General features: G+C 43.2%; 2 protein-coding genes, 1 long non-coding RNA gene and 1 pseudogene across 13 annotated transcripts in view; 1 reads left to right on the top strand and 3 right to left on the bottom strand.

Annotated features, from left to right (window-relative positions):
* Positions 1–272: 272 nt before the first annotated feature.
* Positions 273–15,787, bottom strand: LOC125283332 (uncharacterized). Of its 9 annotated transcripts, XR_008960040.1 has the most exons (6): positions 11,992–15,144; positions 11,063–11,154; positions 10,689–10,819; positions 10,424–10,564; positions 9,512–9,672; positions 7,450–7,741 (listed from the first exon to the last, which is right to left on the bottom strand). It is a non-coding gene; the product is annotated as an uncharacterized LOC125283332 (long non-coding RNA). The 9 variants fall into 9 exon arrangements; XR_008960041.1 differs by lacking the exon at positions 11,063–11,154 and having other exon boundaries at positions 11,992–15,138; XR_008960042.1 differs by adding an exon at positions 273–806 and having other exon boundaries at positions 7,564–7,741; positions 10,424–15,155.
* A 6,713-nt stretch (positions 15,788–22,500) lies between these two features.
* LOC113247998 (zinc finger protein 850-like) lies at positions 22,501–48,702 on the bottom strand. 3 transcript variants are annotated; one of them, XM_057313920.1, is made up of 4 exons: positions 48,479–48,698; positions 47,342–47,440; positions 45,418–45,544; positions 22,501–30,224 (listed from the first exon to the last, which is right to left on the bottom strand). In XM_057313920.1, the coding sequence occupies exons 3-4, from the start codon at positions 45,449–45,451 to the stop codon at positions 27,421–27,423; spliced, it is 2,838 nt and encodes a 945-aa protein (XP_057169903.1). In that variant the 5' UTR covers positions 45,452–45,544; positions 47,342–47,440; positions 48,479–48,698; the 3' UTR covers positions 22,501–27,420. The 3 variants fall into 3 exon arrangements, with proteins under 3 accessions (XP_057169903.1, XP_026345168.2, XP_057169904.1); XM_026489383.4 differs by lacking the exon at positions 47,342–47,440; XM_057313921.1 differs by lacking the exons at positions 45,418–45,544; positions 47,342–47,440 and having other exon boundaries at positions 48,479–48,702.
* Positions 48,703–62,639: 13,937 nt separating this feature from the next.
* LOC113247999 (zinc finger protein 345-like) overlaps positions 62,640–72,089 on the bottom strand; it is a 15,292-nt gene continuing 5,842 nt past the window's right edge. Inside the window, exon 3 of the mRNA XM_026489385.4 lies at positions 62,640–67,535. Within this exon, the coding sequence (XP_026345170.1) occupies positions 65,218–67,535 (2,318 nt within the window). The 3' untranslated portion in view covers positions 62,640–65,217. The remainder of the gene's footprint in view (positions 67,536–72,089) is intronic.
* Positions 71,572–72,040, top strand: LOC113247997 (60S ribosomal protein L10a-like; annotated as a pseudogene).

The following is a 72,089-nucleotide window of genomic DNA, read 5'->3' as shown; positions in this document are numbered from 1 at the left end:
CTAAAATAAGTTTTTTTCAAAAATTAAAATTCATGGGGCACCTGGGTGGCTCGGCTGGTTAAGCGTCTGCCTTTGGCTCAGGTCATGATCCCAGGGTCCTGGGACCGAGCCTCACATTGGGCTCCCTGCTCATTGGGGAGTCTGCTTCTCCCCTCCCCAGCTCATGCTCACACTCTTTCTATCTGAAATAAGTAAATAAAATCTTAAAAAAAAAAATTACAATTCATTAGTGAAAAACACTAATGTTTGAGAAAGTAATCTTTGAGTAATTATTTTAACATTTTTTATTATGATAAAATATACATAATGAAAAGTTACCATTTTAACCATTTTAAGTGTACAATTCAGTGGCAGTAAGTACATTCACATTGTAGCGCAACTGTCAAGATTATCCATCTCCAGAATTCTTACGTCTCTCAATGAGGTCCTTCCGTTCTCATGGAGCTGAGGGACTGGCTTGGTGGCACATGGAAACATTCTGGTTCTCCAAGCGTGAAACCTCTCCAAAAGGACCAAGACTGTCCTCTTGGGTCTTTATGAAGACTTTATTACAGAGTCATGATTACCTAAGTCATTGGCCACTGGCTGATGAGACCTCCAGCCACTCTCCTTCCCTGGAGGTGGGGGCTTGGGAATAGGGACTCAAAGTTCTAGTCCTTTATCACATGATCGCTCCTCCTGGCAAACTGTCTCTGAACGTTGGGTGGGTTCGGAAAGCAAAGATCACCTTCACTAAGAACAAGACACTCATTTTACCTTTATAGCTCTGAAGCGTTTTCAGGAACTATGGATGAAGACCAATATATCTAAGAAATGATAGAATATATAATAATATAACATTTCTTATAAATCATTGTATCACACCAGCAATGAACAAATGGAATTTGAAATTAAAAATATTACCATTTACATTATTAGTACCCTCAAAATGAATACTTAGGTATCAATCTAACGAAACATGTACACGATATATATGGGGAAAACCACAAAATTCTGATGAAAGACGTCAAAGAAGAACTAAAGAAATGGAGAGATATACCATGTTCATAAGCAGGAAGACTCAATATTGTTTAGATATCAGTTTTCTTCAAATTTATCTATATATTCAACACAATCGTAATAAAAATCCTGGCAAATTATTTTGCTGATATTGACAAACTGATTCTAAAGTTTGTATGGAGTGGCAAAAGAATCTAAATAGCTAACTAACTCAATATTGAAGAAGAACAAAGTCGAAGACTGACACCACCCAACTTCAAGATTACTGTAAAGCTACAGTGATGAAGACGGTGTGTTACTGGCTAAAGGATAAAAAGATTAATGGAACAGAACACTGAGCTCAGAAATAGAGTCAACTGATCTTTGACGAAGTAACAAAAGCAGTGCAATGGAGCACAAATAATATTTTCAACAAATATGCTGGAACAACTGGACATCCACATGCAAAAAAAAAAAAAAAAAAAAAGAATCTAGACATAGCCTTTTTCGCTCCACAAAAATGAACTCAAAGTAGATCATAGACCTAAATGTATAACAACAACAAAACCTATAAAATTCCCAGGAGATAACATAGGAGAAAACGTAGATAACCTTGGGTATGATGCTAACGTCTTCAATACAAAACCAAAGGCAAAATTCATTACAGAAATAATTGATAAAGCTGGACTTCAATAAAATTCACAACTTCTGCTCAGTAAAAGACAAATACCAAGAGAATAAGAAAAGTCACAAACCAGAAGAAAGCATTTACAAAGACACATCTGATGAAAGACTGTTATCAAAAATATACAAAGAACTCTTAAAACCCAACGGTAACAAAACACTCGATTAACAAATGGGCAAAAAATACCAAAAACAAAAACAAAAAATGGACAAAAGACCTTAACTGACACCTCATCAAATAAGATACACCTGTCACCACTGAGCATATGAAATTATGTTCAACATCATATGTCATTAAGAAATTGCAAATTAGGGGCGCCTGGGTGGCGCAGTCGTTAAAGCGTCTGCCTTCGGCTCAGGGCGTGATCCCGGCGTACCGGGATCGGGTCCCACATCGGGCTCCTCCGCTATGAGCCTGCTTCTTCCTCTCCCACTCCCCCTGCTGTGTTCCCTCTCTCGCTGGCTGTCTCTCTGTCACAAAAATAAATAAAATCTTTAAATAAAAAAATAAAAAAAATAAAAATAAAAAAAAATAAAAAAAAATAAAAAAAAAATAAAATAAAATAAAATAAATAAAAAAAATAAAAAAAAATAAAAAAAAAAGAAATTGCAAATTAAAATGAGATACTACTACACACCTAACAGAATCGCCAATACCCGAAACACTGACAATATCAAATGCTAGTGAGAAGGTGGAACAACGCGAAGTCTCGTTCATTTCTGGCAGGAATGCACACTTGCATAACCACTTTGGAAAGTAGTCTGACAGTGTCAAACAAAAGTAAACATACTCTTACTACACGATCCAGTAATCGCATTGTTTGGTATTTACCCAAATGGGCTGAAAACATATCCATACAAAAACTTGCATACAGATGTTATAGCAGCTTTATTCATAGTTGCCAAACTGGAAAGCAACCAAGATTCACTTTAACAGATAAATGGATACATAAACCCTAGTATATTCAACAATGGAATATTATTCAGCACTAAAAAGAAATGAACTTTCAAGCCAGAAAAGACACAAAAGAACCAAAAATGCATATTGCTAAGTGAAAGAAGATAATCTGAAAAGGCTACATACTGTGTCATTTCTATTATTTAACACTTAGAAAAAGGCAAAACTTTGGACAGTAAAAAGATCAGTGGTTGCCAGGGGTTAAGGTAAGGGGTGGATGAATATTCAGAGCATGAAGGACTTCTAGGGTAGCAAAATTATTCTGTATATTATAATGATAGACACATATCATTATACGTTTGTCAAATCCACAGAATGCACACCAAAAGCAAATTCTAATTTAAAGTATGAACTTTTGGGTGATAATGATGTGTCCATTTAGTTTCACTGATTGTAACAAATGAACCACTCTAATATAGGATGCTCAGAGTCGGGCAGCCTTTGTGTCTGGGGACAGGCAGGCAGTATACTGGAGCCCCCTGTAATTTCTGCTCTATTTTGCTATGAACCTAAAACTGCTCTAAAATAAGTTTATTTTAAAAATTAAAAATAGGGACTCCTGGGTGGCTCAGTTGGTTAAGTGTCTGCCTTCCGCTCAGGTCATGATCCCGGGGTCCTGGGATCGAGCCTGGTATAGGTCTCCCTGCTCAGCGGGGAGCTTGCTTCTCCCTCTGCCCCTCCCCCCACACTCACGTTCGCGCTCTCTCTCACTCTCTCTTCCAAATAAAAATTTTAAAATGAACGAATTAATTAATTAAAAATTAAAAATAGAGGGGCACCTGGCTGGCTCAGTCGGTAGAGCATCCAACTCTTGATCTCAAGGCCATGAGTTTGAGCCGTACTTTGGGTGTGGAACCCAATTAAAATTAAATACAATTTAAAATAGAAAATATTTATTAAAATAAAACACTTTTGGGGCACCTGGGTAGCGCAGTCGTTAAAGCATCTGCCTTCGGCTCAGGGCGTGATCCCGGCGTGCCGGGATCGAGTCCCACATCGGGCTCCTCCGCTATGAGCCTGCTTCTTCCTCTCCCACTCCCCCTGCTTGTGTTCCCTCTCTCGCTGGCTGTCTCTCTGTCACATAAATAAATAAAATCTTTAAAAAAACAAAACAAAACAAAACCCACTTTTAACCAAAAGCTTTTTTTTTTTAAGATTTTATTTATTTATGTGACAGAGAGAGAGGCAGCAAGAGAGGGAACACAAGCAGGGGGAGAAGCAGGCTTCCCACTGAGCAGGGAGACTGAGGCAGGGCTCGATCCCAGGACCCTGGGATCATGACCTGGGATCATGACCTGAGCCAAAGGCAGACGCTTAATGACTGAGCCACCCAGGCTCCCCTAATCAAAAGCTTTTGCATAATTAAATGGGAAAATGTACACATTTAGGGGCATGGAATGTACAGGAGTTTGAGTAGCTCTTCTTTCCCCTTTCATCTCTGGGTGAAAGCTGATGTCAAAAATAGGTTTATAGGGGCACCTGGGTGGCTCAGTTGGTTAAGTGTCTGCCTTCGGCTCAGGTCATGATCCCAGAGTCCTGCAATTGAGGCCTGCATCGGGCTCCCCGCTCGGCGGGGAGTCTGCTTCTCCCTCTGCCGCTCCCCCTGCTTGTTCTCTCTCTCGCAAAAATAGATAAAATATTTTTTAAAAAAATAAAAATAAATAGGTTTGTAATAAAAATTTCTTGCAGCTAGTTACTTGAGGAAAAATTTTAGGCACTATCTACATACTCCATTTGATTGCAGGGTATGAGGGCAAAAGTTTTCACTGCTTATTCTTAGCTCCTCATAATTATTCAGAACCTTTAAGATAATTCTAGATTCTAGAAACTGATCAGTGACTAATTATCATCCACGTGTATTTTAAATCTGAGTTTTAGGATATTAGCACATGATTCTAGAAGGAAGATGGGGGAGGGTCCTACTCACATACATGTAGATCCTCAATGCATAGCCATGCCACCTGTTCTGTCCAACAGTGGAACCTTGGATGTTATCCGGATGAGAGGGGAAGTACCAGGTTTAGAACCCAACAGACTGGGATTCAGAGAGAAATACCCCAACATGGAGCACAGCACACCAGGCCATTCCTGTAACTGCTGTTTCTGATTGTGTTTTCTTTGTGAATCCATTCTGCTCCCAAAACTGGTATCAATTCTTTTACATCAGGGCACACAGACACTTTGTTGGCTTAGCGTAGTAAACCTTTATCAGAATTCTGTGTTGATTATTCTTTTAAGTCCCTTTCAATTGTGTTAGAAAATGTACTTTAGTTCAGTTTCTGTCATGTGGTTTCGGCAGTCCTTTTTCTCAATCCTGAAGACTTTTACTCTCCCATCTGTCTTAGAATCTGGGTTTTCATCAGTCTAGATTGTAGCTTCACTATAGCTTGCCCCCGATTTTTCTAATGAACAATGGCTCATTCTCTATACCTTGAGGAAACAATTGACTTAAATATCCTTTTCACCAGAAAACATCTCACGTTTTCCACATTCAAAAAAAATCATGTCTCTCTAGGGGCGCCTGGGTGGCACAGCGGTTAAGCGTCTGCCTTCGGCTCAGGGCGTGATCCCGGCGATCCCGGATCGAGCCCCACATCAGGCTCTTCCGCTATGAGCCTGCTTCTTCCTCTCCCACTCCCCCTGCTTGTGTTCCCTCTCTCGCTGGCTGTCTCTATCTCTGTCAAATAAATAAATAAAATCTAAAAAAAAAAAAAAAAAAAAAAAACCAAGACTGTACTTCCGTAGGAAAAAAGTCTGTGAACTGCAAAAGAAGAAAAATCTTCCCTCCCCTTTTTTTTTTTTCCCCAAAGATTTTATTTATTTATTTGACAGAGAGAGACAGCCAGCGAGAGAGGGAACACAAGCAGGAGGAGTGGGAGAGGGGAGAGGAAGAAGCAGGCTCCCAGAGGAAGAGCCTGACATGGGGCTCGATCCCAGAACTCCGGGATCACGCCCTGAGCCGAAGGCAGACGCTTAACGACTGAGCCACCCAGGCGCCCCTCCCTCCCCTCTTAAACGGAGAAAATACGAATTTAAGGAAGAGACTGAGTTACTTCAGGTAGCAAAGGTTGTAAGTGATTTTATCAGTTTCAAAATTCAAATGTTTTCCTAAGATGTTTTTCCCTAACTTAAGATTAGCTTTCATCTAATCTCATCCTGTATCTTGACCCCTTTGCTCTTTCCATTCCTCTTACTTACAAATATCTTTTAAACTTTTAAATTATATTTCTGGTCTGAGTGACTGGATTCCAGGGATGAGGCAACTGATGTTTGCTATGAGTTCATCTGTTTTCAAGTGGTCATATATTATACATTTAAAATTTTGTAGGGAACTTAAGTGTTTGAGAGAAGAAATACTATTTCAAATGAAACAAAACAAAACAATCTAACACCTAAGGGACATGGAATTCTGTCTTGGTAGAATGTGCATATGCAAGAACACACAAATGTCCTCTGCGATGCGGAAAGCTGTCTTCCCAACTTTTGAAAAATATGTGATATGGGTTTGGTTTTCTCCATATAACTAGGATTTCAACAGCTCTCACCTAGAGCACAAGGGCAATGTGTCAGTCACTGTGGCTGATGGATGGGCCTCAAAACACCAAACCTTCCTGCTTTACAGTCTTCTTACGCAGAGCTCTGTGCTTGTTCACGGGAGTCTCTTGTGATCCTTTTATTTCTGTGGTATCAGCTGTACGGCCTCCACTTTTCATATAATTTTAATTGAATCCTTTCTCTTTTTTACACTAATCTAGCTAGTTAATCTAGCTGGTTTTGTCAATTTTGTTTTTCTTTAAAAAAAAAATTCTTGGTTTCACTGATCATTTCCATTGTTTTTCGAGTATCTATTTCTGTTCTAATCATTATCATTTATTTTCTTCAGCTAACTCTGGGCTTAATTTATTGTTTTTCTAGTCCCTGGAAGTGTAAAGGTTGCTTATGTGAGATCTTTTATCTTAATGTAGATATATATATCTATAACCTTTCCTTATAACTGCTTTCCCTGCATCCTATAAGTTTTGGTATATTGTATTTTCATCTTCATTTGTTTCAAGATAATTTTTTATTTACCTTTTAAGATTTTATTTATTTGTCAGAGAGAGAGAGAGAGCACAAGTAGGGGGAACGACAGGCAGAGGCAGAGGGAGAATCAGGCTCCGCACCAAGCAAGGAGCCTGATGTGGGACTCGATCCCAGGACTCTGGGATGATGACCTGAGCCGAAGGCAGATGCTTAACCGACTGAGCCACCCAGGCGTCCCTTTTCTTCCCCTTTTGATTTCTTCTTTGACCCACTGGTTGTTCAGGAGTATGTTGTTTAATTTCCTTTTATTTGTGAGTTTTCCCATTTTTCTCTTGTTTATTTCTACTTTAATACCACTGTGGTCAGAAAAGATACTAGATATTATTTCCATCTTCTTAAATTTGTTAAGACTTGTTTTATGGCACATGATCTTTCTTTGTTTTTTTCACTATCTTATCTGCCAAAATTCATTTTTAAAAAGCAGGTAAAAGATAACCAACATTCTATCAAAGAAGACAAACATCTGGCAAATAAACAAATGAAAAAATGCTAAACATCAGGGAAACGCACCTAAAACCACAGCTGAGATAAAATTGCTAAATATTCATTAAAAGGGTCAAAATTTTAAAAGATTAACTGTATCTACTACTGGCAAGGATATGGAAGAAGTGGAACTCTTATACACTGCTAGTAGAAAGAACCATTTTAGATCACAGCTTGACATTTCTTAAAAAGTTAATATATTCACTCAGCCTGTGATTCCAGCATCGTTCCCGTAAGTATTAACACAAGAGAAATGAAACATAGCCACAAAAAGAATTGTATTAAAATGTCTGTAGTAATCTTATTTTAACAACCAATATTGGAAAGCAGTCAATATCCATAAACAGATGAATGAATATACAAATAGTTGGGGGCACCTGGGTGGCTCAGTCGTTCAGCATCTGCCTTCGGCTCAGGGCGTGATCCCGGCGTTCTGGGATAGAGCCCTGCATCAGGCCCCTCCACTGGGAGCCTGCTTCTTCCTCTCCTTCTCCCCCTGCTTGTGTTCCCTCTCTCGCTGGCTGTCTCTCTCTCCGTCAAATAAATAAATAAAATCTTAAAGAAAAAAAAAACAAATAGTGGTAATTCATAGAAAATCATACTTCTCAGCGATATAAAAATAATGAACTATTCATGTAAGTTTCATTGCCAAATCTGAAAATAAACATTCTGCAGAGGGCACCCATGGGAGAAAAAAAAAAGGGTAAACTATTATTTTAATCATATAAAATTCTAGGCAATGCAACCTAATCTGTTATAAAGGAAAGTAGATCAATGGTTGCCTGAAGGACAGAGAGAGACATCATTAAGGTGCTGAACATAATTATGGGAGTGATAGATAGGTCCATTTTCATGATTGTGATGAGTTTCCTGGGTTAAATGAATTTCAACTTATTGAGCTGTAAAGTTTAAATATGTACGGTTTATTGCATGTCATCTATGCCTTATCACAGCTTTAGAAACATGGTTCGAAATAAAATCTGGATTTCCTACTGGTTTGTAAAATCCCCCTATACTGACTCCACCATCTCTCCTCATGCCCCAGGAGGGGATGCCTAGCCTCAGTGATACAAATACAGGTAAACAACGAAAGCCATTTCCACTTGATTCAAAAGGAACGCAGGCTGCAGGACAAAGGCCACAATCACAGACCAAGACATCTGCTTCTTCTCCACATCGCCTTGAGACAGAGCGCCCAAAAAGCAACAAGTCATAAAAACTTTACCTTTTTTCTTCTGACAGGCCAGCAGCTACAGAAGATACACCCTTCTGGAAATCCTGACAACTTCTGTGCCTGCTCATCCTTCACAGCCATAGTGACTAAACCTTGTGGACACCCTTTTAAAAGAGGCCCATCCCAACCAGTTTGTTGTAGTGTCCTCACTCCCTATAAATCCAGTGGGGGTTTTTTTGTTTGTTTGTTTTTAACAATTATGATTCCCCCTGTGATCTTTCAACCAGTGGCACCACCCTAAAGAATTCTGGACACCAGAGCACATGGCCCCTTTGCAGGACCCGAGGAACAGATTTCCCTTACCAGTGCTGAGCACAATGCAACATCCCCTGTGAATAAGAGAACAATTCTCACAAACACCAGAGGTTGTCACAACTGTCTCCTCCTCAGGTTGACCTCTGAACCTACAAAATACCATCCAAGCTACAAATAAGGACCATAAAGCCCTGCAGTCTTTCCTGGGAGGCTGTGGGCAGCAATGCAAACTAGGCCAAAATGAGAGAGCTATATACAGTCTGCCATAATATTGTCCTACCTGAGGCACACAAAGTTTGGTTCCAACAAAAGCTAGTCATACCTTCACGCTACAAGAACTCAGTTGTTCTCAGCAGAACAACTCAAATAGTTGTTTTTAAACTGCCACGTACACAGTGAATAGAACCCCCAAGATTAAAGGTTGCCTTAAATAAGGCCTTCATTATCACACAAACCAGAACAATGGAAGGCAAGCTGTTCCCAGGTTTGTGATTTGGAGGCTGGAAAATTCCATCACAAGAGTCATGTGAGACTAGTAACACCCCTGAAAAAGGAAGTCTATGTTTTCATATCATGAGCACTGACCTCTGGGCCCAAAAAGGGTTAGGTCCATGGCCTAACTCATCAGAGAGAAAGAAATGAGAAAAGAATGGTCAGGCTTTTTCACACATCCTTTCACAAATAGGAGAACAGGGAAGTTTTACTTCCCTAAATACAACGTAGTCAGTGAATGAGACACACCCGGGGCACCTTCCAAGGGGTAGAAGTAGAAAAGCATATGCAACAGAACGGAGGAACATAAATCTGGCAATGGCCCGGGCGTTTTAAAAATATACCTCTCTGGGCGCCTGGGTGGCTCAATTGGCTAAGTGACTGCCTTCGGCTCAGGTCATGATCCCAGGGTCCTGGAACTGAGCCCTCCGTGGGGCTCTCTGCTCTGCAGGGAGCCTGCTTCTCCTTCTCCCTCTGCCTGCCACTCCCCCTGCTTGTGCTCTCTCTGTCAAATAAATAAATAAAATCTTTTTTAAAAATACATATATTATTTATATATATGTATTATATATACACACCTCTCAGATACCTCAAATTTAGTGGCTGTTCTGATGTAGGAGATTAAATTCAGGTAGATAGCACCCTTATAAGGGATCACCTGCTGTGTTAGAAGGACTACAGAACTAGCACACTCCCCACACATCGATGTTAATTCCCTAAATTTCCTATGTGAATTTTCTGATATTCAGTGAGCCAGGTCCTCCACCTGAGCAGTCATTCATAAGGCCTTAATCCAGTGTGAACTTTCCAACACTGCAGGAGCAACAGAGCGTCATCTAAAGGGTTTCCCACATTCCCCATACTCAAAAGGCCTTGATTCAGTGTGAAACCTCAGGCAATGAAAGAGATCTGTAAGTAAACAAGTTCCCACATTCCCTGCATACATACGGCCTTTCCCCAGCGTGAACTGTGTGGTGCTGAATGAGGATGGCCTTGTTGCTAAATAATTTACCACATTCCACACACTCATTAAGGCCCTTTTCCAGTGTGAACTCTCCAGTGGTGATTGAGGCGGTACCTTTTGCTAAAAGACCTCCCACACGCACTATATATGTAACATCTTGTTCTAGAGAGGTCTCTCTGGTGTTGTATAAATGTGTACTTGTTCTCACAAGTTTTCATGCATCCTCCCCATTTATAATACATTTTTATATTATGTAAGGCCACTACACGCTTGGTACTGCTCGCGGACTTACTTGGAGAGATCCTGAGCTGATCAAGAAGTCCTTCAAAACCTCCCTGCAGGTAAAGGGCTTCCTTGACACACAGAACCTGCAGCTCTTCACAAACGAGGCTCTGCTTCTGAAGTGTTTCTCTCCAATGTACTGCTTCTGGGGCTATGGAAGGTTTGCAGTAAAACATAATCATTTTCCACATGCCCCACAGGTGTATGGTTTCTGCCTGGTATGCATTCCCTGGTGCAGCCAAGTGCAAAATCTCTCTCAAGACTAGGCTACATACCTCACAGGAGTGGGCCTTCTGGGCAGACGCACCTGTCTAGGAGTCCTGTCTAGGAGTCCTGACCTGTGACACTCCTACGGAAATGCTCTGCTCCAAAGGTGCCTCCTCATTATCTACTCCACACCAATAACCTGAAAGAAATAAAATGCTGGAGGAGTCCATGTTGACACTGGCTGGAGGGGACCACCCATACACAAGACTGTGTGACAAACTCAGGACAAGTCCATGTGATTGTCTGCAGAACCAGAATTGGTTCAGGTTGAGGACAGAGTGCCTTGGTCCAGGGAAATAAAGAGCATAAAACGGGGAAAGTCTCAAATGGTGAAGGACACAACTACGATGTGTGACGTGTGGAGGACAGAAGGGTCTATAACCTGTTTTTCTGCAAATAACTTCCAGCCAGCTCGTTTCCTGGTGACACATGACCACTATGTGGAAGGGTATGTTCAGGACCAAGAAAATCCACCTGCAACAGAGTTGCTCGTGTTCAAGGATTATTTGAAGATATATGCGCACCTCATGATAAAATATGCAAAGGTCAATGCTGGGAAGCACTGCAGATGGAGCAGTGAGAAAAGCAGGTAAGACGTGGAGCCCAGAGAGGCAGGGACTGGTCCCGCGCAGGATGTAAAGGTAGAAGTGACATGTAGAGTTGACAAGTAGGCAAAGTGTCAAGACTGGTGAAGAAACAGCAGAAATGAGGTGTGTCCACTGGCACCAAAATAGTAACCAAACAGAAAAGATTTCTGCTACAATTTAAACACAGCCCTGATTTATGCCCTCCCCCAGGGGCCAATCCTCCCGATCGGGATCCTACTGAGCTCATATTGCTGTGGCTGGATGAACAGCCATCTGTGAACCACTTAAAGGCTCTCCAACCTACTCCCAAAATGAGCAAATACATGTCACCTGCATGATGCAATTACTTAGGCGAAGACCTTACAGAACAGCGGACAGTACTGAGCCAGAACAACTCAGTACGTGATAGCCCATGGCGGTGGGGTGGGGGGAGACGGACACAGGATGGACCAATTACAGAAAACTAAAGAGGAGAGTCTTGCAAGAAAAGACCATGGCCCCCGTAACCGTACCCATGTCGGTGTTAGCAATTCCTGGCACAGGCAGTCATAAAGAAATGTCAGCTCGAGGAAAGAAGTAGCAACTGGTGTTGTCAGGTGCCTTAGATCCAGACAAAGTCACCAGACCAGGGAGAGGGCAAGCAAAGGAATCAATTACAATGACCACTTGATGCCTGACTCTGTGTCGGGGCTGCTCAGGGAGAGGGCACACACCTCAGACTTACCAGCCACAGCACGTGCTTACGGAATTGGAGAAACAAGCAGTGTCCATGGTTCTGGTATGAGAAGGACGGACCAGCCTCTGGGGAAAAAGGAAAGAACAGAGAACATCTAAGGGTACAGTGAACAACCAGGGGCTGTGAGAGGCAAGTTTTACAAGACTAAGAGGTGGGGTAATAATCTGGTTTCCCAAAGGATGATGTGAAGGGCTTACGTGAATAACTCCATGGGCCAGGAGAGAACTGAAACCCATTTCAAAGGCATAAGCAGGAACTTCTCTGGTCATCTTGATGAAAAGGGAGGCAAGGCTAGGAGACTATTCAAGAGTGGGGAGGAGAATGTGCACTCAGACCATGTCAGGCACTTTGAGTTTCAACAGATGTCAAGACAGCACATAATAATGGGCCTTAATTTTAGGCCATGAAATACAACTTAGCAGAAAACATCCAGAGTTGCTTGGCAAATTCAAACAGGACTCAATACTAACCCAGAGCTCCCATGGTTCCTGCTAGAGCTGAAAACACCTAATCCTTCTACGAAGACCTCCCTACCTGGCTCTTCCATGCCTGAGACCAAGCCAAACAGAACCACTTCTGGATCTCAGAAACCCATGGCCCTCTTCCATTTCTGTGCTGTACTTGCTGTCCCCTCAGCAATGACAACCTCTTCTGTCCACCTAACCCTCATTCAAAGCCCAGTCCATTTACCACACATCCATTCCTACTGATTCTCAAAGATGACCGTATTTGCCCCTAACCATACCCACCAGGCTGAATGAAACACCCCAGATCCCACCAAAGTCCTCTCAAATCATTGCAAACCCACAGAGATGTGAATAACCAAGAGCTTTGGCCTGAGTGCTATCTAGCCTCAATTACCCCTTGTCTCTGCATCTCTCTCACATCCATTCTTATCCTGGAAGCCTGGGCCACCTGCTAGACTAGTCTGTCTGATACACCCTAACTTTCAGGACACATACCTCCCTCACCAGCATTTATAAATTCCAATACCATCATTCAGGTACCCAACCGAGACCCAGTGCTCAGCCCTTACCCTCTACTTCCTGGCCTATGAACAGCTTCACACCAATTAACAAGAAGCTTAGACCTCCTAAATGTAATCACAGGTTACTTACTTAGGTCCACACAGTAAATGCCACATTTTGAATGTCTCCAATATGAACGGCTCTTTTGATTTCCCGACTTGGGTTTCCAGCTGCCAATCCGATGCCTCCACTCAGCGATCTCTGAAATACCTCAGAATCTAAATGTGGCCAAAACAAAGCTTCTGATATCCCCCAGTGAATATTATTCCTACTACCAACTTCCTCCTCTCAGTTGGACCTTCCACCCCTACAGCTGCAAAGATCAAACACCCTGAGATTATCCCTGATACCTCTGTTTCTCTCCCTCACCACCCATATTAGAAAATCTAGTTTCCCGTTTTTAAAACATGCATCCCAGGATGCCTGGGTGGCTCAGTTGGTGAAGCATCTGCCTTCGGCTCAGGTCATGATCCCAGTGTTCTGGGATCGAGTCACACACTGGGCTCCTTGCTCAGCGGAGAGCCTGCTTCTCCCTCTGCCTGCCACTCCCCCTGCTTGTGCACGCTCTCTGTCCCTCTCTCTGACAAATAAATAAATAAAATCTTTAAAAAACAAAAACAAAACAAAACAAAAAATACATGCATCCCATGGTTGCATCCAGAAATGCAACTACCCTAACCCACAGTCCTGGTCAATTAACCCTCACCTAGTCTATCTTAGTAGCCTCTGCCCTGATTTCCCTTGTCCCTCCCTCATTCCCATGGTCTGTTTCCCACTTTATAGTAAGGAGACTATTTCAACTTTTCGAACATTCTCTCTCTCCTGTGACCCAAACCTCCCATTACCTCCAGAATAGACACGCAATTTTTCAGGCAGTTATTCCTGTCCTGACACCTGTCCCCCTGCTCTTTGTTTATATCATAAAAGGAGATCTGTGGTTCCTGAACACCCCCAGCTCGGCTTTACTTTCATGTATTTGCAGATCCTGGTACCCGCTCCTGGGTTAACCCTAAACACTCATTTATGTTGGCTGACAGGAACGCGAACACCTTCATATAACCCCTGACATCGACTTAGGACTCTGAAAACAACACATAAGAATCCCAGGACACCACAATCCAGAGAACATCTGAGCGGTAGTCAGGGCCAGTAAAGGACTAGGACACCTTCTACGTACCTGTGCTGGTTCCATAAGTACTTCTGCAGTCCTGGGACTCCGGGGGAAAAGGCAGGCTTTTAAAGAATGCGACCATGGGAGGTTGCTCATGTCTCTCTGTACCCTTCCCTGGCCCTGGAGCCAAGAGACCCTCAGTGGGTCTCAGTGCTCAGTGTTGCCTTTTACCAGCTATGTGACCCTGAACAAAGACTCAACCTCCCAGTGCCTCAGTGCACTGATCTCCCTCTCCCAATCTGCTCTTCTTTAGAACTCCTTGGGGAAGTCTTGAAACCCTAATGGAGATCGTGTCCCTCCTTGGGCCCAAAGTCCCCCCGGCGTCTAGAGTCCTCACCTGAAGGTACCACACCTCACCTTGGCTAACCAGTCCGGGCGTGACTCCACCTCACGCTCTCTGTCGCCTGAGGGCAGAATCCTCCTGTCTCAGGCCCGCTCCAGCCTCTGCCCCAGCCGGCCCCTCAGCCCGGAGCCCGCTCCCGCAGCCAGCACGCCGGCGCTCACACACGGGCCCCCGCCCGCCGGCGCCTCCCTGTCCCGGACACCGGGGCCTGGGCCGCAGGGACGCAGGGACGCGAGCAGGCGCCCCGCCTCGGGCCTTTCGGGTCTGCGTTGGGGGACGGCGGGGAGGGCGGGGGACGAGTGTTTATCTGAGCCGGGTCCCTGGGCGCGGCCGCCGCCATCGGATTCGGTGCGCGGAGCGGACACCCGGGCCGGCGGCTCCTGTCCCGTCCCCCGCGCGGGGCAGCCCGGGCGGCGTCGCCAGCCGCGGACCCAAATCTCTGCAGTGAGGACGACTCTTCACGCTTACTCCGCTCTGTCACATATGCCTCAGCTCTGCGGAAAGGATCCCCCAGAACTGCAAAACACGCCGGCCCAGAGCAGGAGGCCGGAAGTCCCGCCCCAGCGCGATGCGCACGCACATAGGTGCCTCGTCCTGAGGCGTCTTCGGCTCCTCTGAACGCACGATCTTCTGGGTAATGTAGTCCTAGAGCTCTGGAGGTGGCCGGAAAGGGGGTTCTCCACACTTGATAAACCAGAGTGTGGAGCATTGGCTACGCGGTACTAGGAAGGAAGCTGGAAAATGGTACTCCTACCTCAAGGGAGGAAGAGGTTTTGCCCATGTCAAAGAGGGAGAAAAGACATTGTTTCAGACTCCATAAAATCAACCTACTCCAAGAGGATAAAAATCTTATTTGAGATGCTCCCAGATCGACTTAACATAAATGGCCTAATCATCCCATAATCAGTCATAAAATAAGTCCTTGAATAGTTGGAAACGTTATGTAATTGCTCTTCAAGTGCCGTGGCCTCAAGCGCTACTCAGTGTTTCATTACGTTTGGTCAGGAAGAATAGAAAAGATTCCAGAGGGCCATGAGTGGGAACAAAGAAGAGGAATGTTAGACTGCCCTGATGCTCGTGGACAGGTAGGAGCTCTGCATCTGAATCCCACAGAAAATTTCCCCCTTGCCTATATCATCGGAGATTGTGTCCTACACACTAAAAAACACTTTTTATCCACATTTTTTACTCCATATACTAAGATATACTCAATTTCTTTTAGCAATCTGAGAAGCAGCTCAATCTGAGAACAACTTAACTAATGCTATCTTTTTTTGTTTGTTAATAGACTATTTTTTATAGCGTTTTAGGATCACAGCAAATGAGCAAAAGGTACAGAGATTTCCCCAACATCTCTGATGTCCCCCCATTCAATGCTCCCCCATTACCAGATTACCTCCACCAGAGTGGTAATTTGTTATAATTTATGAATCTTCACTGACATATCATTATCATCCAAAGCCCATAGTTGTATAAGAATTCATTCATGGTGTTGTACCGTATATGGATTTGGACAAATGTATAACGACAAGTATTCACCATTATAATAACATATAGAGAAGTTTCGCTGATCTAAAAATCCTCTGTGCTCCACCTGTTCATCCCTCCCTGTAGTACAAGGGCCTGACAATAAGCTTTTGATTTCCAAGACATCAATTTCAAAGACATCCATCTGGAAAAAAGCATATTGCCAGCTATGTAACACAGCTACTAGTAAAATGACTAGTGTAAAGCCCCAGGTAGCCTAAATAACCAAGTGACCCTGTTTTTCCCTTTGTGCCCCAATTCCCACTCTTATATTTTCAATTCTCCAATAGAGAGGGAACCTGTGAAACCCTAGGCAGCCCACTCATGACCATAATCAAAGCAGAGCCCCGGGTTCACACTCCCTCCCTCCCTCCCTCTAGTGGTGACCTCCTTGTGTGGTCCTTGGATGCGCCTTGTATCCTTCACTACCTGTGAGTGATGAACCTTGGTTTTTCAAAGTTCTTGATGGTTTTCCCTGAGGTGTGTCCTGCAATCATAATAAAAATCATGAGGGACATCCAGCCCCAACATTAGCTCCAGGGAAATATCTATGAAGGCTCGCCACAAGTAGTACTGAACCCCAGGCATTCTTAGCTCGTTGCATCATTATTGATAGGCTGAGACCAACCCAAAAACCTCTCTTACCCTAACTATTGCTATTATGTAAAGGTCAAGGTAGAAAGGGAGCATCTGGGGCGCCTGGGTGGCACAGCGGTTAAGCCTCTGCCTTCGGCTCAGGGCGTGATCCCGGCATTCTGGGATCGAGCCCCACATCAAGCTCTTCTGCTATGAGCCTGCTTCTTCCTCTCCCACTCCCCCTGCTTGTGTTCCCTCTCGCTGGCTGTCTCTATCTCTGTCAAATAAATAAATAAAATCTTAAAAAAAAAAAAAAAGAAAGGGAGCATCTGAACTCTTGAGATGAGGCATCTGAAGCCCATGATCTCCTCTCTTTGCTGCAAAGTGATTACCAGAAATACAGAAATGCTCTGCTCAAAAGGTGCCTCCTCATTTTCTGCTATGGGGTCCATCATGTCCCTCAGAGGGGAATTTCATAGTTGGTTGATACTTGTTATGTTCAATAAACATTCTAGGTGAGAGTCTTACTGCCACATTTGAATAACAAGGTTTGAGAAATACAACCTAGATGTCATTTAGGTTCTCATTTCTTTTAGTCAGGTCTAATAAAAGGTTTCAAGTCTTCGAGCAATTATCACTTTGCCCAGAACAGGGAGGCAGTTGTGTGTGTGTTGTGGGGGGGGGGGGGTATGTGTGAGCGCCGGTGTGCTAGCTGCTGGCGTTCAGGAGCGGGTTCCAGGCTGAAGGGCCAGGGGGTGCCGATGCATGGAGGGGGTCTGAGGTGGGAGGGTTTGGGAATCTGGGGTCCACATTCAGCCTGCAGGGAACAGAGCTCTGTGGCTGAATTAAGTCTGGAATAGTAGACGAAGGAGTGACACAATCTATGTTTATGTTTTAAAAGTTTCTTCAGAGGGGGGCGCCTGGGTGGCTCAGTCATTAAGCGTCTGCCTTCGGCTCAGGGCGTGATCCCGGCGTTCTGGAATTGAGCCCCGCATCAGTCTCCTCCGCTGGGAGCCTGCTTCTTCCTCTCCCACTCCCCCTGCTTGTGCTCCCTCTCTCGCTGGCTGTCTCTCTCTCTGTCAAATAAATAAATAAAATCTTAAAAAAAAAAAGTTTCTTCAGAGGAAACTTCAAAAGAAGAACAGACTAGAGAGGAATGATCAGAACATAGAGGCGAGGCCCAGGGCATTTGCATCTTTTCTCAAAGTCATACAACATCATTGCTAAGAGGTGACACTGAACACTGAGGCACAGAAGATTGAAGCTAGCCTGAAGTCACCTTATCCCAGGGCCAGGCAAGAGTACAGTGAGGCATGAGCCCATCAAACCCTCCCTCTGACACATTCCTCCAAGACTTGCCTCTTCCCACAGGTTCCCATGACTGTAGATGCACTAATGGAGCCTACACAGGTAAGTGGTGGGTGTTCCAGTCCCTCACTGGCCCCAAAGCCACCATTGTGTTCTGTCAGTTGTGGTTTCCCAAGAGTCTTAAGTGCCATTCCCCCAGTCCTAGGGTTGGGAACTGGAAAAACTCAACCCCAGGGTCCTAAGTCGTTACCACAGGTTATATGGGCTTCTGGTAATCAGCGTAAACAGGCATGGGAAATTATCGCAGAAATTGGCTCGAGGATGTGTAAAATGCTTTTAAGTACAACTGAGTGTTCAGAAACCACAAGTCTCTCTTCAAGTGGAAAATAATAGGTCAGGAGTCAGACTGGAACACCTGGATGACACTCGGGTGTTTATTCTGGAGGTAAAAGGAAGCGGTTACCAAGGTCTCAGCAGGCTACATCTGGCTGTAGAATGGAGAACAGACCACAGGGTTGAGGGAGGAGGAAGCAAGATGGCAGTCGAGGCTACTGCTCTAGTTCAGGTGAGGGTTAATTGAACAGAGTCATGGTTTAAGAGATGTGGTTGGAATGTGGATGCATGTCCTAGTAAGAGGTAACTAGATTTTCTAATGTGGAAAGTGGAGTGAGGGATGAACCCAGGATTTCCGCAGCAGCTCTAGAGATGGAGGTTATTAGGTTATCTCTGCCCCGCCGTCACCCCACCCAGACCCGAAAGGCCCGAGCACGTCACGTCCATGCAGTCCAGGGAGGGGCTGGTGAGCGGGGGCCCGTGTGTGAGCGCCGGCGTGCTGGCTGCGGGAGCGGGCTTGGGGCTAAGGGGTCAGCTGGGGCAGAGGCTGGAGGGGGGTCCTGAGACAGTAGGATTCTGCCCTCAGATGACAGAGAGTGTGAGGCGGAGTCACGCCTGGAATGGCCGGCGGAGGTGCGGTACCTTGGTTCCTAGAGCCCTGGGACCAATGGGAAGATCGTGAACAGGAAGATACAAGTCCAGCCTTTCCAAGCTGCTGAGAGGGAGAACACTGGTCCATAACCCCGCTGACATGTTCTCAGGGTTGTGGTTTCCTATTAGTCTAAATTCCATTTTCCCAGTCCTTGAGTTTGGAGAACATGGAGAAACCCAAAACCCAGGGTGTGAAGTGCACGTCGGGTTTTGTATGTATCATCTCTTGCAACCAGTGTAAACAGGTGTGGAGGGTTCTATCAGGAACTGGTACCAAGATATATAAAAGCTCTGGTAAAACTGAGTTGGGGGTGGTCAGGAAACCACCAGCCTGTCTTTTGTGTGTGAACAAAAAGCAGGTGAACACAACTAATGAATCATCGAGCCTCACATCGGAAACCGGGGATGTACTGTATGGTGACTAACATAATATAATAAAAAAATCATTAAAAAAAAAAAAAGCAGCTGCGAAGAAGTCACAACTGGAATGGCTACCAGAGAAGCTGTGTGTCTATTCTGGAAGTCATAAGAGATACAGGTCAGAGGATGGATACGATATGTCTGGAATATTCAGTGCTCTAAGACTAGGGACATACTTATGAATTATACTTAGAACAAATGAACAACTCAAAGTTAACATTTCTATAGCTGAGAATCTTTTTAAAATCATATGAAATATTAACAAGATAATTATGTAAATGCAATAAAAGTAAAAAAAAATTCATGGTAATACTGTATGAAGCTTTCTCCTACTTAAACATTTAGAGAAAATATCTAAATGAAATAAAAATTTGAAAAACAAATTAATGCCAACAAATGTGACAAGAATTGAAAGAAATCCAAAAACGTATCAGGAATTGTGAAAAGCAGACCTAAATAAAAATAGATACAAGACATTTTATACAGAAAGATTAGATATTATAAATACAGCTACTACAAAAAAGACAATTCGTGTATTTCAAACAAAAATGCTAATATTCCTGAGGTTATTAATTCAAATTCAGAGCCCAAAAATAAACCCACACTTATCAATCTATGACAAAGGAGGCCGTGGGGAAAAAGACAGTCTCTTCAATCAATGGGATTGGAAGAAGTGGACAGCTACATGGCAAAAAAATGAAACTGAAACACTTTCTTATACCATTCAGAAACAATAAACTGAAAATGGATTAAATACCTAAATATAAGACCTGAAACCATGAAATTCAAAGGAAAACAGGCAGTAATGGCATGGATATCAATCTTAGCAATATTTTTCTGAATCTGTCTCCTCAGACAAGGGAAAAATAAACAAATGGGACTAAATCAAACTAAAAACCTTTTGCATGGCAAAGCAAGCCATCAACAAAACAAAAAGGCAAAGATACTTGCTAATGATGTATCCAATTAGGGATTAATATCCAACATATATAAAGAACTCACACACCTCAGCACCAAAAACCTGTAAACAATCCAGTTAAAACTTGGCAGAAGGGGCGCCTGGGTGGCACAGCGGTTAAGCGTCTGCCTTCGGCTCAGGGCGTGATCCCAGCGTTATGGGATCGAGCCCCACATCAGGCTCCTCTGCTATGAGCCTGCTTCTTCCTCTCCCACTCCCCCTGCTTGTGTTCCCTCTCTCGCTGGCTGTCTCTATCTCTGTCGAATAAATAAAATCTTAAAAAAAAAAAACAAAACTTGGCAGAAGACCTGAATGGACATTTTTCCACAGAGGACATACAGATATCCAATAGACACATCAAAGAATGCTCAATATGACTAATCATCAAGGAAATGCAAATCAAAACCACAATGAGATATCACCAGTAAGAACAGCTAGGATCAAAAAGACAAGAAATAGGGGCACCTGGGTGGCTCAGTCGGTTAGGCAGCTGCCTTCAGCTCAGGTCATGATCCCGGGTCCTGGGATCGAGCCCTACGTTGGGATCCCTGCTCAGTGGAGAGCCTCCTTCTCCCTCTCCCTCTGCCTGCTGCTCCCCCTACTTGTGCTGTCAAATAAATAAATAAAATCTTTAAAATAAAATTATTTTTAAAAAGACAAGAAATAAGTGTTGACAAGGATATGGAGAAAAGGGAACCCTCATTCACTGTTAGTGGGAATGGAAATTGGTGAAGCTACTCTGGAAAGCAATGCTGTTGAAGTTCCTCAAAAAACTAAAAATAGACTGATACACTCCAATAGCTACAACTCTGCATATTTACCTGAAAAAAACAAAACACTAATTCAAAAAGATATATGCACCCCTTTATTTATTGCATTATTTACAACAGACAAGATATGGAACCAAAGTGTCCATCGATAGATGAATGGATAAAGATGTGATACATATACACAATGCACTATTACTCAGCCATTAAAAAAAAAAAAAAGAAAATCTTGCCATTCATGACAACATGGATGGACCTAGAGGGCATTATGCTAAGTCAAATACGTCAGACGGAGAAAGATACTGTATGACTTCACGTACATGTGGAATCTAAAAAACAAAACAAAGAGAAATTGACTCATAGAAAACTAGTGATTGCCAGGGAGGAAGGGGTAGGGAATGGGCAAAATAGGTGAAGGGGATTAATTAGTACAAACTTCCCATTATAAAATAAGGAAGTCACAGAGATGAAAAGTACAGAATAGGGAATAGAGTCAATAATATTTTAATGACTTTGGTGACAGGTTGTAACTACACATGTGAGCATTTCATGATGTATGTGTCAAATCACTATGTTGTACACCTGAAATATATTACATGTCAACTATACCTCAATTAAAAATTTTTTTAAAAAGAAGAAATGTTTTCTAAAGTGTAATAAATGTAAGTTTATTGAGAAATCTTAGATTTATATCTAACAACTTATTCTGGAAAGGAAGCCAGAATGGGTTAGTGGTACAGAGTAGACAGCCTGGGAATACCCCTGACAACTGTATATTGGTAAACTTTTATAAACATATATGTATTAAATTTGATTATCAACTTGTAGAGAAAATAGATAATGGAATAAAATATTAAGATGGATTCCAAATGAAAAAGAAAAAAAATCTCAATTTATATCTCAGGTCAAACAGAAAATTAACTGCATCAAGCCTAACATGAAAACAAAAGCTGGGGTGCCTGGGTGGCTCAGTCGTTAAGCATCTGCCTTCAGCTCAGGGCATGATCCGAGTCCTGGGATTGAGCCCCACATCAGGCTCCTCCGCTGGGAGCCTGCTTCTTCCTCTCCCACTCCCCCTGCTTGTGTTCTTCTCTCTCTGTGTCAAATAAAAAAATAAAATCTTAAAAAAGAAGAAGAAGAAGAAGACGACGACGACGACGACGAAGAAGAAGAAGAAGAAGAAAAGAAAAGAAAACAAAAAGCCTAAGATTATTTAAAAGAAAAAAAAAGATTTTTCTTCTTCCAAGATCAGACAAGCTCGGGCAAGTTCAGGGTGGTATGGCCGTAGACAAAAGATAAATATATATTTTTTAACAAACCTACACTTGAAATGTGCAAGTCATTACAAAACAAGACCCCAATTTAAAACCACAAAATATGCTTTTCACTTTTTTAAAATAAAAATATATGCAAAATACAAAGACAACTAAAAAATTTAATCACAAAAATAACATATAATGTAAAAAAGAACTATAATATTTTCAGTACCCATACAAGCCATAAAATATTAGGAAAAGTTTTAAAACAGACAATTTTTGTGAAAATTATCCAGTATATGGAGATACACACACACAACTATACAATAAATTATGAAAATTTCATCTTGATTTCAAAATTTACATTTAACACATTTAAAACTAAAGTGGACTGAAATTTTTTAATGTGTCAAAAACATTCTAATTGTAGAAAATTTATATAGCTATATATTTATTACTTTATCATTTCTACTTTATATCAGCAACATTTCACTGAATTTAAATGTACTTGGAAGCTTTCCAGTGCACTCTAACAAAATTCATTAAAATGTTGTTTTTCCAAGTGGTCATCTGTTGTGTACATATTAAACAGTTCAAGTTTTAAATAAGTAAAACTTGCATTGAATTTTTAGGAAAGAAAAAAAATGACTCTTAATGAACCAAAACATAGCTATGTGAAAAGAATCTCTGGTGTGTGGAATAACATACTTTAATAGTATTGGTCATTTTGCATTTAAGCATCATAAGTCAAATCTGTCTAAAGAGGGACTGAAGAGAATTAATCTGGCAGTTAGAGCAAGTAGAGGTCCATAAGAAGAGCTCTCTCAGTACATATGAAAAAGAATCAGGGCACCTGGGTGGCTCAGTCGGCTAAGCATCATGTCATTCTGATCATCATCTCAGGAACCTGGAATCAATCCCTGCATGGGACTCTCTGCTCAGCAGGGAGTCTGCTTGTCCCTCTCCTCCTCCCCCCACTGGGGCACTCTCTCTCAATTAAAAAAAAAAAAAGAAAGAAAATGAATCAAAGTATTTCTGAAATAATCCACCAATTGGTGAACATGCTCTTGGTCTTAGTTAGTGATTCAGAAGAGAAAATAAGCTAGGTCAAACATACATGGATTGGACAAAATTCCACAGTAAATATATTGATTTATGTGGCACTCTATAGAATGAGCAAAACTAGGATATTATTAATGCAATATAAATGCCAATAATAGAGAGCTAAGCACAGGAAGAACTGTGAAAAAGTTATAGAAATATTTATATTAAAAACTTGATAGAAAAACATTATATACAAGCTCAAAATCCCATGGAATTCTGTCATGTAAGTGCTCAGTGTTCTGTTACTTTTATTGATGCTCCCAGGGGCCAAGGTAAACACCATCATCACTTCTATGTCATAGTCAGCAAACTGAGGTTCAAGGGGCTCTGGGGAGTTGCCCAGATATTCCCAGGAATCCACACTGAGAACTCAGTACAGTGCAGACCCTCCTCCCTGCAGGTGGGTTTTGGGGACTGACCTAGTTCAGGGGCTCCTGAGAAGCTCGATTCCTGACACACCTAGGGGCACAGTGGTCTGGTGGAAACAGGGAGAGCTAGAGGTGCCTGGCTCTAGGTTGTTCCCCATAGGTAGAGCTATACAGGAATTGACAGCTCAACTCTTCACGATTTCCAATGGACCAGGCGATAGGGCAGTTCCTAATCCCCATTTTACATAGGATGAAACTGAGGCCCTGGATGGGGGCATTTGCCTGTGGGTCCTTACAATGGCCAGGAACCCAGGAATTAAACTTAGGGACCCTGGACCAGGGCTTGGTTAGTCTAATTATGACCTCCACATCACCCCCCAGCCAGGCTTTGGGACTCGAAGCCCAGCCTGTACTAATGCAACCTTGTCCCCCATCTGCTCCAACCCACCAACCCCAATGGCGATAAGGCAGGAAAATGCGTAACCACTGCAAAGCAAGGCTTTATCAGATTCTTCAATGACTGCACTTAAGGAGAATGTGATGGAAAGGGGCACCTGGGTGGCTCAGTTGGTTGAGTGTCTGCCTTTGGCTTGGGTCATGATCCCAGGATCCTGGGATTGAGCCTCAAGACTCCTTGCTCAGCTGGGAATCTGCTTCTCCCTCTCCCTCTGCCACCCTCATCCCCCACTAGCTCTCGGTCTCTCCAAATAAATAAATAAATAAATAAATAAATAAAAATATTTTAAAAAAGAATGTGATGGGGCATGTGGGTGGCTCAGTCAGTTAAGCGGCTGCCTTTGGCTCAGGTCATGAACCTGGGGTCCTGGGACGGAGCCCCATATTGGGCATCCTGCTCAGCAGGGAGTCTGCTTCTCTCTCTCTGTCTCCCTCGGCCCCTCCCCACTGCTCATTCACTCTCTCGAATAAATAAATAAAATCTTTAAAAAAAATTTAAAAAGAATGTGATGGAGAACATGTTAATAATGCAGAAAAAATTTAAAAGGGTACAGCTATTCATTTCATTGTGAATAGCGTATGCATGGGAACACACACTTGTTTCACTGTCCTGTTACAGGAAAATAGCCAAAGCTCAAAGAATAAGAAAAAGATATGCACAGGCATTTTACCAGAGATGTAGATAGCAAATGAGCATTGGAAAAAATGCCCATCATGAATCCTTACAGAAATGCAATTAAAATGAGAGAACACTAGGGGCTCCTGGATGGCACAGCGGTTAGGCGCCTGCCTTCGGCTCAGGGCGTGATCCCGGCGTTATGGGATCGAGCCCCACATCAGGCTCCTCCACTATGAGCCTGCTTCTTCCTCTCCCACTCCCCCTGCTTGTGTTCCCTCTCTCCCTGGCTGTCTGTCTCTCTGTCACATAAATAAATAAAATCTTTATAAAAAAAAATGAGAGAACACTAAAAACTTATTAAAAGGGCTAAAATTAAAATGATTGCCCAAACCAAGTACTCAGAATGTGGACAAAATGGAACTCTCATACACTGCTGGGAAGATGCAAAAGGTATAATCAAAAGTAAAACATTTACATACCCCGTGACCCAGACATCATACTCTAAGTTACCAACAGAAGATCAAGGAAACATACATTCACATAAAGAACACAAATGTTTATAATAGCTTTATCTTCAATAGTCAAAATCTAGAAAAAACCCAAATCCTCATACACAGATAAACGGATAAACCAGTATATCCAAAAATATTACTCTGCAAAAAACACACACAAAAAAAACACCCACTACTCATATAGTATCACTAATGAATCTCAAAGTAATTGTGACACATAAAGAAAAACAACAAAATACTCAATTCCAAACATAAATTCAAAAAATTCAAAGGTATCCATCCATCTATTGTTAAGAGAAAGTAAATCAGAGGTTACCTGGAGAGGTGGGAGGGGCAAGGGAGATTACAAAAGGACATGAGGTAAACATAATGTGACAGGTATGGTCATTATCCAGACCATGATGATGGTTTCAGAAGTTTGTAACTATGTCAAACTTACCAAATTATACTGTAAATATATGCAGGTTAGTACATATATAAACTATACCACAATAAAGCTTTAAAAATGGCTCAAGATAAAATATCTATGTCCCACTCTTTTTGGAAAATAGGTTTGACAACCCCACACTGACTCCATTTCTCTTTCTCATGCCTGTGGGGATATTACCTCAGTGGCAGCAAATGTGGACAACAGTGAAGAATATTTCCATATAATGAACGGGAATGCTTCCTGGGTCACAAGTGCCATATCTCAGGAATACAGATCCCCCTTTATCTTTTTTCCCACCTCTGTGGTAGTGGCTTTGAGGCAAACAGCACTGAGAGGAAACCACAGAACTTTTGATTATTTTAGTTTTTATTTTTTTCTCTGACAACGACTTTACCCACACAAGATAAATATGCCTGGAGGTCCTGAGATTTGTATACACACTGATTCTGCAAAGTCACTGTCACAGAAATTTGTCTGGATCCATTTTTAGAAGAGGCACATTGCATCTAGTTGGCTGCAGTCTCCTCCACTTCCTATTAAGCCAGTGTTTCTGTACCAATTATGGTTTCCCTTGCCCACTGTGGTCTTATAACCAGTAACCCTAGCCCAATAAGACTGTGGACATCAGGGCACATGGCTGTTTGTAAAGCTGGGAAAGATAACCCCTCAACAGTGCTGACATCCCCTGTGGTATCTCCTTTGAGTAAGGGGAAAAAAAATTCATGCTCTTTTCAGAAGCATCTGAGGGTTTCACACCTGCCCCCTCCTTGGGGTCATCACTGAGACTCCTAAAACACAAAGCATCGAGATCTCAAATGAAAACCAGAAAGCCCTGGACTTTTTCAGAGGTCGTGGGGCAGCAATGCAAATTTGGTCAAAACTGGCAAGCTATTTGCTGCCATCCTCCCCCCCCCAAGCATGGGCAATCTGAGACTCCTAAAAAGTTCACCCAGCGACGCTTGTTGAGCCCATATCCATACATAAACTACCCCACAAAGTACAGCATCCAAGATGAAAGAGGACTTAAAGAGTAAGGCCTTGATCATCACATAAGCCAAAGCAATGTGTGGCAGACAATCACTGTTTGGGACTTGGAAGCTGGAAAAACTCATCACAAGTGTCACATGAGACTAACACGTCTCTGAAAAAGGTAGTCATTCTCTGTAAGCTGCCAGCCAAACTCATAAACCCTGGGTCATCAGTGATTCAGGTCCATACCCAAGGTAGTTAAGGAGATGGGGAAACTGACCCTAAGGGCTCAGGTTACTCCTAACTTGTTCTAACTCGTGAGAGAACAAAGGTCAGCTTCCCTGAATACGCCGTGGAGGTGACTGCTGCACACTTTGCGGACCTGCCAGGCAGGAGAGGTGAAAGGCTTTGGTCACAAAATCTAGCAGTGGGCTAAATCTAGAAAGCCCTGGACAGTTTAGAAAGTGCAACATATTTACACAAGCCTACTACATTACTGAAACTTACAAGGGATCTCCCACTGTGCATGTTTAGATGTCTGAGATTCAGTTCAGAGATGGCTCCTCAGAGTTCCCTCCGGTGTTGTTACAGTGAATAGGAAATCGCACATTCCCTGCACACCTAAGGCCTTTCTCTACTGTGAACTCTTTGATGTTGAGAGAGGGTAGACTTTCGTGTAAAAAACTTCCCACATTCACTGCACTCGTAAGGCCTTTCTCCAGTATGACCTCTCCGGTGTTGACTGAACTGGGAACTATCCCTGAAGGATTTTCCACACTCACTGCACTCGTAAGGTCTTTCTCCAGTGTGAACTCTCTGATGATAACGTAGTTTAGAGCTAGAGATAAAAGATTTCCCACACTCGCTACACCCATATGGTCTATCTCCTGCATGAACTCTCTGATGGTAACGAAGGGTGGAACTGGACGTAAATGATTTCCCACATTCACTGCATTCATAAGGCCTTTTACCTGCATGAACTCTCTGATGATAAGAGAGGGTAGCACTACTGGTAAAAGATTTTCCACATTCACTGCACACGTAAGGTCTTTCTCCTGTGTGAACTCTCTGGTGTCGAATCAGTATTGAGCTATTGGTAAAAGATTTCCCACATTCACTGCACTGATAAGGCTTTTCTCCCCTATGAACTCTATGGTGATAACCGAGGCCAGAGACAGATGTAAAAGATTTCCCACAGGCACTACACTCATAAGACCGTTCGCTATTATGAATTCTCTGGTGTATTGACAGGGAAGATTTTTGGCTAAAAGTCTTTCCACATTCATTGCACTCATAAGGCCTTTCTCCCGTGTGAGTTCTCCGGTGTTTATTGAATTGTGATCTATCCTTAAAGGATTTTCCACATTCAGTGCACTCATAAGGCCTTTCTCCACTGTGAACTCTGTGATGATAACGAAGGCTGGCACTAAAGGTAAAAGATTTCCCACACTCACTGCACTTGTAAGGCCGTTCTCCGGTGTGAACTCTCTGATGATAGCGGAGAGTGGAACTGGAGGTAAAAGATTTACCACATTCGTTGCATTCATAAGGCCTTTTACCTTCGTGAACTCTTTGATGGTAACAGAGTGTGGAGCTACAGGTAAAAGATTTCCCACATTCACTGCACACGTATGGTTTTTCTCCCGTGTGAACTCTCTGGTGCTGAATGAGTGTCCACCTATTGTTAAAAGATTTCCCACATTCACTACACTTGTAAGGCCTTTCTCCGGTGTGAACTCTCTGGTGTAAAATGAGGTTATTTCTTCGGATAAAGGATTTCCCACATTCACTACACTCATAAGGCCTTTCTCCAGAATGAACTCTATGATGATAATGGAGGTCTGACCTAGAAATAAAAGATTTCCCACATTCATTACACTCATAAGGCCTTTCCCCAGTATGAACTCTCTGGTGATAACGGAGGGCAGAACTAGTGGTAAAAGATCTCCCGCATTCACTACATTCGTAAGGTCTTTCTCCAAGGTGACCTCGATGATGATACTGGAGTGTGGAGCTACAGGTAAAAGATTTCCCACATTTACTACAAACATAAGGCTTTTCTCCTGTGTGAATTCTCCGGTGTCGAATGAGTGTCCACCTATTGTTAAAAGATTTTCCACATTCACTACACTCGTAAGGCCTTTCTCCAGTGTGAACCCTGTGGTGGTAACGCAGGCTGGAGCTAAAGGTGAAAGATTTCCCACATTCACTACACGCATAAGGCCTTTCACCTGAGTGAACTCTTAGGTGTATAATGAGGTTATTTCTTCGAGTAAAGGACTTGCCACATTCACTACACTCGTAAGGCCTTTCTCCAGTGTGAACTCTGTGATGATAACGGAGAGCAGTACGAGTGATAAAAGATTTCCCACATTCACTGCACTCATAAGGCCTTTCTCCAGAATGAACTCTTTGATGATAACGGAGGTCAGATCTAGAGATAAAAGATTTCCCACATTCACTGCATTCATAAGGCCTCTCCCCTGTGTGAGATCTCTGATGATAACTGAGGGCAGAGATAGAGGTGAAAGATTTTGCACAGTCACTACACTTATAAGGCCTTTCACCAGTTTGAACTCTACATGGAATCAACACTGAGCTATGGCTAAAAGATTCTGCACATTCACTGCACACGTAACTGTTTTCTCCATTGTGCCATCTCTGGGGATAAATGAGGACAGATTTGTGGCTTAAGGATTTCCCACATCTGCTGCACTTGTATTGCCTGGACCCAGTGTGAGTCTTTCCATGTTGACTGAGGGTTGAGCTCTGCCTAAGGGATTTTTCACATTCACCAAACTCATGATGTCTCTTTCCAGTATGGAATCTCTGGTGTATAGCAAATGAAGATTTGTACCTGAATGTTTTCCCACATTCACTGCACACAAAACAGTGGTCCTGAACAAGCGTGTGTTTGGGACTGAAGGCTTTCTTGCATTCTCCCCAGGTATGATGACTTTTTCTGCTTTGTAAAGTTGCCCTGCACTGGGTGATCGTGTGTGGTTTCTCCCCAGTGTGAGTGGCCTCTTGCTGCAGCTGTCTTGAGCCAGACAGGAAGTTCTTCTCAACCTCTCCACAGGTAGAGGGCTTTCCTGAACTATGGATTCTGCAGCTCTTCACAAAAGATGCCTTGTCCACACTGCATCTAAACGGTTTCTCTCCCACGTGCTGCTCCTGCTGCTGTTGAAACTTTGCACTGCAATAAAATCGTTTCCCACATGCCCCACACCTCAACAGTTTCTGGCTGTTTCCTTTTCCCTGGTGCTCAGCCAAATGGAAAATGTCTCTCAAGACTGGACCACACATCTCACAGGGGTGGGTCTTCCGGGAAGACACAGCTGCCGTGGGCGTCCCGGTCTGTGACGCACCTACAGAAGTGCTCTGTGCAAAGGGTGCCTCTGCATCCTCTGCTCCACAGCAGCAACCTGAAGGCAAAGAAACGCTGGTGAAATTCGTGTTCACTATCGCGAGGGGCTGAGCCCATCACATATATGCATCCATCTCATCTAGGCAGGAGTGTATGACATGCTTTTTTGGACACGCAGTTGGAATTCAGTTGAAGGAGCAGCCACTATGCATTATTTGACCCCTAAGGTCACAGAATGGTGGAGACCCCACCAGGGAAGGATACAAAGACAGGCTATGAGACAAGAAACAGAGCCAAGAACTACAACTCATTTCTCTGCCAACAGTCTTTGGCAGGACCTTTGCTACTGCTGATGTGAGGCTGGGTAAAAGCATGCATCCAAGCCCATTAAAATCCAACAGCAACAGATTAGCTGCTGTTCAGTGTCAATTCAGGGATACACGAACATCTTGTGGCCAATGCTGGAATACACAAACAGTGAGAGAAATGGGTGAGATGTGGAGTCCAGAGAGGTAGAAATTATCCCTGTGCTGGAAGTCATAGTAGAAATGATGAGAGAACTGACAAACTGGCAAAATGACAAAATGGAGACAAAAAGGTAGAAATGAAGTGTGGCCACTGGAAATGGCATGAAAGTGTGGGTGAATAAAGACAGGTTCACCATGGGGGGCCTGGTGTGATATGAACACTCCAGCCACTGACCAGGCCCAGGCCCCTATGAGTCCACTCTGCCATGTCTGCAGTCCTGCCCATCCTGTGATACACAAAGGATTCTTCCCTGAAAGCCCTGAGCAACTACATGGGACATGGACGATACAAGTCCTAAGGGAAAAACAGGACAAATGAATACCCAGCACTGTCCCGGGCTATTCAGCACAAAAGACAGCAAGGTGAGTGACGTCAGCATAAGAGCAGAGGAAATCAGCCTTTGCCTTTGGCAGGCTTAAGAGTCAATTAAGATATTACAGAACACAGGGGCACCTGGGTGCCTCAGTTGGTTGAGCATCTGCCTCTGGCTCAGGTCATGATCCCAGGGTCCTGGGATTGAGCCCTGCATCAGGCTCCCTGCTCAGCAGAGAGCCTGCTTCTCCCTCTCCTCCTACCACTCCCCCTGCTTGTGTGTTTGCTCTCTCTCTCTCTCAAATAACTAAAATCATAGGAAAAAAAATACTACAGTGACACAATGGAGCATACAAAAAGGAGAATAACCACACAGAAAGGATCGATGGGGCAGGGCACCTGGGTGGCACAGCGGTTAAGCGTCTGCCTTCGGCTCAGGGCGTGATCCCGGCGTTATGGGATCGAGCCCCACATCGGGCTCCTCCGCTATGAGCCTGCTTCTTCCTCTCCCACTCCCCCTGCTTGTGTTCCCTCTTTTTTTTTTTTAAAGATTTATTTATTTATTTGACAGAGATAGAGACAGCCAGCGAGAGAGGGAACACAAGCAGGGGGACTGGGAGAGGAAGAAGCAGGCTCATAGCGGAGGAGCCCGATGTGGGGCTCGATCCCATAACGCCGGGATCACGCCCTGAGCCGAAGGCAGACGCTTAACCGCTGTGCCACCCAGGCGCCCCAAATAAATAAATAAAATCTTAAAAAAAAAAAAAAAAGAAAGAAAGAAAAGAAAGAAAGAAAGGATAGATGGGGAACTGGCTTAGTGAAGACAGCTGGATATAGACAGAAAATAAGAAGGGGAGAGCTTTGTCAGCCAAAGGGCTGATGCCACTGCATTCCCCTACTCTGTAGGGGACCTCAGCAGCCTCTGCTGCAGAGAACGTCAACAATTCCTGCAACAGCGGCAGAACATCACACATCACACAGCAGAGGTATCCAAGTGTTTGTAGGCATGGACCCCATATGCCTGCTCTGCAAAAGACCCCGGCAGCTTTTGCACTAAGGTAATCAATAGCTATCACCATGGGGGAACTGCCAGAGAATAATACACTGAGTTAACCCCTCCACCCAAAAACGAGCTCACACCAACCCTGCATATACCCTGGACCTCAACCCTGCAACTGCTCCATGGTTGCCTATATTCCATAACCTAACTCCATGGCTGTCACCTGAGTGCCCAGGTCTCAGGCACGAGAGCCATGGCCCTTGTGGGCTAGTCAGCTCCACCAATCCCAGAGACACTGAGTGTACCCATGCTCCAATCACAAGCTCCATCAATAGTCAGTATACAACTGCATCTTACACAGCAAGTCAACACTGCAGCAGGCTATTCAGAAACTGGGACCCTAAAACTACTATTAATCCAGGTCTATTCACACTCTTAGAACCAAGACACATACCCACTCCACTGGTGCCTGCACATAAGACACCAATGCTACCACCACCACAAAGAACCCAAGAGCTGGACTTGGCATCAAGGGAACCCACAGCCAAAACATTTCCTGTGGGAGAAAGAGATCAGGAGGTTCCCAGTAGCATTCTCTACTACTGTGGACACACACCGCCCTGGCTACTGAGGACTCCTACAGTCTTTGATGACACTGATCTCATCAGAGCTGCATAGACACTAAGCCTCTTGATCAAGCTGTAGTTGGAACTGCCACACCCCACCAACCTGGTGCACTCACATCCACACACAGGTAAAGATCTTCCCCACCAAAACCTTTCTGTAAAGTCTGGAAGAAGGGACTACTGCATGAAATGTATAGACATCAATGCAAGGCTACAAGAAACACAAAAATTCAAGGAAACGGAACACCCCAAAGGAAAACAGTAATTGATCAGTCACCCCAAAGAAATGCAGATCTAGGAACTGTCAAAGATTTCAAAATAATTGTTTTAAGAGAGCTCAATGAGCTACAAGAAAACAGACAATTCAATGAAATAAGAACAATTATAAACAATATAAGATTTTTTTGACAGATAAGAAAACATAAAAAAGGACCAAAAAAATTATGGTTAATATACTGTACACCTGAAACAAATAGAAGAACACTGTATGTTAATTGTACTGGAAAAAAGTTATGGTAAAGAATATGATGAATGAAAAGAAAAATGGAGGGGCATCTGGTTGGCTCAGTCAGTTAAACATCTGACTCTTGATTTTGGCTAAGATCATGATGCCAGGGTTGTGAGATCCAGCCCCATGTCAGGTTCTGCACTCAGCATGGAGTCTGCCTGAGATCCTCTCCCTCACTCTGCCGCCAACTTGAATGAATGAATGAATGAAAGGAAGAAAGGAAGAAAAAAGAAAGGAAAAGGAAAGAAAAAGAAAAGGAAAAAGAAATGAAAAATGCAATGGAGAGCATCAACAGCCAGCCTCATCAATCCAAATCTGAATCGGAAACTGAATATATGTCTTTTTTTTTTTTTTTTTTTTTTTTTTTTTTTAGTAGTGCTCTGCACATTTTTTTTCAAAGATTTTATTTGAGAGAAAGAGAGGGGGAGAGAGCACAAGCAGGGGGTGGAGCAGACAGAAAAGGAGAAGCAGGGAGCCTGATGCAAAGCTCGATCCCAGGGATCCTGATCTGAGCCAAAGGAAGATGATTAACCGATTAACCAACTGAGCCACCTAGGCGCCCCTGAAGATATGTCTTTTGAAATCATTCAGTTCAATTAGAAAAAAGACAACTAAAAAGAGTGAATAAAGAAAGTCTATGTGGGTATAGGACATTATGAAAACAGAATAATATTTGCATTATGGGGGCCCTGAAGAAGACAGGCAGGGACAGAAATCTTATTTAAACAATAATGGATTAAAAAATAATGGACTAAAACTTCCCAGATCTGTGGAAAGACATGGACATCTGGGTACATAATGCTCATAAGTCCCCCAAAAGACTCAAACCAAAGAGGACTTCAACAAGACCCTTTTGAAGAACATGGGTTTGTGCGGATTCATTCATAAGCAGACTTTTTCCAATAAATCCAGTAAAATACCACAAGCGTATTTACTCTTCCTTATGATTCTAACATTTTTTCTCTACCTTACTTTAATGTAAGAATACAGTATACATATAACATACAAAACATGGGTTGACTTTATGGTATTAATAAGGCTTTGGTGGAGAACAGGCTATTAGCAGCTAAGTTTTGGGGACGGTCAAAAGTTATATATGGTTTTTTGGCTGCATGGGGGTTGGCACCCCTAACCCTCATGTTGTTCAAAGGTCAACTATATGATAAAATTCAAAATGTAATGACAGAGACTTTGAAAACCGTGAGAAAAACTCATACAGGGGAACTCCCCTCCCCCTCATATGGCTATGAGCATTTTTCTCAGCTGTAACACTAAATACTAGGAGAAAGTAGGATGATGTGTTCTAAATACGCAACAAAGAAACTTCAAACTAAAAATACTTTACCAGCAAAGCTGTCCTTCAGAAATGAAGGAGAAAGATTTTCCCAAACAGAAGCTGAGGGAGTTCATCACCACTTGACCTACCCTACAAAAGATGCTAAACACAGTTCTTCAAACTGAAATGAAAGTATGCTAATGTGTAACATGAAAATACAGAACACACTGATAAATGCAACTGTACAGTCATATTCAAAATATAGGAGTCCATCTTTATCTATTTCACTTTCTATGGTTTGTTACCCATGGTCAACTACAGTCCAAAAGCAAATGATCCTTCTGTGCTTTAACAGATTGTCAGAAGGTCAATAGTAGCCTAATGCTATGTCACAAAGCCTACCTCATTCACCTCACTTCACCTCATCATTTAGGCCTTGTATCATTTCACACCATCACAAGAAGGGTGAGTGTGGTATAATCAGATATTTTGAGAGAAACAGAACACATTTACACAACTTTCATATTATTTTATTTATTGTTGTTAATCTCTTACTGTACCTAATTTATAAATTAAACTTTATCACAGGTATGTAAGTATAAGAAAAAACTTAGTATATATAGGGTTCCGTACTATCTGAAGTTTCAGGCACCCACTGGGAGTCTTCGAACATATCCTCCCCTGGATAACAGGGGACTACTGTAATCTAATACTTCAATAGTGTGATAATCACTCAACACCAGTATGCAGGACAAAACACCAGAGTATTAAAAATAACTATATCTACAATGATTTGTGAATGGTTACAAAATATAAAAAGATGTGGGGCACCTGGGTGGCTCAGTCAGATAGCATCTGCCTTTGGCTCAGGTCATGGTCTAGGGGGTCCTGGGATCAAGCCGCCCCCCATCCCCCCCCCCCCCCCCCCCCCCCCGGTCGGGTTGCCTGCTCAGCAGGGAGTCTGCTTCTCCCTCTGCCCCTCCCGGCTGCTCGTGCTCTCTCTCAAATAAATAAATAAAATCTTAAAAAAAAAAAAAAAAGTAAATGGTGACATTAAAAACATAAAATGTGAAGGAGGTGAGTAAAAGAGTTTTTTTGTTTGCTTGTTTTAAAGAGTTTATTTATTTATTGGACAGAGAGAGACACGGTGAGAGAGGGAACACCAGCAGGGGGAGTGGGAGAGGTAGACACAGGCTTCCCACCAAGCAGGGAGCCTGAGGTGGGGCTCAATCCCAGGACTCCGGGATCATGACCTGAGCCGAAGGCAGACACTTAACGACTGAGCCACCCAGGCGCCCCAGTAAAAGAGTTTTTATATGCAATTAAAGTTATCAGTTTCAACTAGAACGTTGTAAGATGATTTAAATAAGCCTCAGGGTAACCACAACACAAAAACCTACAGTAGAGACAAAAGATAAAGGAATGAAAGCATAACACCATTGGAAATCCTCATATCACAAAGGAAGACAGCAAGAGAGGAAAAAAGGTACTACAAAACACTAAGATGATAATTAACAAGATCGCAAAAGAGATACCATGGCTGAAATCAAAACAAAAGGTTGAAAGTAAAGGAACTGAAAGATATTCCACACAAATGGAAACCAAAACAGAATATGGGTAGCTATACTCATAGCTGATACAACAGACTTTAAGTCAACAGCTGTCTCTTTGCCAAGAGACAAAGAAGGTCATTATATAATGATAAAGGAATGAATTCATCAAGAAGATGTAAAAATTGTAGGTTTGTAAGCATCACACATCAGAGCATCTAAGTATTAAGCACATTTAACTAGCTCTGAAAGCAGAAAAGACAGCAATTAAATATTAATATCAATATCCCCCTTTCAACAATGGGTGGATATACAGACAAAATATTAGTAAGGATGTATCCGAATTGAACATTATGGTCCCAATGCATCCGACAGACATATATAGAATATTCCATCCCACTACAGCAGCATACACATTCTCAAGTGCACACAGAATATTCTCTGGGATAAATCATATGTTATGTCAAACAAGTCTTAACAAATTTCAGAAGACTGAAATTCTATCAAGTACCTTTTCATAACACAATGAATAAAACTAGAAATCAATAACATGAGGACAGGGTGCCTGGCTGGCTTAGTCAGTGGAGCCTGCGAATCTTGGTCTCAGGGTTGTGAGTCTGACCCCCTCCAATGGGTGTGGAGATTACTTAAAAAATATTTTTTTAAAAAATAAAATCTTAAAAAAAAAAAAAAAGCATGAGGAAGCTTAATAATTCAAATATGTGGTCATTAAACAACACATGCCTATCCAATCAATTGGCCAAAGGAAAAATCAAAAGCAAAATAAGAAAATATCTTGAGAAAAACGAAAATGGAAAACAAAACATATGGAATGTGAAAAAGCAGTTCTAAGAAAAAAGCTTAGAGCGATAAATGCCAGCACTAAAAAAATAAATAAATAAAAATCTCAAATAAACAGCCTAACTTTACACCTTAAGGAACTAGAAAAAGAACAAACTAAGACCAAAGTTAGTGAAACAAAGAAAAATACAAAGATCAGAACAGAAATAAAATAGAAACCAGAAAAACAATAAAAAGAGCTGCTTTTCTGAAAAGATAAAGTTGAAAAACCTTTAGCTAGACTAACTTAGAATAAAGGCAAGACTCAAATTAATTCAGAAAAGGGGAGAAATTACAAGGATCATAAAAGACTACTATGAACTATTATACACCAACAAATTAGAAAACCTAAAATAAATTCCTAGAAACACACAACCTACCAACACGGAATCATTTAAAAAAATTTTTTTTGAGTTTATTTATTTGACAGAGAGAGAGCAGGACAGGCAGAGGGAACGGAAGAGGGAGAAATAGGCCCCTCACTGAGCAGGGAGCCAGATGTGGTGCTTGATCCCAAGACCCTGGGATCATGACCTGAGTTGAAGGCAGAAGCTTAATCAACTGAGCCACCCAGGCACCCCCCAACACTGAATCAGAATAGAAAATCCAAATAGACAAGGAAATTGAATCAGTAATCAAAAATCTCCCAACAAAGAAAAGGAAATGACCAGATGGATTCATGATGATTTCTATCTGCATTTTAAGGATTAAACTCTCAAGTTCTTCCAAAAATCTGAAAGGGAAGAAAGAAACGTTTTCAAACTCATTTTAGAAGGCTAATATTAGGACACCAAAGCCAGGGAAAGACATTACAAGAAAACAAAATTACAAGTAAACATCCCTAATGAACATAGATGTAAAAAAGCTCAACAAAGTACTAGGAAACCAACTGCAACAGCATATGAAAAGAATCATAAATATGATTAAGTGAGATTTATCCCTGGGATACAAAGGTGGTCCCTCATAAGTAAATCAATAAATGTGCCATATCTTATTAACAGAACGAAGGCAACTCATATGACCATCTGACTAGATGTGGAAAAAACATTTGACAAAATTCAGAATCCTTTCACAATAAAAACTCCCCCAAAATTAGGTACAGAAGATATGCACCACAATACCACAAAGGCCATATATAAGCCCATAGCTAAGAATACGTTCAACAGTGAAAGGATAAAAACTTTTCCTCTACCATCAGTAACAAGACAAGGATGCCTATGCTCGTAACTGCTATTCAAAGTAGTACTGGAAGTCCTATCCAGAGCAATCAGAAAAGAAAGAAAACTGTCTGTTTGCAGATGACATGGATTTTATATAAAGAAAACCCTAAGAAGTCCCCCAAAAAACTCAAATTGAACAAACTCAGTAAATTTGCAGGATATAAAATCTACATACAAAAATCAGATGTGCCTATTACTAACAATGAAATATCTCAATAAGAAATTAAGAAACCAATCCCATTTGAAAGAACATTAAAAAATATAATACTTAGAAATAAATTTAGGGGGCGCCTGGGTGGCACAGCGGTTAAGCGTCTGCCTTTGGCTCAGGGCGTGATCCCGGCGTTACGGGATCGAGCCCCACATCAGGCTCCTCTGCTATGAGCCTGCTTCTTCCTCTCCCACTCCCCCTGCTTGTGTTCCCTCTCTTGCTGGCTGTCTCTCTCTCTCTGTCGAATAAATAAATAAAATCTTTAAAAAAAAAAAAGAAAGAAAGAAAGAAATTTAGCCAAGGAGATGAAAGATGTGTACAATGAAAAAGACACCAATGAAAGAAACTGAAGACACAAATAAATGGAAAGATATTCCATGTTTGTGGACTGTAAGAATTATTATTAAAATGTTCCTACTACATAAAGCAACCTAAAATTCAATGCAAGATGTACCAAAATTCTAATGGCATTTTTACCAGAAACAGAAAAAGAATCCTAAAATTGCCCCACAAATGACCTCAAATAGCCAAAGAAACCTTGATCATGAAGATCAAAATTAGAGGGACCACACCTTGTGAATTCAAACTGTAGTACAAACACTATGGTACTGGAATAAAAACAAACATGCAAACCCATGAAATATGATAGAAAGCCCAGAATAAACCCACACAGATATAGTCAACTACTCTTTGACAAGGGTGCCAAGAACACACATGGGAAAAGGACAGTCTCTTCAATAAATGGTGCTGGGAAAGCTGGATATGCACATGCCAAACAAAACAAAACAAAACAGAAACCAGGACCCTACCTTACACCACTCACAAAAATTACCTCGAAATGGATTAAAGACTTCAATGTAGACATGAAAATGTAAAACAATAGAGAAAAGCTCCTTGACACTGGTCTTAACAATGAGTTTTCAGATAGGAAACAAAAACCAAAGGCAACAAAGGCAAAAATAAAGTCCAGCTACATCAAACTAAAAATCTTCTGCATAGCAAAGGAAACAATCAACAAAATATAAAGGGAGAAAATATTTGCAAATGCTTTATCTCATAATGGTTAACATCTAAAATACATAAGGTAGTCATACAACTGACTAACAAAGAAACAACTGGATTAATATATTGGCAAAGAACCTGAATAGACATTTTATTAAAGAAAATCTACAAACAGCCAACAGGTATATGAAAAAATGATCTTTCCCACTAGTCATCAGGAAAATGCACATCAAAACCACAATGATGTATCACCCCACGCTTGATAAGATCGTTACCTTCAAAAAGAGCAGAGATAAGTGTTGGTGAGGGTGAAGGTAGAAGGAACCCTCGTACACTGTGGTTGGAAGGTTTAGGAAAAAAAAAAAAAAGCCAAAACATAGAAACAGAGAGTATAGGCATATCTATTTATTTTTTAGTTTTAAGGCATTTTGTTTTATGATGCTTCACAAATACTGTGTTTCTTACAAAGTGAAGGTCTGTGGCAACGCTGCAATGAACAAGTTTATTGGCACCATCTTTCCAATAGCATTTGTTTACTTCATGTCTGTATCAAATTTTGGTGGTTCTTGCAATATTTCAAATGCTTCCAGTATTACCGTATTTGTTATGGTGATCTGTGATCAGAGACCTTTGTTACTACTGTAATTGTTCTGGAGCGCCACGAACCATGCCCATGTGACATTTAACATAATCAATAAACGATAAATGTTGTGTCTCTTCTAACTGTTCCATGACCAGTCATTGACCTATCTCTCTCTCTTGGGCCACTCTATTTCCTGAGACACAACAGCGTTGAAATCACACCAATTCATAACTCTACAATAGCTTCCAGGTGTTCAAGTGAAAAGAAGAGTGACACATCTTTCACTCTAAATTAAAAGCTAGAAATGATTACACTTAGCGAGAAAGGTATGTCGAAAGCCAAGACAGGCCAAAAGCTAGCTAAGCCTCTTGAGCCCAACAGCTGGCCAAGTGTAGCCAAGTTGTGAAGGCAAAAAAATCACAAGTCTGTGAAGGAAATTCAAAGTGCTACTCCAGTGAACACACAAATGATAAGAAAGCAAAACAGCCTTACTACGGTTACAGAGAAAGTTTTAGTGGTCTGCACAGAAAATCAAAGTGGCCACAACATTCCGTTAAGCCAAAACCTAATCGAGAGCAAGGTCCTGTCTCCGATTCTACGAAGGCTGAGAGGGGTGAGGAATCGGCAGAAGACAAGCTCAAAGTCAGCAGAGGTTGGTTCCTGAGATTAAAGGAAAGCAGCCATCTCCAGACCATCAAAATACAAAGTGCTGATGCAGAAGCTGCAGCAAGTGATCCAGAAGATCTAGCTAAGACCATTCATGAAGGTGGCTACACGAAACAACACATTTTCAATGCAGACAAATCAGCCTTCTATTGGAAGATCCCATCTAGCACTTTCAGAGCTAGAGACGTCATGCCTGGCTTCAAAGGATAGGGGAACTCTCTCGTTAGGGGCCAGTGCTCATTAATCATTCTGAAAATCCAAGGACCGTTAAGAATTATGCTGAATCTACTCTGCCTGAAAGACTGGATGACAGCACCCTGTTTATAATATGGTTTACCGGCTATTTTAAGCACATTGCTGAGACGTACTGCTCAGAAAAAAAGATTTCTTTCAAAATATTACTACTCATTGACAAAGCAGCTGGTCACCCAAGAGCTCTGATGGAGATGTACATTAATGTTTTCATGCTTGCTAACACAACATCCATTCTGTAGCCCATGCAGCCTAAGTAATTTTGACTTTTTTTTTTTTTAAAGACTTATTTGAGAGAGTGCACATGCGCACAGGAGCAGGAGGAGTAGGAGGAGAAAGAATCTCAAGCAGACTCCCAGGTGAGCTTGGAGCCCGACGTGGGCCTTGATCTCACGACCCTGAGATCACAACCTGAGCCAAAACCAAGAGTCAGACACTTAACCAACTGCACCATCCAGGCACCCCAATTTTGACTTTCAAGCCTTATTATTTAAGAAATACAATTTGTTGAGAATGAGCCTTGTGTCAGCTACACACTCAGCATAGAGTCGGCTAGTAAAACCCTCTCCCTCTGCTCCCCCCACCCTTCACACACACATGCACTCTCCCTCTCTCTCAAATAAATAAATAAATCTTGAAAGAAAGAAAGAAAGAAAGAAAGAAAGAAAGAGAAAGAAAGAAATACAATTTGTAAGGTGAGGGCTGCCAGAATGGTTTTTCTGATGGATCTGGGCAAAGTAAATCGAAACTTTCTGGAAAGGATTCATCATTCCAGCTGCCATTCATGGGTGGCATGGGTAGCATATCAACAGGAGTTTGGATGTTGATGTCAACCCTCATGGATGACTTTGAAGGGGTCAAGACTTCCATGGAGAAAGTAACTGCAGATGTAACAGAAATGGCAAGAGAACTAGAATTAGAAGTGGAGCCTCCAGGGGCGCCTGGTGGCTCAGTTGGTTGAGCATCTGACTCTTGATTTCGGCTCAGGTCATGGTCTCAGGGTCCTGGGATCAAGCCTGGCACTCAGCATGGAATCTGCTTGTCCCTCTCCCCCTGTTCCTCCTCCCACTCTCTTGCTCGCTCTTTCTCAAATAAAATCTTAAAAAAAAAAAAAAAAAAAGGAGCCTGAAGATATGATTGAATTGCTGCAAGTTCATGATAAAAAAAATTTTTAAAGATGTAATGTATTTATTGACAGAGAGACAGCCAGTGAGAAAGGGAACACAAGCAGGGGGAGTGGGAGAGGAAGAAGCAGGCTTCCCGCTGCGCAAGGAGCCCGATGTAGGGCTCGATCCCAGGACCCTGGGATCACGCCCTGAGCCAAAGGCAGACGCCCAGCAACTGAGTCACCCATGCCCCCTCATGATAAAATTTGAATGGATATAAGACTGATGAATCACGGATCTGTACCCCTGAAACAAATAATACATTACATGTTAATTAATTGAATATAAGTGTTAAAAAATTAAAATTAAAAAAAATTTTTGAATGGATGAGAAGTTGCCTCGTATCGATGAGCAAAGAAAGTTTATTCAGATGGAATCTAAAATTTAAAAACACGTTTTAAAAAACACTGTATTTCATTATACTAGAATTAAAATTATTTAAAAAATTCAAAAAAAAGAGACGGAATCTACTCCTGATGAAAATGCTGTAAAGACTGTGGAAATGACAACAAAGAATTCAGAATATTACATAAACTTAGCTGATAAACAGCAACAGGATTTGAGAGGACTGCAATTCTGAAAGAAGTTCTACTGTGCGTAAAATGCTGTAAAACAGCATCACATGCTACATAGAAATAGCTTATGAAAGGAAGAGTCAATCAACGCAGCAAGCTTCACTGTTGTCTTATTTTAAGAAATTGCCACAGCTCCCCTAACCTTGCAAGCTACCACCCTGACCAGTCAGCAGCTATCAATATCAAGGCAAGACCCTTCACCAGCAAAAAAATACTTGCTGAAATTTCAGATGATGGTAGCATTTTTCAGCAGTAAAATATTTTTAAATGTACATTTTTTTTGTGGGGCGTGCATAATGCTCTGGCACGCTTAGTAGACTATAGTATAAACAGGAGCACCTGGTGGCTTAGTCAGCTAAGAGTCCAACTCTTGGGGCGCCTGGGTGGCCCAGTCATTAAGCATCAGCCTTTGGCTCAGGGCATGATCCCGGGGTCCTGGGATCGAGTCCCCCATCGGGCTCCATGCTCCGCTGGGAGCCTGCTTCTTCCTCTCCCACTCCCCCTGCTTGTGTTCCCTCTCTCGCTGGCTGTCTCTCTCTCAAATAAATAAATAAAATCTTAAAAAAAAAAAAAAAAAAAGGCCTTGGTAAGATTGCCTCCTCTTCTGATACAAACTTCTCATTACCTCCAGGGTAGACACCCAAGTTTGCAGTTCTGACTCCTATTGCCCCTGCTCCTTGTTTCCACCTGAAAGAAAGACTTGTCATTTCCTGAACATTCCATTATTACCTCTAAGAATCTGCACATCCTGGGGGCACCTGGGTGGCTCAGTCAATTAAGTGTCTGCCTTCAGCTCAGGTCATGATCCCAGGGCCCTGGGATCGAGCCCCGCGTCATCTGGCTCCTGCTCAGAGGGGAGCCTACTTCTGAACCGTCTCCTCCCAGTTCCTGCTCTCTCTCAAATAAATAAATAAATAATCTTTAAAAACAAAAACAAAAAAGGGGCACCTGGGTGGCTCAGTCGTTAAGCGTCTGCCTTCTGCTCAGGGCGTGATCCCAGGGTCCTGGGATGGAGCCCCGCATTGGGCTCCCTGCTCTGCTGGGAGCCTGCTTCTTCCTCTCCCACTCCCCCTGCTTGTGTTCCCTCTCTCGCTGGCTGTCTCTCTGTCAAATAAATAAATAAAATCTTTAAAATAAAAAAAAAGAGTCCAACTCTTGATTTCATCTCAGGTCATGATCTCGGGGTTGTGAGACCGAGCCCCTGTCAGGCCCTGTGCTGAGTATGAAGCCTGCTTAAGATTCTCCCTCTCCGGGGCGCCTGGGTAGCGCAGTCGTTAAAGCATCTGCCTTCGGCTCAGGGCGTGATCCCGGCATTCCGGGATCGATTCCCACATCAGGCTCCTCCGCTATGAGCCTGCTTCTTCCTCTCCCACTCCCCCTGCTGTGTTCCCTCTCTCGCTGGCTGTCTCTCTGTCACATAAATAAATAAAATCTTTAAAAAAAAAAAAAAAAAAAGATTCTCCCTCTCCTTCTGCCCCTCCCTGCCCACTTGTGCGCTCCCTAAAACCAAACAAGAAAAGACTATAGTGTAATAAACATAACTTATATGTACTGGGATAATGAAAAATTCATTTGACTTGCTTTATTGTGATGTTTGCTGTATTGTGGTGGTCGGGAACCAAACCCAAAATATCTCTGAGGTACGCCTGTAGAATGCAAGGAGCTGGGGTGTGGGGGGAAATGGGAAGATGGGCAAAAGGTACAAATGTTCAGTTATAAGATGAAAAAGTTTGGGTGCCTGGGTGGCTCAGTCAGTTAAGCATATGCCTTCAGCTCAGGTCACAATCCCAGGGTTCTGGGATTGAGCTCCGCATTGGGCCCCGTGCTCATTGGGGAATCTGTTTCTCCCTCCCCTGCCATGCCACTCATGCTCTCTCTCTCCCCCTCACTCTCTCTGAAATAAATAAAATATTTTTTAAAAAGATTAAAAAGTTCTGAATATGTAACATACAGCATGGTGACCACAGTTAATAATGATGTTGTATATGTGAAATTTACTGAGAGTAGATGTAAGCATTTCTACAAAAAAATAATGTAATTTTATGATGTGGTAGATATTTAATGAACTTCAGTTGTGGAAATTATATTACAATACATGCATGTATCAAATCATCACACTGTGCACTTATTTTTTTTTAACATATATGTATTTTTAAGATTTTATAGATTTATTTGAGAGAGCGAGCACAAGTGGGGGGATGAAAGTGGGACAAGCAGACGCTGTGCTGAGTGTGGAGCCAGATGCAGGGCTTAATCCCACAACCCTGAGATCATGACCTGAGCTGAAACCAAGACTCAGATGTTCAACTGACTGAGTCACCCAGGCACCCCTGGTGCACTTTTACAATTTTGTATCTCCAGAAGGCTGGGGGGAAAAAAAGAAAATGCACCTAAACTACAAACGTTGCAGGAATGTGTTGAAAAGTAGCCTATGTCTCAAGTAAGTAGTGACTATGACAATGCCTGCAAACCAGGCACAAGCAGACACAAGGAAATGTCAGCTAAAAGAGATCAAAAACTGGAAAACAGTCTGGCTCAGTCAGCAGAACATGCAATTCTTGATCTCAGGGTTGAAGGTTCAAGCCCCAAGGGTATAGAGCTTACTTTAAAAAGAAACCAACCAACCCTAGGATACAGAAGTGACAAGGATCTGACACATTGACCCAAACAAAGGACAAGCATGGCGAAATTCATTAAGCTCACTGAAAACCTACTAACCTTGACTCCTTTCCTAAGAGGGTTCAGTATAGCAGGTACTGAGGCTGCAGGGGAGAGAAGAGGGCAGTGCAAATAAACCAGCCCTATCAACACAGCAATTACCCAGAAAGCTGAGAAGCAAGCAGTGCCCATGGCCCACATGTGAGAGACACTGAGAAATGGTGGGTGGGGAGGGTATAAAGCCTAGTTCAGGCCACTGGGGAGGGTGAGGGCCTTACCCAGTGAGGATATAAGTGTAAAGGTCTCCAGCATCACATCGTGGTACAGGCATCTCTGAGCCTCATCAAGGAGCCTCCACTCCTCCCAGGAGAAGTACACAGCAATGTCCTCAAAGGTCACACTATCCTGTTATGATGGGGACAGATGAAACCATGAACATTCTCTGGGGTCCCACAACCCATCTCCCCACACATCTATCCCACACTCATCTTCCTTCAGAGCTCCCCACTTCAGAAATGCCAGGCCTACGTGCCACTAATGCCCACCCTATCTTTAGGTTCTCTTTATTCATTGTGTTCTGCCCTCAGCAACATCAGGAAGGAGGAACAGAGATGTCATCCAAATTCCTCCTGACCTGTAGGGTCCATACTGTCGATTTCCCCAGGGTCTCTATTTCGAGACTCCCAAGACACAATGATATGTGGGCTCATGCTTTACCCTTCAGCTCCAACACCTTGAGGCCCTTAGTTCACATTTCTTCTTGTTGTGCACACCGTTCTTTAAACTGTACCTCTCTCACATCTTCAGTCCCCACAGCTGCACTCCCACAGCTCTACTTTGGCCAAACCCCTGAATTCTGCTTTGAAGGCCTCCTCTGTATCTCTGATCCTTGCTTCAATACTAGCCACCCAGAGGCACACATGGATTACAGATGCCCATGACCCATTCCACTTCTGTACCGGACTTGCTGTACCATCACAGTCAGAACTCCCACCCTCCACTCAATCTTCCCTAAAACCCCAATTCTTATAGTCTCCCTGCCAGGCATAATGACTTTCACAAACGACTACCATTTACCCCAGATCTTATCCACCAACAAGACCTAACTAAACGCTCAGACCCCATGAAAACTCACCACAAAATTCTGGTAAATTCATACAGTAGTGAATTAGCAGGAGCCCTGCCTTCGGTTTCATCTTGCCTCAATAACTCCTTTGCCTCTGAAGCCATCTTGCACCCACACATCCCATGGAAGCTTTAGCCACCTCCCAGATCATCCTCTCCCCCACACCATTTGCACTATCACTTCTCTCCCTCCCCTGTGTTTCTCATTCTTAGGTTCTCAACCAGGTGCTAAGCAAGAGACCCACTTCTCAGCATACACCCCAGTCTAACCTGTAAATAGCATTACCACTATAACCTACATTACACTTAAATGTGATCCACAGTTCCATCCTGGTCCTCACAATAGCCCCCACTTTTGAAAGTCTGCCCCAGACCTATCCACCATCAAGACTGAACACCACAGACCCCACCAAAGCTCACCACAAAATCCCAGTGAAACTACAGTAGTGAATAAGCAGGAGCCTGGTCTGTGTCATCTTGTCTCAATTACTCCTATGCCTCCATAGCCATCTCATGTCCACTCATCCCATGGAAGCCTTGATCACCTGCCAAACCATTCTCTCTTCCATACGGTTACCATGATCACTTCCCACCTGCATTTGTGTGCCCAGCAACACTAATCAGGTGCACAGCAAGACAATCATTCCTCATCATGCAGCCTCCTCTATCTGGCCAGCAAAGGGATTGTCATGATGACCAGCATTCCCCAATCTAAATGTAATCCACAGCTCCATCCTGGTCCACACAATAGTCACCACTTTTGGATGTCTTCATCTAAAACCTCCGCCCAAGATATCCAGACCTGTGAATCCGGATATCCATTTGCTGTCTCCATTCACAATTCTCTGGAACATCTCAGACTCTTAACAGGACCAAACAAAACTCCTCATAGTCCCAAAGAAAATTAACCTACCATCAATCATCCCATCCCAGTTGATGGAACTTCCATCCCTTCAGCTGCGAGGACCAAAAACCACTGGGGTTATCCTGGACTCTTTCCTTTCTCTCTCTCAACTACAACATCAAAAAATCTACCCCTCTTTAAAAAAAAAGGACAGAGTCCAACTTTTCACCCACCTCTATGGCCACCACTTTGGTCCATCAATCTGGATTATAGCAGCTGCCTCCTCCTAGGCTCCCTGCCTCCTCCGTTACCCCCAGAGTCTGTTATCTTTTCTGCAAACAGATGGATCCTATTAAGACTTTGGTAAGACCACCCCTCCCTTATCCAAACCTCTCATTACCTACATAACAGATGCCCAAATTCTCAACAGCCACATTTGAGGCCTGATTCTTGACCCTCAGCTCTTGGAAGCAGGGAGAATGCAAACAGGTTCAAGCATTTGCACACTTTGGTATTTATTTCTGGGATAACTTCTCACACCTGATTATATTGGCTGACAGCAACAGGAACACTGCATGTAACCCTTGGGCTGCACTCAGGACCCTGGGCTTGGGGTAGCCTCAAGGTGCCCATATCCAGCAGCTAGAAAAACAGCAAGGGAAGAGCCTCAAAACACCACAGTCCTGGACACCATACTGGCGATGTCAAGACCAGTAAGGGACTGAGGCAGCCTCTCCTTACTTGAATAGGTTCTCTACGTGCTTTCACAACCTTCAGAACTTGCGGCTGAGGGGAGGAAACCAGACTGAGCTCGACGAGATCAGGCCTTCCCTGCATCCCGCCCAGCCCTTGAACCAAGTGACCTCAGGCTACCTAACCTCTGTGCCTCAATCCTCAGTGCTTCTCCTACCAGCTCAGTGACCTCCGACAAGAACTCCACTCCCGGTATTCCCTTGTCTCCATCACCCCCACTCCAACCTGTTCTCCCTCGAGCAACTTTTGGAAAGTTGTTAACCCCCTAACACTGACTGTGTTCCTCTTCTGCTCACGACCGTCCAGTGCCCTAGGAACGAAGGTACCGCACCTCGGCCCGCTATTCCGGGCGTGACTCCGCCTCACGCTCTGTTCCCTGAGGGCAGAATCCTCCCGTCTCAGGCCCCCTCCAGCCTCTGCCCCAGCCGGCCCCTCGGCCCGGAGCCCGTCCCGCAGCCAGCACGCCGGCGCTCACTCACGGGGCCCCCGCCCGCCGGCGCCTCCCTGTCCCGGACACCCGGGCCTGGGCCGCAGGGACGCGAGCAGGCGCCCCGCGCTCGGGCCTTTCGGGTCTGGGTGGAGGAACGGCGGGGAGGGCCCGGGGGACGAGCGTTTACCTGAGCCGGGTCCCTGGGCGCGGCCGCCGCCATCGGACTCTGTGGGCGGAGCGGACACCCGGCCGGCAGTCCCCGTCCCGGCCCCGCCGCGGGGCAGCCCGGGCGGCGTCGCCAGCCGCGGACCCGCCTCTCTGCCGTGGGGACAACGACTTCTGCGCCTTGACAGTTCCGTCACTTCAGTCCCGCCCCGGCACACCCGAGAGCAGCAAAATGGCCGCCACGAGGAGGAGGCCGGAAGTCCCACCCCTACGCGATGTGTTCCCGCGGAAATGCTTCCATTGGCGCAACTCCGCGCACGATTTTCTGGGTAATGTAGTTGGCAATCCTCTCGTGGCGGAGGCAAGGGTTTTTCTCCAGCCTGACCAATCAGAGCATTGGCCATGCGGCTCCTCAAGGGATGCTGGAAGCCTAGAGTCGAGGAGGGAGAGGATTTGCTCCTTATGAACTGCAGTGAAGAGGCATAATTTCATATTCCGTAAACGTCAACCGGCTCCCAGAGGCTAATACTGATACCGAAATGCTCCGAAATCCACTGATCTAAATGGTCATATCATTCCACAGAGTCATTCGCACAGAAAATAAGCAGAAGGCACTTTGTTATTTCTTTTGAAATGTATGTAGCCTGATGCATTTGTCAATTTTGTGAAATCTCTTATGACTGGCTAGGAGGAAGGGAAAAAAACTTTATACAGGGCCGTGGCTGGGAATAAAGAAGAAAGATGTTAGGCCGCCCTTAAGCCAGTGAACAAGTAGGATCTCTGTCTCTGCCTCCCACAGAAAATCTGTGCCTTGCCTGTAGGGTCAGTGATTTTTGCCCCACCCATTTTTATCTATATAATAGTTCTTACTCAATATTCTAAGATACACTTGATGAGGGAGAAGGCAAGCAGAGGACAAAGGAGAGGCTGACACCCCACAACCCCCCCCCTCCACCATGGGATATATGTGACATTTCCTCAGGCACTCCTGGTTGCCCTAAAGCAAAGGAAAGGAAAGGAAAAACAAAGAGTTAACTTACATAGATCACAATCCTACAAGTCAGGAGTCTCCCTCAGTTTACAAAAGTCTTAGCAATTTACATTTCTGTCAATGGCCTAGCTTCCTGAAGGAAATGTAGATAAAATTAAATGTCCTTATAACCTGCAGCCCACTGACAGATAATTGAAGCAGGCAGAGTGTAATGTTCCTCTAGGAAGGTCCCAATTATCTTCATGTTAATGCCTTGCTGGAGGGAAAAACAACCTTAACTTTACCAATGGCAAGGCCTTTGGTATCCTCTGAGTCTTCTTTAACATGTGAAAATCCTTTTGAAACCTCTCTTTTCCTTACCTCCTCCAACCCCGTAGTATATAATCAGCCACCCCTCACAACCCCAGTGCAGCAGCTCTTTCTGCCCACAGGTCCTGCCCCCATGCTTTAATAAAACCACCATTTTGCACCAAAGACGTCTCAAAAATTCTTTCTTGGTCGTCAGCTCCAGACCTCACCCCACTGAACCTCACCTATATTCCCAAACCCCATCACACTCAATTCTATTGAGAAAACTGACATCTATTTCAAACGGAGACCAACCTAAATACTATTTGGGTCACTGGCTACAACTTTCACAGTTGCAGAATGATGCAGAAAGTCTGAACCTCCTGATAAAGGGGCATCTCAATCCCATGTTCTCATGTCCTTGCTGGTAAGAGATGATCATTTATCAGTGATTGCAGGTACAATTCTGCATGGAGAATTAAGATTTTTAGGGCACCTGGGTGGCTCAGTTGGTTAAGCGTCTGCCTTGGCCATTGATGAGGTTGTGGGATGTCGGTGAGGTGAGGTCTGGAGCCGACGATCAAGAAGGATGAGATGTCTTTGGTGCAAGAAGGTGGTTTTTTAAAGCATAGGGGCCGGAGCCGTGGGCAGAAAGAGCTGCACTGGGTTCATGAGGAGTGGCCCATTATATACCCTCAAATTGGGAGGGGGTTAGGGATAGCATAAGTCTCTAAGGAATTTTGGAAGCAAGGGTTTCCAGGACCTTGAGGGGGCTAGCTATTGTTGAGAAAAGGTCATTTATTACCGTCTAATAAATCTTTAGTCATGAGATCCTTCAGATGTATACCGGTGGGCCATATGCTTGGGGGATGATTGCCAACACGTATTTTTTTGGGGGGGTGGTTAGAGATAAAGGAAGTTTCCAAAGGAACTTTTATATGTTAAAGTAGACTTACCGGATCCTGGGGGGTGGGGCGGCTCAGGCTAGGATTGCCTTTTGCCCTTAACAAAGTATTAACATCGAGGCAGCTGAGTCCCTACAGGAATGTCACTCTGCCTGTTTCAAGGACTTGTCAATGCGCTGTAGGTAGTAAGGAAATTTAATTGTGTCTACTTACATTCCCTTCTGGAAGCTAGGTTATTGATAGCTTTGTTCTTCTAAAGTGCTAAAATATTTGTAAAACTGAGGGAGACTCCTGTCCTGCAGGATGGTGATCTCCGTGAGTTAACTACTTGTTTTTTTCCTTTAGCCAGGACATCCCATGTTGTGGGGTGGGGGGTGGGGTGTCAGCTTTTGCTTTGTCCTCACCTTGCCTTCAGTTCCCTCATCAGCCATCAGAGCCCACCTCGGGCTCCCTGCTCAGCTCCCTGCTTCTCCCTCTGCTTCTCCCCCCAGCTCATGCTCTCTCGCTCGCTCTTGCTCTCTCACTCACTTTCTCACTCTCAAATAAATAAAATCTTAAAAAAAAAAAAGAACACAGGTGGTAATAGGAAAGAAAATTACTAAATTATCTAATAAATAGTCCCACAGGACTGCCCCCTCACTTTAGATGCCAATTGCAAGTTCAGGTTCTTACTTGCGTTCCTGACAAACAGGCTATAAATCAGAAGTTCCCAAGAATCCCTCCTTGTGATGAGGGAACGGAAGGCAAGCTGAGGACAAAGCAGAAGCTGACACCCTGCAACCCCCTCCCCCTGGGATGTATACCCCATTCCTCAGGCACTCCTGGCTGCCCTAAAGGACAAAGAAACAGTTAACCTATAGATACCACAATCCTGCAAGACTTGAGTCTCCCTCAGTTTACAAATGTCTTAGCAGTCTACAAGAACAAAGCAATCAGTAACCTAGCTTCCAGAAGGGAATGTAGGTAGACACAATTAAATTTCCTTACTACCTACAGCCCACTGACAAGTCCTGGAAACAGGCACGGTGACATTCCTCTAGGAACTCAGCTACCTCGATGTTAATACTGTGCTAAGGGCCAAAGGCAGTCCTAGCCTGACCCCCTCCCCTCCCCCAAGATCCTGTAAGTCTACTTTAACGTATAAAAATTCCTTTGGAAACTTCCTTTATCTCTAATGCCCCCCCCCAAAATACGTGTTGGCAATCATCCCCCAAGCATGTGGCCCACCGATATACATCTGAAGGGTCTCATGACTCAGGTTTTATTAGACGGTAATAAATGACCCTTTCCCAACAATAGCTAGCCCCCTCAAGGTCCTGGAAACCTTGCTTCCAAAATTCCTTAGAGACTTATGCTATCCCTAACCCCTTCCCAACTTGAGGGTATATAATGGGCCACTCCTCACAACCCCGGTGCAGCTCTTTCTGCCCACAGGTCCTGTCCCCGTGCTTTAATAAACCACCATTTTGCACCAAAGACGCCTCAAGAATTCTTTTTTGGTCATCGGCTCTGGACTCCACCCCACTGAACCTCACCTATATTCCACAACCTCATCACTTGGGTTGGATTAATTTGCCAGAGCAGCTCACAGAACTCTCAGAACATTTACTGACTAGAATACCAGTTTATTATAAAAGGATATAACCCAGGAAGAGATGCACAGGGCAAGGTATGTGGGAAGGGAAATGGAGCTTCTATGCTCCCTCTAAGTGTGCCATTCTCCTCACATCTCCATGTGGGATGTTCGCCAACCTGGAACCTGAACCCCATCCTTTTGGATCTTTATGGAAGCTTCAATACATAGGTTTGGCTTTGGTGCCCACCACAATGTCCCAAGAGGACAGCATCATTCCAGCCCTGCCCTGCCCTGTGAATCTCTCCCCAAGATTGTCCCAACATGTGGGGCCAGAACTGCTCTGGTACCAAATGTGGGGCATCAGCCTCTAGAAGGAGAAGTGTGGACTTGACTTTGAGCCAGCTTAAAGGACACTGCTTCTGGACTTGAAAGCTGGGATTCAGGGGCTGGTGGCACCTGTGTGCACCTGACCTCTGACATGATAGTGAGGGTCTCCACTTTCATGAAGAGAGGTAACAAGAGAGCTTAATACAAAGCTTCAGATCAACCCTTGTCCAAGGAGGGCCCCCTAGAAGGACTCAGCCACTTGTATTTTATATAGTTTTATGGTTTATCAGTAGTAGCGTAGGTCAGACGCTGTTACTCTGAAGCTATACCCTGCAAACACATGTGCAGGAAATAGAGTGGATCCTGAGAGTTTTAAAGCCTGACTCTCATCACCAGGCTTCTTGTTTGGACTTGGCAAATCAGAGTTAAGTTTTGGTTTCTAATCGAAGTGGAAACAAAATAGGAACCTCCAAACTAAATCCCTCCAATTTTTAAAAAAGCTGATTTACACTTTTGTAGCATTTTTAGAATTGTATCAAATGTGTCCCCTTAACTATCCCTCTTTATATTTTGACCTTGTTATTTACATATTTGGTGAAGAGAACACATTAAATGAGAGCTGTTAGTCGGCTAGGACCACCATAACAATGTGACAAAATACAGTAGACTGATTGGCTTAAACAACAGAGATTTACATTCTCACAGTTCTGGATGCTGGATGTTGAAGACGAAGGTGTCAACGGGTTTGGTGATACATGGTCTGTCTCCTTGGCTTGTGGATGGCCACCTTCTAACTGTGTACTTACAGGGCCTTTTCCTCCTAGTGAGCATAGTGTCGGTGTCTATTCCTCCTAAAAGGAAGCCAGTTCTAATAGAGTAGGACCCCACCCTAATCCCCTCATTTAACCTTAATTACCTTTTTTAAAAAAAGATTTTATTTATTTATTTATTTGTTTGTTTGTTTATTTGACAGAGAGAGGGGGAACACAAGCAGGAGGAGTGGGAGAAGCAGGCTTCCCGCTGAGCAGGCAGCCCAACACAGGGCTGGATCCGAGGGTCCTGGGATCATGACCTGAACCCAAGGCAGACCCTTAATGCCTGAGCCACCCAGGTGCCCCCCTTAATTACCTCTTTAAAAGCCCTAGCTCTTAATATAGTCACTTGGGGGTTAGGGCTTTAACATAGGAAAAGGATTATATTAATGTTTTAGTGGTAACAAAAGGCAAAGGAGTTACTTAAGTTAGATGATAAACAGGCAAAGACCATTCAGCTATTTGAAAGTATCTTCCAGGGGGCGCCTGGGTGGCACAGCGGTTAAGCGCCTGCCTTCGGCTCAAGGCGTGATCCCGGCGTTGTGGGATCGAGTCCCACATCAGGCTCCTCCGCTATGAGCCTGCTTCTTCCTCTCCCACTCCCCGTGCTTGTGTTCCCTCTCTCGCTGGCTGTCTCTCTCTGTCAAATAAATAAATAAAATCTTAAAAAAAAAATGAAAGTATCTTCTAGATGCCAATGGCTCACAATAACTTTTTTTTTTTAAGATTTTATTTATTTATTTGACACAGAGACAGCCAGTGAGAGAGACAGCCGGTGAGAGAGAGACAAGCAGGGGGAGTGGGAGAGGAAGAAGCAGGCTCCCAGCAGAGGAGCCTGATGTGGGGCTCGATCCCAGATCACCGGGATCACGCCCTGAGCCGAAGGCAGACGCTTAACCGCTGTGCCACCCAGGCGCCCCCCACAATAACTTCTAAAAGTGACTTTTATTGAAATATAATTTCCAAAAGGTGCATTTAGTGATCTTTACTTATAGTATTTAACTGTAAATGCATTATTTCTAAGAACTGCTTAAAACAAAAAGATTTCTATTAAGAGAAATATTAAAAGGTGAAGTGTAGAGTTTAATAAAATACTTTTATTTCCACTGAAGCTTAGTACTTTGTATCATGAGCAGTGCTGATTATTTATCCAGCCTGATTAAACCCTCAGAGACACATCATCTGGCCTAAGAAGAGTTCTGATCATTTTGGTCTTTGAGATGTCCTCAGATACATCTCATAAAACACTTGCACCTACGTTTTGGGCTTCTTTTCTCACCACTCTCCCCATCATACATTACACTACAAAAGCAATGATTTTTCTTCAGGTCTTTGAATTCCACATGTACCTCTCCAACTTCTAGTATTTCCAAGTTTTTTTCTCTCCAATTAAAACATTTTCCCCACTATACTTTGTAAATTGAAATCTATATATCAGTGTCTGCATAAATTTCAAATCAGAAGTGGTTTTCTGGGGGCGCCTGGGTGGCTCAGTCGTTAAGCGTCTGCCTTCAGCTCAGGGCGTGATCCCGGGGTCCTGGGATCGAGTCCCACATCGGGCTCCTCCGCTATGAGCCTGCTTCTTCCTCTCCCACTCCCCCTGCTTGTGTTCCCTCTCTCGCTGGCTGTCTCTCTGTCTGTCAGATAAATAAATAAAATCTTAAAAAAAAAAAAAAGTGGTTTTCTACGCTAAACTCCTAAATCCTGAACATTCTGTGAAAGGGTTTCAATTTAAAAGGGAACTGGAAGATATGAAATGGAGAATCTCACATACGCACTCTCAGAAGAATGGAACTTAAGAACTGAGACTGGTTTCTTGTAAATGTTCGATTTACAGAAGACTGATCACCTGACCAACTAACATCCCCCAAGAATCTTTTTCCATCCTCAAGACAATGAACTTGGAACTGCTTGGACTCTGGCCGCACTACTCTGTCTTTGCACTGCATGCCCATTAGTACAACCTGCTAAAAACCCCCAATGGACTTGCCTATATCTTGCTACATTTTGTGTGTCTGAATTTTAATTTCTCTGCTATTTCTGAATAAATTCCATTTGCAGTAATTCAGGCTTGTTCCGGTTTACCTCCTTATTTAGCATGATGGTTCCCTATATTATGCTATCCAAAATTTCCTGAATATCTCTATTCAATTTTAGAAAATTATTTAAAAATAATATGGGAAGCCGGGTGGCTCAGTTGGTGAAACATCTGCCTTTGGCTCAGGTCATGGTTCCAGAGTCCTAGGATCGAGGCTCGCATCGGGCTCCTTGTTCAGCAGGGAGCCTGCTTCTCCCTCTGCCTGCTGTTCCCACTGCTTGTGCACTCTCTCTCTGACAAATCAATAAATAAAATCTTTTTTAAAAATAAAAACAATTATCAAGAGGTGCCTGGGTGGCTCAGTCGTTTACGTGTCCGGCTGTTGGTCATGATCTCGGGGTTGTCAGATCAAGACCGGTGTCAGGCTTCACACTGAGTCTAGAGCCTGCTTAAGATTCTCTCTCTCCCTCTCCCTCTGTCCCTTCCTGCTGCTGTTCTCTCTCTCTCTCTCTAAAATAAATAATTATCAATGTTCACATTTTCTATACACTATAAGCAATCTGAAGCAGAGTTATTATATTATTATTCAATTTTGAATCAAAATGTCCTGGAAGATTAAATGGTATAAAATGAGAGCCTACAAATATATAACATTGACTAAATAAATGATAGGATGTTCTAGAGGGGACTTATAGCCCAGAAACTACATTTAGAACATTTGTTTTTTTGCCCAGCAGGCAAAACGAAACAGAGACCTGGGTGTCACTGCTAAAGCATGAAGGCATGATGTCAGGGAGCCTGAAGAAACCAGTGCAGAGGTGCTCATCAGACCATGGTGTGGCTTTATAATCAGGGTTATGTAAAAATATAAAATAGAAGACAGAGTAAAAGGAGACAAGCATCCACCACAATGAGAATTGTGCTCAGGGCTCTGGCCTCATGGGAAGATTTGGGGGAAAGGCTATTGCTGGGAATGTGATGGCCTTGCTGCCTGTGCCACTGCAGGTCAGAGGTCACAGAGCCATTCGGCAGGCCGTGAAGTTGGGATACATGTTAATGAAGACCAATATGAATGTGTGTACTGAAACAGTACATTTTTCTGGAATGTTCTTTTATTTTTTTTTTAAAGATTTTTTATTTATTTGACAGAGATAGAGACAGCCAGCGAGAGAGGGAACACAAGCAGGGGGAGTGGGAGAGGAAGAAGCAGGCTCATAGCGGAAGAGCCTGATGTGGGGCTCGATCCCATAACTCTAGGATCACGCCCTGAGCCAAAGGTAGACACTTAACCGCTGTGCCACCCAGGCGCCCCTGGAATGTTCTGAAAGACAGCATCTATGAATATTTTTGTGTAGTTATTTTTCCTCTTTCTTGGTCCAGTTCATTCATAGCAATAAAGGAATTTAGCAGGAGTTACAGAACCCAGCAGAGGAAAGAGCAAAATCCAGTGCACTTTTGGAGACATCATTCTTAGCTCCATCACCCCAAAATACTGGGGCAGGGGCGCCTGGGTGGCTCAGTCCATTAAGCATCTGCCTTTGGCTCAAGTCCCAGGGTCCTGGGATTGAGCCCTGCATCAGGCTCCCTGCTCAGCAGGGAGTCTGCTTCTCCCACTCCCTCTGCTTTCCCCCACCCACCAACTTGTGCTTTCTCTTGCTCACTTTCTCTCTCAAATAAATAAAATCTTAAAAAAAAAAAAAATACAGGGGCAAACCTTACTGGTCTGGAAGCCATCTGAGAGCAGGTAGTGCTGAGACATCTTTCTGGCCCTCTGTGAAAATAAAGAACAAGTTTATGTCCAGCATCACCTAGAAAATATTTCCTTCCAAAGCTGCCATTGTCTTAAGGAACTCTAGAGAGAAGCCCTAAGGAGTTGGCAAAGACAAATTGTTTAACTCAACCTCTTGACAAATAATCTCCCCATCATTGCTATTCAGTCTCTTGGAATCTCTTTTTAAAAAATACCTTTATAAATGTTGGACACATTGAATCAATTATACTTTCACTCTTTCATCCAGTACACTTCTTTTTTTTTTTTTAAGATTTTATTTATTCATGTGACAGAGAGACAGCCAGCGAGAGAGGGAACACAGCAGGGGGAGTGGGAGAGGAAGAAGCAGGCCCCCAGCGGAGGAGCCCGACGTGGGACTCGATCCCGGAACGCCAGGATTACGCCCTGAGCCGAAGGCAGACGCTTTAACGACTGCACTACCCAGGCACCCCCATCCAGTACACTTCTTGTATCTACCTTTTAGTTCACAATTTGGGGAGCTTCCTGGGTATAATCTGAAACTGGCCCCCATACATGGAGGACAGAGGCAGACCACTCCACATTGGTAGGTGGCAGGTTTAAGCAAGGGAACTTACATGTTAAGCTTATCTTGGGTGACTGCAAGATGAATAGATCTCTGCACCTGCCAGCCAGAATCTTGAAGTTTATATAGAAGCCTTAACTAGGTTCAGTTGCATATACCATCCAGATGGTATCAACACCTTACTAGCTCAAGGCTGTGTCCTTGGGCAGCTTCTAGTGCAGGGAAGGCAAGCAGAATGGTCATTCCAAAGACCGGGGAGGAGGTAAGAAGCCTCTGATTACCCAGGTCCATCTCTTGCATCAATCGGTAGTCATGATTCCTCATGACTTCCTCCAATACTACCATTTCTCATTCACACCTGAAATACACACACACACACACTCACACACACTCATACACGTGTACATATATATACACATACCTACCTATTATGCACATATGTATGTATATGTGTATATGTATGCATATATGTATATTATTTCATGGTTGCTGTGGGAACACCCTCTTTTGTTGGAACTGTTGGTGCAGAATGTAGTTGGTGTCATGAAGTGGGATTTGCTAGAACAGTGCTTGCTCATGGAAACAAGTGGTTTGGGAAGAGAAAGGAGGAGACAGTTGGGGATAAATAACCTTTGATTCCTGAGTGGCCACATGGTCATGGTGGTCACCGTGAAATGGAGCAGTAGCTGTGCTATAAACAGCCGTGCTGTTACTAAAGATAAAACTTACCAATAGAATGCAGAGATGGATCCAATTCCTGGCGAGTTGGTTCACTGGATGCATAAGGAAGTGCAAACTAAAGAGAAAGGCAAAATATTCGCAGCTAAACTATAAGTAAAGGCAGATGCTGGGTCAGACTTTGTTGCTAGACCAAGCTCATATTTCAGTGAGTCTGAGCTCTGCCCGCTGGCCTCAAACCGGCCTTCCCAGGGAAAAATGGTGCAGGGGTAACAAAGTAATTCTAAGACCTCTGGTCACCAAGATGTTCATCATCACAGTGGAGAGGCAAAACCAAGAAACTTGAAGCCCGGGGGCATAATATGAATGAGTTCTTTTCACTTTATTTATTTTTTTTTTTTAAGATTTTATTTATTTATTTGACAGAGATAGAGACAGCCAGTGAGAGAGGGAACACAAGCAGGGGGAGTGGGAGAGGAAGAAGCAGGCTCATAGCAGAGGAGCCTGATGTGGGGCTCGATCCCACAACGCTGGGATCACGCCCTGAGCCGAAGGCAGACGCTTAACTGCTGTGCCACCCAGGCGCCCCTCTTTTCACTTTATAGATGGAAACAGATTATGAGAGTAACTACTTTGGGCGCTATGTCTTTGGTGTTGAACGCTGCAGAATGGAAGAGCATGTTTGTGTCGATACAGGACCCATGGATTGCTGTGAAATAATCACAGGTGGCTGTATGTGATCAAGACACAACAAAGGTAGTCCTTAGGGGAAAGCAAACTGGAATAGAAGTCAGTGACAGGTATGTTAATCCAGAGAAGGGGTCTGTATCCCCCTCTGAATGCCAAATGAAGGAACCCAGATGAAGCAGCTGTTCTGCCTGCTATGCAAGACATGTGGACCTGACGCTATGACTGGGATACTCACACAATGAATATTCCTGTTTTCCAAGTCATGGTAAATGCTGTGGTTAAGGGACCCCTTTCACATGGGCACCCCATACCGCTTTACTGCTGTAAAACCAAAGGACAGTTCAGGAAGCCTCGTCAAAATGGTTTCAGCTTTCCCTCACAGGTCTTATAGATACTTAAAATATTACATTAATTGGGGCACCTGGTTGGCTCAGTCCTTAAGCATCTGCCTTCAGCTCAGGTCATGATCCCAGGGTCCTGGGATCGAGCCCCACGTTGGCTCCCTACTAAGCGGGTAGCCTGCTTCTCCCTCTCCCACTCCTCCTCTAGCTGTCTCTCTCTGTCAAATAAATAAAATCTTTAAAAAAAATAAAATAAAATATTACATTAATTAACCAGAGAGTGGGAAAAAGCAGAAGACAGAGTCAAGAGACTGGTTTTAGCAGGGTAGAAATTTTTAAACAATTATTAAGGAATAAAGTGAACAAAACAAATATTGATAGGAGTGAACAAACAGGATGATTATTTTTAAATGGGATGAATAAAATAGATATTGATAGGGCTAAAACTATTTTAAAAAATTCAACTGAGTAATTGTGAAGGTCTAATTGGCTTTATTTAAGGATTTATGAATGAGGCAGCATCCCGTCTAGCAAGTAGAGGGCAGCTCCAAAGAGATATACAAAATGCAAAGTTTTTAAAGGCAGAGGAGTGCAGAAAATGGAAATTTATTAGCAAAGAATGCATTGTTTTAGGAAAGCTTGCCCTCCTAAGGGGATCCACAGGGGTCTATCAAGGGATTAATTCCTAGTTTTGGCCAGGAAATTCCCATTTGGTTTGTTAAAAATTATATTCCTATGAGGGTTGAAACTACAGTTAGGTTATGCATGAAGCCACCCAGAATCACCCAGCTGGCCCAGATTGCAACTGTTGGAGCATGTGTTGTCTATGCCACTTCTCTGGCACCGAGCCTGTGCTGTCTTCTTTCCTCCCTTCCCTCCCCTCCCCCCTCCCTCCCTCCTTCCTTTTTCTTTTTGTTTCTTTCTCTTCCTTCCTTCCTCCCTCCCTCCCTTCCTTCCTCTTTCTTCTGTCCTTCCTTCTTCCTTTCCTTCTTTTCCAATTTTTAAAATCTGAGTATAGTTAACACACAATGTTACATTAGTTTCAGGGGTACAACATAGTGATTTGACTTCTGTGCTGTCTTTCTCATTGCTGCATATGCTTTGTCTTTACAAGAAACAGATTGTGAACTCCTTTAGGTCAGGTACCAGATCTTAAAACCAAAGTTGTAGCAAAACGATAACTAAAACTGGTTTGGCACTTTTGCAACCAACATCTTCTCTTTCTCAGAATGGCCCATGTGAGGTAGGTGGGGCCCAGGCATGATCTCCACCAGGCAGATGAGGAAGCAAAGCTCAGAGAGGCTGAGAAATTTACTCATAGTCACACAGCAAGCAAGCAGCAGGGCAAGGAGAGGGCCCCGGTCTTCTGCTACCTGATTCTATCCTTGGCTCCACTACATTCTGCAGTCTCCCTTTTTTTTTTTTTTTAAAGATTTTATTTATTTATTTGACGGAGAGACAGCCAGCAAGAGAGGGAACACAGGCAGGGGAAGTGGGAGAGGAAGCAGCAGGCTCCCAGTAGAGGAGCCCCGACGCGGGACTCGATCCCAGGTCCCTTAATGATCCCAGGTGCCCCTGCAGTCTCCCTTGTGCATTTCTAATTTCCCAAACCTTATCTAAGGGACGTGACAGCCAATATTTGTCTATTTTATAACCTCCAACTTTATTCCAGCTATCATCCTGCTGCCATCGTCACCTGATGTATGCCTGCTATTATAACCTTGGCCACTATCTCCTATGTCAATGCTGCAGGCTCCAAGGGGAAAGCGAACAACTGATGGTGGAGCCGCAGAAGCAGCTGCCCAGTCCTTCATTGGACTGGGTGTGTGTCAAGGTCACACAGCTCTGGAAGAGAGGCTGGATTGGGACCCGGCACATTTGACGTTCCAGCTGGCTCTTTCCAGAGCCCGGTGCTGCCTCATATGGGAAAAGCACAGAGGGAGCAGGGAAGAGAGATGCCCCTTGGTGAGATGAGCCCTTACCTAGCAAGACCAGGAGCCCAGAGATCTCCGGCACACATCCACGTACTGGATCCTCTGGGCTGTGTGCAGCCCACCAGAGTTGAAGTCATAAACACCTGAAAAAGTACAACTAAGGCATCATATTGACCTTTGGGTTGGTGGGTGGGATCAGAGCTGTCACTCCATTGCTGATAAAGATGCAGAGATCCAACCCTGAATCATCAAGGCGTCTTGAGGTTCAAGCTCTGTGCTGGGCTCAAGGAGGAGGCTGATGGCAGCCTTTGTACTGTGGCTGAGAGAAAAGGGGAGGCACTGTAGACAAAAATGGCTTTCCCATGAGGACCGTGGGGGCAGAGGGCAAGCGGGAAAATGGTCACGATGGTAATTCCAACAGGAACAGCAGCGGCAGTGCCTTCTTGGCCCTTGCTATTCACCTCCCCTGGGTTGATGGCTTCACGAGCTGTGCTATAGGGGTTAAACATACCCAGGTCTGGAGCTAGTCATTCAGCTTTGAATCCAGTTTCAGGAATCCAACGCTTGTGTCTTATATGACCTTGGGGAACCAACTTCATCTTTCTGACCCTACACTTCCCTAGAAATACAATAATCATTCCCATTCCCACCTCCTTAGGTTGCTTTAAGAATTAGAAAAGATGCCCACAATGCAAACCCTGGAGTCCTGACACGGGTAAGTGCTCAGAGTCTTAGTAATCCTCACAGGCGCCAAGGTAAGCACCATCACCTCCACATCAGTCAGGGAGCTGAGTTGCCCAGATTCCGAGGTGGAGAAGCCCCTCCACCCCCACAGGAGAAGCCCCATTTCTTTCTCAAACACACCCAGCGGTAGAGAGCCTTTGGGCCACTGGGGAAACAGATTGCTTGGCCCAAGGATGTTGCTGCCGGCAGAGGCTGGAGTTGCCCAGGCCTAGAAAGGCCACAGATGCAGCCAGTGCACAGTGAATGGGTACCTCAGCTCTTAACCTCCTCCACACGCTACGGAGCAGCCCACACCTTACACCCCTTTTACACAGGAGGAACCTGAGGCCCACAGAGGGTGGGTAGTTTGCCTGTGTGTCCTGGGGATCTGGGATTCCAGCCCAGGCTGCCTGGACCCAAGGCTTGGAGATCCTGATCAGTGCCTTATTTCCCTCCCTGTTGGGTTTGGGACTCAAAAAACACCTTCTCATCCTGAGTCTTTCTGGTGCCTCCAGAGTCCTGCTCCACCCCACCAACCTCCATAATGATAGACCAGGAAAATGGGTGAACACTACAATGTAAGGATTTATTTTATTATTAAATGTCTGGACTTTAGAAAGCAAAGAAGATGTCAATAGCGTAGATTAAAAATAAAAGTGTGTATGTGTCCATTACATAATGCATAGCATAAAAAAAACTAAAAAAATGAGAACATATACTTCCAGTATTAAAAATGATTCCACAAAGTCAAAAAGCCACAAGTCAAATTCCAACATATAGCTTTGTGGTTTCATACCCTTTTGTAAAAGGGGAACCACCAAAATTCACAGAATAGGCAGAAGATATGAACAGACATTTTAGCAAAAATATAGATAGCAAATGCGTATCTGAAAAAAAATGCTCATCAGGACTCCTTAGGGAGATGCAGTTAAAACACTAAGACGGCACTACACACTTATAAAGAGTTGAAATTAAGAACGACTGACCGAACTACACCATCCGCTTGGACGTGGAGGAAATGCAACTCCCACACACTGCTGGAAGAATGCAAAAAGGTATATTTAGAAAACAATTTACTAATTCCTTTAAGTTAAACATTTATCTACCCTATGACTCAGACTTTCTACTGAGTTACTGACAGAAGGTAAGTGAAACACATATCCATATAATTACACACAAATGTTTTTATCGTTTTTTCCATAGGCAAAAATTAGAAACACCCAAACGTCCGCAAACAAAATAATGGGTAAACTAATACTGCTATCCTCAGAGATAAGAATATTTCTGAGCTAAAAAACAAAAAACGAGCAACTTACATACCACTGATGAATCTATAATTATTTATGCAACATAAAAGTAGGAAAAAAAAAACTTTGACTCCTACTATTTAAATTATAGAAAATAAATTTTCTATTGTACTGGAAAGTAAATCAACGGTGACTTGGAGGGCTGGGAGGGCAGTTAGAGAGATTATTAAAAGACATGAGGTCAATATGCAATGACACATATGATCACTATCATGACTGATGTTCCAGGTTCACATGTCAAAACTTACCAAGGACTACATTTCCAGTATGTACAGTTTATTACATGTAAATTATACCTTAATAAAGCTTCTCAAAATGATTCAAAATAAAAAATCTGTTTGTCCAACTCTTTCTGGAAAATAGGTTTTGCAACCCTACATTCACTGCACATTCTTGCCCTGTGGAGGCCAGTTTTGCTCAGTGAAAGCAAATATAGCGATCAATGAAGGGCTTTTCACCACAGTCAAAAGGACTGCTGGGTGGGTCACAAAAGCCACATCCCTGGACTATAGATCCCCCTTTTCTTGATCTGTTTTCCTGCCCGTGCAGCCATGTTCTTGAGGTGAACATCACTGAGAGGCTGCAGGAATCCAAAAAACCTTTCCATTATCTCCAACGACAATGACATAAGCTACACAAGATAACTATACCTGGAGGTCCACCGACTGGTGCACACACCAGTCTGCAGTCCCTAATACAGTAGTATTTGTGGGTGCACTTTTAGAAGAGGCACATTCCATCTGGGTGGCTGTGGTCTCCTCCACTCCCTATGAAGCCAATGTTTCTGTAGCAGTTCTGGTTTCCCCTGAACCTTATGGCCTTACAACCAATGACCATCACCTACAGAAATGTGGACATTGGGGCATATGGCTCTTTGCAGGACCTGGGGAAGAGGTTCCCCTCAAGAGTGCTGACATCCCCCGTGATATCCTCTGTGAACGAGGGAAAAAATTTATGCTGCTCCCAGAAGCACCTGAGGTTCTCACACCTGATCCTTCTCAGGGTAACCTCTGACACTCCCCAAACTCATAGCATCCAGTCTCAAATGAGGACCAGAAAGCCCTCCCTGCAGTCTTTTCTAGGAGGCCATGGGCAGTACAAATCTGGCAAAAAGCAGTAGGCTATTTTTGGCCACTGTGCTGTCCCCTTGAAGCACAGAAAGTTTAAGACCCTCCCCAGTGAAAGTTGTTCACCCCTTCATGCTTGGAGACCTCAGAATGTTTATAAACCACCATACATGGTAAATAGAACACCCAAGATTAAAGAAGACTTAAACAATAAGGACTTGTTATTGTACAAACCAAAGCAATAGGGACTAGCAGTTCTTGAGTTAGTGACTTGGAAGGTGGAAAAACTAATCACTAATATCTCCAGAGACCATGTCCCTGCAAATGGTGGTCCTTCTCCACCAGCTGAACTCATGTGATGTTCTCTAGGACAATATGTGTCAGGTCCATGCCAATTAGTCAGAAAAAAGTAAATGTGGGTCCCCTGAAGGACTCAGGTTACTCCTAATTTCCTCCAACAAATGAGAACAGAGGTCAGCTTCCCTGAGCACAGTGGGGTATGACTGATGCATGTTGTAGAGATTTGCCAGGTGGTAGAATTACATAGCTTTGGCCACAGACTGGCAGCGATATTAATCTGGAAAGAGCCCTGGGAAGTTTAAAAAATGCAACATAGCCACACATGCTTCCACGTAACTGAAACTTAAGGGAAATCTCTCCACTACTGGCATTTGGATGTAGTAGATTGAGTTCAGACAAATGGTGCCTCACAGAGAGTATCCTCTGGTGTCATTACACTGAACAAGGAGACTATATATTTCCTACCCAACTAAGGCCTTTCTCCGGTGTGAACTCTCCGATGCTGAGAAAGATTAGATTTTCGGCTAAAAGATTTCCCACATTCACTGCAGTCGTAAGGCCTCTCTCCTGTGTGAACTCTCTGATGATAATGTAAGGTGGAACGAGAGGTAAAAGATTTCCCACACTCACTGCACTCAAAAGGCCTTTCTCCTGTGTGAACTCTCCGGTGAATAATGAGGTGAATTCTTTGGGTAAAGGATTTCCCACATTCACTGCACTCATGTGGCCTTTCGCCTGTGTGAACTCTGCGATGCCGAATCAGTATGGAGCTATTGGTAAAAGATTTCCCACATTCACTACACTCGTAAGGCCTTTCTCCAGTGTGAACTCTCTGATGATAACCAAGGGCAGAGACAGAAGTAAAAGATTTCCCACATTCACTACACTCATAAGGCCTTTCTCCAGTGTGAACTCTCCGGTGTTTAGAGAGGTATGAATTCTGACTAAAGGATCTCCCACAATCACTACATTCATAAGGCTTTTCTCCAGTGTGAACTCTCTGGTGTTGATTCAACTGGGAACTATCCCTAAAAGATTTCCCACATTCACTGCAGTCAAAAGGCCTTTCTCCTGTGTGAACTCTCTGATGACATCGGAGGGCAGAGGTAGAGGTAAAAGACTTCTCACATTCTCTGCACTCATAAGGCCTTTCTCCAATGTGAACTTTCTGATGGTAACGGAGAGCAGAACCAGATGTAAATGATTTTCCACATTCATTGCACTCATAAGGCCTTTCTCCTGTGTGAACTCTCTGGTGTATATTGAGGTGATTTCTTTGGGTAAACGATTTCCCACATTCACTGCACTCATAAGGCCTTTCTCCTGTGTGAACTCTACGGTGTCGAATAAGTATTGGGCCATTGGTAAAAGATTTCCCACATTCACTACACTCATAAGGTTTTTCTCCAGTGTGAACTCTCTGATGGTAACAGAGTGCAGAGCCGGAGGTAAAAGATTTTCCACATTCACTACATTCATAAGGCCTTTCCCCTGTGTGAACTCTCTGGTGTTGAGAGAGGTAAGATTTGTGGCTAAAAGATTTCCCACATTCACTGCATTCATAAGGCCTTTCTCCTGTGTGAACTCTTCGGTGTATAATGAGGTGATTTATTTGGGTAAAAGATTTCCCACAATCATTACACTCATATGGTCTTTCTCCTGTGTGAATTCTCTGATGATAACGGAGGCCAGAGCTAGAGGTAAAAGACTTCCCACATTCACTACATTTATAAGGTTTTTCTCCAGTATGAATTCTCTGATGATAACGGAGCGCAGAGCTAGAAGTAAAAGATTTCCCACATGCACTACATTCATAAGGCCTTTCTCCTGTGTGTACTCTCCAATGTTCAATGAGATCAGATTTTCGTCTAAAAGATTTCCCACATTCAGTGCACTCATAACTCATTTCTCCAGTGTGAACTGCACGTTGTTGAATAAGGATAGAGTTCTGGCTAAAAGACTGAGCACATACACGGCACACGTAACAATTTTCTCCAGTGTGACTTCTCTGAGGATAAATGAGGACAAATTTTTGGCTAAAGGATTTCCCACATTTGCTGCATTTGTACTGCCTTGGCCCAGTATGAATTCTTCGATGCTGACTGAGGGTTGAGCTTCCCCTAAAGGATTTTCCACAGTCACTACACACATGAAGTTTGTCACCAGTGTGGACTCTCTGATGAATCAGAAGTGAGGATTTGTACCTGAATGTTTTTCTACATTCAGGGCACACAAAACACTGTCTTCCAGTGTGGATACCCTGGTCCTGAACAAGTGTGTGTTTGGGACCACAGGCTTTCTTGCATTCTTCCCAGGTGTGATGACTTTTTATGCTTTGAAAAGTCTCCCCAGACTCAGTGATTTTATTCTCCCCTGTATGAGTGGCCTGTTGTTGGAGATGTTCTGAGGTGGCCAGGAAGTCCTTCGCAATCTCCTCAAAGGTTAAGGGCTTTCCTGAATCATGGAAATTGCTGCTCTTCACAAATGATGCCCTGTCCACACGGCTTCTGAAGGGTTCGTCTCCCATGCGCTGCTTCTCATGCTGTTGAAGGTCTGCACTAGAGTAAATTTGTTTCACACATGCCCCATACTTGAACAGTTTCTGGCTGTTTTGTTTTCCCTGGTGCCCAACCAAGTGGAAAATCTCTTTCAAGACTGAACCACACATCTCACAGGGGTGGGTCTTCTGGGAAGACCGAGGTTCCTTCGGAGTCCTGGCCTGTGATACACCTACAGAAATGCTCTGTTCAAAGGGTGTCTCCACAGCCTCTGCTCGACAGCAGCAACCTGAACACAAAGAAACACTTGTGAAGTACACATTGACTTTACTGGAAGAGAGTAACCCAATTACGAATATACAAATGAAAACCCAAAACGAGCAGGGAAACTATTCTTATGTCAAACAAAATAGACTTTAAAGTCAAAAACTATCATAAGAGACAAAAAAGGTCTCTACAGAATATAAAGAAGTCAATTCATCAAGAGGATATAACAATAACAGGGGCGCCTGGGTGGCACAGCGGTTAAGCATCTGCCTTCGGCTCAGGGCGTGATCCCGGCGTTATGGGATCGAGCCCCACATCAGGCTCCTCTGCTAGGAGCCTGCTTCTTCCTCTCCCACTCCCCCTGCTTGTGTTCCCTCTCTCACTGGCTGTCTCTATCTCTGTCGAATAAATAAATAAAATCTTAAAAAAAAAATTTTAACAATAACAAGTATATACATACCCAGTATTCAAACACCTAAATATATTAAGCAAATACTAACAGATCAGAAATAGACTGCAATGCAGTAACAGTAGAGGACTTCAATAACCAGTAATCAACAATGGACAGATTATCCAGACAGAAAATCAATAAGGAAATGTTGGATTTGAACTGCACTTATAACAAAGGCACCTAAGAGACATATATAGAAGATGCCATCCAACTGCAGCAGAATACATTTTATTCTCAAGTACACATGGAACATTCTCTAGGACTCTCTCACATGTTAGGTCGTGAAACTTTTTTTTTTAAAGATGTTATTTATTTATTTGGGGTGTCTGGGTGGCTCAGTCAGGTAAGTGTCTGCCTTCAGCTCAGGTCATGATCCCAGGGTCCTGGAAGTGAGTCCCACATCAGGCTCCCTGCTCAGTGGGGAGTCTGCTTCTCCCTCTACCCTTCCCCCTGCTCATGATCTCTCTCTCGCAGATAAATTAAGATTTTATTATTTATTTGAGAGAGAGAGAGAGAAAGCATGGGCAGGGGGAGAAGGAGGCTCCCAGCTGAGCAGCAAACCCAATGCAAGGTTCGATCCCAGGACCCTGGGATCATGACCTGAGCTGAATGCAGATGCTCAACCCACTGAGCCACCCAGGTGCCCCATGAAACAATTCTTAACATTTAAGAAGACTAAAATCATATCAAGTATCTTTTCCAATCACATGGCATGAAACTAGAAATCATTAACAGAAGGAATGCTGGAAAATATCACAAACATGTAGAATTTAAACAACATTCCTCCGAACAACAATGGGTCAAAGAAGAAAAAAAAAATATATGTAGACAAATGAAAATTGAAACACAACGCACTAAAAGTTACAGGATGCAAGAAAATCAGTTATAAGAGGGAAGTTTATACAAATAAATGTCTACCTTAAGAAAAAAGAAAAATCTCAAATAAGCAACTTAATACCTCAACATATGAGAAAAAGAACAAACTAAGGTCAAAACAGAAAGAAGCAAATAACAAAAACCGGAGTAGAAATAAATAGACACTAGAAAATCAATAGAAAAAGAGCCATGAAACGAAGAGCTGGATTTTTGAGAAGGTAAATAAATTTGACAATCCTTTAGTTACACTAAGACAAAAAGACTCAAAATCAGAAATGAAAGAGGAAACATCACAATTGATACTGGAGGAATACAATCTATCAAGAGACAATGAACAATTACATGCCAATATACTGGATAACCTAGAAGAAAAAGAAAAAAGAAAAGAAAGAAAAAAACATACAACCTGACAATAATAATGAAGAAATAGAAAATGTGAACAGACTGGTAAAGAGAAAATCTCCCAACAAAGAAAAGCCCAGGACCAAACCGAATCACGGGGAATTCCACCACATATTTTAAGAATTAACGCCATCCTTTTTTTTTTTTTTTTTAAAGATGTGTTTATTTTAGAGAGACAGAGCATGAGCATGAACGGGGAGAGGGGCAGAGGGAGAAGGAGAGAGAATCCCAAGCAGACTCGTCACTGAGCATGGAGCCTGCTGCCAAGCTTGATCTCACAACCCTGAGATCATGACCTGAGATGAAATCAACAGTTAGATGCTCAACCGACTGAGCCGCCCACTCATCGCCACCATCCTTCTTAAGGTCTTCCAAACAACTGAAGGGGGAACACCTCCAAACTCATTTTGTAAGGCCAGCACTACCGTGATATCAAAGGCATTTAAGGACAATGCAAGAGAAGAAAGTTACAGGCCAATATCCCTGATGAACATAAATACAAAACTTAAAAAAAAAAAAAAACAAAACAAACAAAAACCTCCTTGCAAACCAAATCCAATCGCACATTACAAGCAACATACACTACAATCAATAAGGATTTATCCCTGAGATGCAAGGATAGTTCAACATGTGCAAATGAATACACATAATCCAACACCATAACTGAATAACAGTTTAACAGGTAAAAATCATATAACCATATCAATAGATGGAGAAAAAGCATCTAGAAAATTCAATAACCTTTCAAGATAAAAAATCACCAACAAATTAGTTAAATAAGTAAAGAACCTCAACATATCTGACAGGCCCGCAGCTAACATCATATTCAATGATCAAAAGCTAAAAGCTTCCCTCCCCTGCCCCCAGCCTCTGGCATCAGGAACAAGACAAGGTGCCCACTCGCTCCAATTTTATTCAACACAGCACTGGAAATCCTAGCCCCGAGTAATTAAGGAAGAAAAATAAATAAAAGGCATCCAAATCAGAATGGAAGAAGTAAAATTATCCGTTTGCAGGTGACATAATCTTACATATAGAAAACTATAAAGAATCCACCAAAACACTGGGATGCCTGGGTGGCTCCATTGGTTAAGCGTCTGCCTTCAACTCAAGTCATGATCCCAGGGTCCTGGGATCAAGTCCCACGCTGGGCTCCTTGCTCAGCAGGGAGCCTGCTTCTCCCTCTACCTGCCACTCTTCCTGCTTGTGCTCTCTCTCTCTGACAAATAAATACATAAAATCTTGAAAAAAAAATCTATCAAGCAATGTTCCATCTTAAAAGGAAAAAAAAAAAAAAAAGAACCCGCCAAAACACTATTAAATAAATGAATTCAGTAAAGTTGCAGGATAAAAAAAAAAAATTAACATACAAAACTAAGCTGTATTTATATATACTAACAATAAAATACCTGGAAAAAAAATTGAGAAAACAATCCCACTTACAATAGCATCAAAAAGAATAAAATACTCAAAGAAATTTAACCTAGGAGGTGAAAGATCTATATCCTAAAAATTATAAGAAACTGATGAAAGTGGGACGCCTGGGTGGCTCAGTTGGTTAAGCAGCTGCCTTCAGGTCACGTCATGATCTCAGAGTCCTGGGATTGAGTCCAGCATCGGGCTCCCTGATCAGGGGGGAGCTTGCTTCTCCCTCTGTCTGCCTCTCCCCCTGCTTGTGCTCTCTCTCTGTCTCTCTGTCTCTGACAAATAAATAAAATCTTAAAAAAAGAAACTGATGAAAGAAATTGAAGACAGATGGAAAGATATCCAATGTTCTTGGATTGGAAGAATATTATTAAAATGTCCATTTACCCACAGCAATCTGCCCAGAGCAATCTACAGATTCAATGCAATCCATAATAAAATTCCAATGACGTTTTTCACAGAAATGGAAAAAAAGTCCTAAAATTTGTATGGAACCATAGAAAACCCCAAATAGCCAAAGCAATCTTGAAAAAGAAGAACAAAGCTAGAGACATCACACTTCTTGATTTCAAAATATTCCAAAGCTATAGTAATCAAAACAGTACGGTATAGCATAAAATTAGACCAATGGAATAGAACAAAGAGCCCAGAAATAAACCCATGCACACATGGTCAGCCAATCTTTGACAAGGACACCAAAAACACACAATGAGAAAAGGACAGCCTCTTCAATAAATGGTGATGGGAAAACTGGATATCCACATAGAAAAAGGAAAAAGGGACCTCCACACTGGGTTTTAAAATAAGAGGGAAGGTGTGGGGAAAACTTGGCCAACCCTAACAGCAAGTTTGAGAAGCTAGACTAGCTGCTGGTGAATGTGGATATTCTGGGCTTACATCCACTCCCCGCCCAAAGTTTTCCGTATGTATTTTGGGGGACCAGCACTGTGATGAGGCCAAGGCTGTGGATATTCCCCACATGGACATTGAGGCATTGAAGAAAACAAGAATAAAAAATGTAGTTGGGAAGCTGGCCAAGAATTACGATGCATTTTTGCCTTCAATCTCTGATCAAGCAGATCCCATAAATCCTGGGCCGAGGCCTGAATAAGGCTGACAAGTTCCCCTCCTTGCTGACTCATAATGAGAACACGGTAGCCAAAGTGGATGAAGTTAAGTCCATCATCAAACTCCAGATGAAGAAGGTCCTGTCTGGCAGTGGCTATTGGCCAAATGAAGATGAGAGATAATGAGCTTATGTACAACATCCATTTAACTATCAATTTCCTGGTGTTAAGTCTCAAGAAGAATCGGCAGAACATCTGAGCTTTATACATAAGAGCAGCATGGGCAAGCCCCAGAGCCTTTACTAAAACATAGCTTAATAAATCCTAGTGCTACCAATAAAAAAAGAAGAAGAAA

Source organism: Ursus arctos, unplaced genomic scaffold, assembly GCF_023065955.2.
Source record: "Ursus arctos isolate Adak ecotype North America unplaced genomic scaffold, UrsArc2.0 scaffold_19, whole genome shotgun sequence".
NCBI classification, from domain to species: domain Eukaryota; kingdom Metazoa; phylum Chordata; class Mammalia; order Carnivora; family Ursidae; genus Ursus; species Ursus arctos.
The sequence above is the reverse complement of the archived record's forward strand: the minus strand, read 5'-3'. Positions and strand labels throughout refer to the sequence as shown.

What these genes read in the sequence shown, in the direction of transcription:
- LOC113247998 (XM_026489383.4), bottom strand. Translation starts at nt 48,511, where the DNA reads ATGGCGGCGGCCGCGCCCAGGGACCCGGCTCAG. An exon ending in CGCCCAGGGACCCGGCTCAG is followed by an intron (nt 45,545 to 48,478) that starts GTAAACGCTCGT and finishes CCATCATAACAG; the next exon opens with GATAGTGTGACCTTTGAGGA. An exon ending in TACACTTATATCCTCACTGG is followed by an intron (nt 30,225 to 45,417) that starts GTAAGGCCCTCA and finishes CTTTGCCTTCAG; the next exon opens with GTTGCTGCTGTGGAGCAGAG.